At 52.7% G+C, this 71,207-nt stretch overlaps 7 protein-coding genes; 4 read left to right on the forward strand and 3 right to left on the reverse strand.

The window, feature by feature from the left end:
* The first annotated feature begins 30,845 nt into the window (after window positions 1-30,845).
* CHC_T00008983001 (Leucine rich repeat containing protein) lies at window positions 30,846-32,526 on the forward strand. XM_005710868.1 is given in 2 exon segments: window positions 30,846-31,775; window positions 31,776-32,526. The coding sequence occupies 1 exon segment, from the start codon at window positions 30,846-30,848 to the stop codon at window positions 31,773-31,775; it is 930 nt and encodes a 309-aa protein (XP_005710925.1). The 3' UTR covers window positions 31,776-32,526.
* Window positions 32,527-38,558: 6,032 nt separating this feature from the next.
* Window positions 38,559-39,716, forward strand: CHC_T00007277001 (hypothetical protein). XM_005710869.1 is given in 2 exon segments: window positions 38,559-39,437; window positions 39,438-39,716. The coding sequence occupies 1 exon segment, from the start codon at window positions 38,559-38,561 to the stop codon at window positions 39,435-39,437; it is 879 nt and encodes a 292-aa protein (XP_005710926.1). The 3' UTR covers window positions 39,438-39,716.
* An 82-nt stretch (window positions 39,717-39,798) lies between these two features.
* Window positions 39,799-41,214, reverse strand: CHC_T00009124001 (F-box and leucine rich repeat containing protein). The gene has a single exon (XM_005710870.1). The coding sequence runs from the start codon at window positions 41,212-41,214 to the stop codon at window positions 39,799-39,801; it is 1,416 nt and encodes a 471-aa protein (XP_005710927.1).
* A 686-nt stretch (window positions 41,215-41,900) lies between these two features.
* On the forward strand, window positions 41,901-42,149 carry CHC_T00007278001 (hypothetical protein). The gene has a single exon (XM_005710871.1). The coding sequence runs from the start codon at window positions 41,901-41,903 to the stop codon at window positions 42,147-42,149; it is 249 nt and encodes an 82-aa protein (XP_005710928.1).
* Window positions 42,150-42,724: 575 nt separating this feature from the next.
* On the forward strand, window positions 42,725-43,552 carry CHC_T00007279001 (hypothetical protein). Its single transcript, XM_005710872.1, has one exon. It carries the CDS (start codon window positions 42,725-42,727, stop codon window positions 43,550-43,552), a length of 828 nt encoding a protein of 275 aa, XP_005710929.1.
* Window positions 43,553-43,586: 34 nt separating this feature from the next.
* On the reverse strand, window positions 43,587-45,603 carry CHC_T00007280001 (hypothetical protein). XM_005710873.1 is given in 2 exon segments: window positions 43,587-43,914; window positions 43,915-45,603. The coding sequence occupies 1 exon segment, from the start codon at window positions 45,601-45,603 to the stop codon at window positions 43,915-43,917; it is 1,689 nt and encodes a 562-aa protein (XP_005710930.1). The 3' UTR covers window positions 43,587-43,914.
* A 7,663-nt stretch (window positions 45,604-53,266) lies between these two features.
* CHC_T00007281001 (hypothetical protein) lies at window positions 53,267-53,986 on the reverse strand. The gene has a single exon (XM_005710874.1). It carries the CDS (start codon window positions 53,984-53,986, stop codon window positions 53,267-53,269), a length of 720 nt encoding a protein of 239 aa, XP_005710931.1.
* Window positions 53,987-71,207: the final 17,221 nt, after the last annotated feature.

The following is a 71,207-nucleotide window of genomic DNA, read 5'->3' on the forward strand; positions in this document are numbered from 1 at the left end:
GCGAGCTTCTGGTTGCGTTGCTACTCTGAGGATATAGAGTGCGCGGCGCTCAGAAAGCTCACTGTCCTCCTGAATTAAGGATGCGCTAGTAGCCGGGTGAGAATTAGAGGACGGGGTCGCGGTTGGTAAGGTAGATTGAGAGTAACCCGGCTGTTCTGTTTCGATTTCTACCAGCGGCGGAGAGTCAAATTCTGTACCAGAGCTACTGTAGCTGGACGGGGAGGACGGTAGCGGCGATGGGGACAGCGGCGGAGGAGTAGTAACAGGCGTCGCGAAGCGAATCGGCGAGCGGCGGCCGTGCGAAGACGGCGGTACAGTAGCGGCGGAGCGCTCTGCTGCTTCCCTGAGGACGTCCGGGTGGTTAGACGGTCGCTTCAGGAGTGCCATCCACTGCGTTATATAACGCCAAGCGTGAGCTCGCTGTATCACACACAGTGTTAAGCCATACTGTAGCAGTAACAAAGTGAGTGAGGGACAGAATGGGTATTAGAGCTGAGGTTTGAGGTTGAATTAGAACACGTGTCACGGCGGCGGCGAAATATTTCCCAGATTTTTCGAGCTGCAAAAAGATAGGGCCAATGAGGGAACAGAATGTTTCGTTAACTTCGGAGTGTCGGAGAACTGTAAAGGGTACAGTAGAGAGTAAAAAAGGGAGCACAGGCCAAACGCGGCGCGGGGTGCAGTGGTCGGAGAGCGAGCCACAGGGGAGAGACGGGACGCGTTGGCGCGAGGTTGTCGGTGGTGGTTGGTTTTTGTTGATGGTAAGATTGATGCCAAGCACCGGGGCCGTTTACTCGTAGACATTTATAGTACTTTAGATCTCGAGGAGATATTTACCAAATAAAATAAAAGTGTCACTACGCTACCAAAAGGAGGGTTGCTACCCAGGAAGCCTTTCAAACGTACCTAATAAAGTAATTCTTAAAGCTAGGTAACATATTCCATAAGGGAATAGTGCACCTGAGGCCTAAACCGGCAAAGGTGGGTGGTAGGTGACAAAAGGGTGTAGGCTACAGCTAATTTGTAGGCTACAGTACGAATCAGGCAACATATTACCATAGGTACCCTTCCCAAAGGCCTGAGTACGGACACTTAAAAAGTCGGGGCTCACAACAGCCTTCCAACCCCCTTCTTTTGCACAATTTGCCCTTTCAGATAGTCAGTCTCGAGACTTCACTCGATTCCCGCCGTCTCAAGCATCGTTACATACCACAACCGGCCGCGACGAGCACATCGATAGAACACGTCGGCGTCATATAAAAAATTTAAAAAGGGTTGATTTCGGACACTTCGTTTTCCGAGGACCAGGCTAATTTACTCCTGTCACATGCTTTGTACCACTACCCCCGGCTACCAAGCAACATCAGCGCATCTACGGCCTCTGGTTCTCTAGTCTGAAAGCTCTAAGGCGCCACAACACGTTTCTGCGTACGATGTTTCCTGCCCTTCTCTTCGCGATCTAATCCCAATTTGACCGCTGCGTGTGTTCTCTCTTTCGAACGTTCTGCCTGGGACATTTCTTTCTCTATTCGTTTTTTGCCCGTTGACGCCTTTTGTCCGCCTTGACAGCCTCCAACGCAGCGTTTTCTGCTTCTTTCTCACGCCTCTTTTGTAGCACATCGCCGTTTGTCAAGTATTCAGCTGGAGCACCGGAAGGAACCGCAACTTTTTTTGTTTTCTGTGCTGCATGCGCGACGTTCCCGCTCGTTCTCGAGTTGGATGCAGCAGAAAATGCCCTCGTTTTGGACATGAGAATACTGTTGACGCTCTGATGCGTGTCCAGACAAATTGCGGCTTTCTGAATGGCAGCGGACTCCCCAATTCCTCCCTCCTCTTTTGCCTCTTCTACAATTGCCGCGAGTAGTTTCAAGGTTTCTTTGTCTGACATTCGCCGATGAACACTCTCCCATGCAGTGATAGGCCCCGCTAATGTCATGCGCGCTCGTAATTCTTCTTGCGCATCTCTTATTTCGTCCTTTCTGGCCTTGACTTTATTAACAAACCGAAAATCCATAGGCCATAGTCGTGTGTCTTCCCAAGATTTTCGAATATCGACAGCAGTAATTGCTTCCATGGCTAGGGTCGCAAACATGAGCTTGGCTTGAATTGTCCTTGTGTCTGTTTTCCCAGAGCTTGCCAAGCAAAAAGCATCCCTCGACTTGCGAACAGTTTTTGCAAACCGTTTGTTCACATGTTGATCACACGGTTGCAAAAAATGTGACGTATTCGCCGGACTTTGTACGACCTCGCAATTGCGATCAAGCGCAACCTCGAGCCAGTCAACCCCTTTGCGAGAGCTGTGCCCGTCGAGCACGAGTAAATAAGTTTCCTGATGCGGAACATGCCGCCGAACAAATTTTTCCAGGTGCTTCATAAAAATTGGAATCGTCGCCATGTCCATCGATCCCTTCTCTGTCATGACGATACACGCATCCTTTGGAAACCACCCATTTCTGAGCATCAAATTATAAGAAGAGTCTTTAAAATTGTAAGTACCATGATCCAGACCCACATACCAGCTACTCATGTTCCGTTTTCCTTGTACAATAAAGAACGGTGGAGCTTTTTTTTCAGACGCGCTACAAGCAATTACAACTGTTACATGCCTCCCATCTCCTGTTCCTGCGGTCACAGTAGAATATCCATCATGGTGCGTGTCTGCATTACTCTACACTCTCTTTCGCTCTCCAAACTCAGCATCTATGCTTGTCTCATCCATATTCCATATGAAATCTGGATTGTGGAAAATGTTCGGAAACTCTGATTGGACTTGGCGCAGAGCAACCTCGTAGGTCTTTACATGACGATAATCTTCCCCCTTGATCTCCGCAGCTTCCTTGTTCTCCGCCTTCCGAAACCTAAGTTCAGGATATCTCGCGCGGAAGCTTCGCATGGCCTCCTGGGACAGTACCCCATTCTTAAATGTACGTTGCCTTCCATCATTTGCGATTTGTTCCATGATAGATTTAAGCTCTGAATTGTCCACAGCAAACCCTCTCCGCGCGGACCACTGCAAGTGCTTAACGAGCATCGTTTCCTCTTCGTCAGAGAGAATTCGCTGTGCCCCAGCTCTTTTTTTCGGCGATACCATTGATCGCGATCCCCGCTCATCTTTCCGAGCTATTCTTTGCTTTATATCGCTGACTGTGCTCTTTGGCAAGCCCGATAGCTTTGAAACTTTTCGAATGCTCGCTAGTTTCCCGGATGTAATCTCCTGGGCTACTGCTAAACAAGCCTTTTTGCACTCTGCATCTCTTCTGTGCCGCTTTTTTTCTTGCTTTCGCTGTCTCCTGATAGGTATTGGCATTTTTGTTGAGAGGGTGCAGACACTGTAGTTCAGAAGAGGGTTGTGTGCAGAGGAGGGTTGATGGTTGGTTTCCGGACGAAGCATCATGATCTTCGGAAACACTGAAGAGGGAGAGTAACTACCCGAGGGTAAATAAGGGTAGTTTGAAATTTTGAAATCGCGCTCAAGGAATGGTACGAGCTACCCAAGGGTATGAGCTATACAAATCGTGTATCTAAAACCAGTGTCCGAAATTGAACCATGTCCGAAATTGAGCCTTTGGGAAGGGTAGTCCCAATCTAAACAAAATTCCCTTTAACAATAAGGTCTGGGCAAGTTTTTAAAATACAGTGAACCCTCGATATCTGAATATGGATGGTTGCTTCCTTCCCCATTCAATTAAAGTGTGTATTCAGTTTCCAAGGATGTTCCATATACAGCCAAAATATGTAACAACCCAAATCGGGTCATTTCTGCCAATATTTCTAATTAAAATACTGTGTAATGCGCGTCTGCCTTGCACTGTTTGCGCGTTGCAGCTTCAACCTTCGCTGCACTGTGCGCAAGGAATTCATGACTCTCGGATCAACACAGTCCTCATTTTCGAGCAAACTGCGAACAACAACAACACTCCTGAGGCTTTCTTCGAGCGTCAACGTATCCAGATACGATACATCCTTCTCGTCGGTGTCCTCATCTTCGACCTCTCTTAGCAAATTATGAACAGAAACGTTTGCTAGCGTCGCTTCTTCGACTATCTCGACAACCGACAACTTCATTCTCACCAGCCGGATTCAAAATTGAATCCAGACACATTCGCGCACGCTCTGGCACTAGCTCTCTCAATGCGTCCCAAAATCCTTCCACGTCATCCTCTGCCGATTGCCTCACAACTTGAGCCGACACCAGTGCGGTATGATTCCAGCACTTCTCTATCACACTAGCCGGCAGTTCATCCCAAATTCTTCGCATTGCCTTCATTGCTGTCAGCTGATCCAACTTCTATATGTTTGACTCATTCGCGTCCAAACAATCCAGAGCCCTTTCGTATTGATACTTGCGATACCTCGATTTAACCGATGCTATGATCCCAGCATCGAGTGGCTGCAGCTTAGAGGCTGTGTTGGGAGGCAAATAAATCACTTCTACATTGTCCATTGACGGCAGGGATTCTTCACTGCCATGGGCAGAGCAATTATCCTGCAACAGTAGAACACGACGGTCTGGGTCCGTACGGGTGCTGTATGACGAAAATCTCATCAGCTAGGCAAAAAACGGTGGCGTAGTCATCCAAACTTTACAGTTGTTATAATAGTCAAACCCCAGCTCTGTGCCAATTTTGTTTTTAAAACAGCGCGGTTTTCTCGCCTTGCCAATGCACATTAGAGGCAAACGCTCGGAGCCTGAAGCATTGCAACATCCAAGGTACGTAAGTCGAACCTTTTGCTTCTTTTGCCGTGGCAACCGATCATGTGCAATTGTGCGATCCGGTGCCAAGTTGTAAAAATGCCCAAACTCGTCGGCGTTGAAAACGTCAGCTTTCTCGAACCGAGCTATCTCAGCACGGAGCTTGGGCAGCTCCCGGTCGATTGAAGCTTGATCGGCATCCCCAGACTCACCGTGAGATGAAAGGGAACGAAGGTTACAGCGGCGCTGAAAATTATGCAACCATCCGTTGCTGAAATGTAAAAATGTCCGTTTGTGGCGTGGTAGGCTTTGGTTCATTAACGTCTGCAGGCGCTGTGCTTTTTTGATAATCAATCCCCCATTGACGCATCGGCGAGCGGCGAACTAGGAATTGATCCAAGAGTGTAGAGCTGCTTCAAGCTCGGGGCACACGCCCAAGCGTACACGTTTATGTATGACTGATGGAAAGAGCGACGGACGGAGAGCCATTCGAAGGAGGCGCGACATTGTTGGCTGACTGGGAGGGCGCAGAAGGCAAAAGGATTTGCATGCCCAGTTGGCCAACGCAGCCTGATCGAAAGGCTCATTATGGAGGCGGCGGCGTTCCCGTTCGTCGATTATCTTTTGCTTCTGGACGACAGTTAGGGAGCTGTTCGTTCGCCGCGGAGGAGGATGCATTGGAAATGGAATAGATCAAGTGAGGTGATGAGGGAAGGATAGGGAGTGTGGTCTCAAATGTCTAAAGATTGTGCCAAGAACAGTGGAGCGACATGCTGGAGAGTCTCAGTATTGTTTCGCAATCACGAAGTTTTGGGCAGACTGTCAGGGGTGTTTGCAGCGGCGGCTGTGTCAATTTTCGATTGCTCGGAAAAGTACGGAAATGGATCGACATTGATGCAGCAATGCAGTTATCCTAACTCAACTGTGTCTCATAGAATGCTGTTGTATGAGGCCTGTTATGATTAAGACATAATTTTAGTATTCAGTTAGGCCCTATTCATGAATACCTTATATGTGACCTGCAATCAACGCTCCGGAGCTCTTTCAGAGCAATGGCATGCACATATCGCGGATATTCACATAACAAGGATTCAGATAGCGAGGGTTCACTGTAGAAGCTTTTGAAGCCGCCCCAAGTGCTGGGTGATCTTTCATAATGGGAGCTTTAGACTGGGCCAGAAGTGCTATGTAATATTGATAGGAACTCTTTCAACCATACTGCAAGCTTTTGTGGGTATGAAAGAGCAGTAAGTTGGCGCAATATCTTCTTGGCTATCCTTGCACTATCACCGCATGGCTAGCATTGGGCGTTAGGCTGGCCCCTGATCACAATGGTCACTCCATATCGTGTTTCTTTGGCGGCGTATTGACAAATAGACTTACCAGGGCTGTCAAAATCACGGGAGATATTAAATAAAGTGATTATGATCTGACACCACCTCTCTTTGTCACAAACGATGCTGCATGTGGCTCGGTTGCAAGTGTCATGCGCGCCCGCATACCTACCGCATCAGCAATAACTGCTAAATGGCAAGATATTCGTACATCCATGAGAGCTCCAAAGCTCGCTTGTTGCGTTTGCCGGGAGATACAATCACTCACGTTAATAATCTCTCTGAAAATAGTAACTTATTCGTGCAAGGTATGCTTGGCCACGGCAGTCAACGAAAATACTTTCCTTATATCGAGATGGACTGAGATTAGTGCTTTCGTGCATAAACCCATGTTCTCATTAAGCAGGAAATTAAAATTGCTAGGAAGTAGCAGCTAGTACAACGAGCTCGTTGGACGAAACTGTTAAATTCACTTACGATGTAGAAAGGTGGTGAAGGCTTGATCAAGTAATATCTTACTGACATTAGCTTTAGTTCCAAGTACCAGTACATATTTATGTGCAGCATACAGCCTGACTTGTAATTAGATCATTCATTTAATTGGGCCAATTGATTCTTTACTCACTCGCGGTTACATTCTCACCTGCATTTCCGTTGTTTCGCTCTCGAAAAAGAGACTTCAGCTCCACCAAAGGTTCATCATCCGAATAGTACGTGGACATAAACTCATGTTCACCAATTGCAGCGACCTCACAAGCCACCAATTTGCGGTCATGAAACTTAGATTTCAAATTCTTCGTTCTAGCCCTTTTTGGCTATTGCTTTAAAGGGACTGTCAGGTTCTTTTCTGGGCATCCTTCGCTCCAATAGTCAACAACTTCGCGCCATCCGCGTACTCTCGGAATATGAGGGCACTTTCTACGCAACTCCACGCCATCGTCTTCTATGGCGGTCTCTTTCCTCAGTTGTGTTTCGTTGGAAATATCAAGAGGCCTCTTCAGCCTAGAATTGAGGATTTCAGATGCACATTCTTTGTCGAGAGTACCCGGCGCAACGCCCTAGCTTGCCAGTGTTGCTATAGCATTCTCCATCTCCAGAACTGCAGCGCAAATAAAAGTATCAAGGGTAGCAGTAAACTCGTTAAGGTCTTCCGAAACCAACAATCTATTTGCAGCAGCGTTTTGTTCCATTTGCGCCAATTTAGAAGTCATGCTGGTTTGCAGAGCCGAAAGTTCTCTACCCAAGTCTTCGTTAGTTCGAACATTGGTATTGAACATACGAGAGTCTGTGGCATAATGGCGGTTCGCGATTAGATTTAGATCAGATCAATACGAACCACACCCGCGCACACGTGTACCCCCACGTGTACGGAGGACGCGGGACCACACGCGTACACGTGTAGGAGGCGTGTACCACTGCGCGCACAGTACGCGTCTCACACGTGTGCTGTCAGCCCCGACGGCTCACAGCATTACAGCGTGGGACGACCCGCGCTACAGTAAGTTACTACAGCATACCGGTACTGTAGAATTATGATAGACGCATTGTATACATTAAATAAGAGCGCGACCAACGGCGGGATAGGTGGACAAGCACGGACTTGTCCACGACCTACCGCCTAGGTCCGTCTTCCAGCCTAACTAACGAGCGCGATCCGCATTCGCGCGCGTTAACCGGGACAAAGCGGGTAGGGGACAGCCGCGTACGCGAGAGAGCCTAGATCCGCCCCCGCCCGTCAGCGCTGGTACGTTACCCAGCGCTGTTCCGGGGCGTCGAGGCGTAGATCGGCCTGCGCGTACGCTTGTCCCCGACCGTCCCGCTCTACCACGCTACCAGGGCCCGCTTCCCTGTCTCGTTAGCTGTGTGTTCTCCCCGTCTTCTCGCCCCTCGTACGGGTCTACGTCGAGCTAACTATACACCCCTCTCCGTTGGGGGGCGTTATACTACAGTGGTCTCCCGACCTAGAAGGCCACGCGATTATCGCGAGAAGAATATCGTTCGAATCCGCGTCCGCGCGCGTCGAAATGGAAGAAGGAACCGCGAACTCGATTCAGGCGGAACCGGCGAATATGAAGTCAACCGCGCGCCGCGCCTCCGAGTCAGGCGCGCTGCGCGCCCCCTTCGGCGGCGCCGCCGCAGGTTCTACCGACCGCGAACCGTCGCCTGGGTTTTCAGACGGACGCGCTCGCGCGATGTTTGACAGGATCGCGGAATACATCGAGGACGTCCGGACCTCGCTTCGAATTGACGTCTCGGACGCGGTATATTCGCGCTGTATAGAAGAGCTACGGTCGCTTCGCGAAGGAAGGTTTGACCGCGTCTCTCAATCTTTGGAGAACCTCCGAGCACTAGTCGACCATCTACAGAGTCGGCTAGCGCTCGTCGAGGATTCGCGTCTCGATTCCGCTGTCGAGGACAGGGAAGGCCGCCCAGAGAGGTCGGCCTCATCGAGACCACCTGACGCACAACCCTTCCCGTCTGCGGAGCAAATACGCGCGTTTGCCCATATGGCCGCGGAACTCAACTCGACGAGGAGACGCGCTCGCGAGGTGGAACAGAACCCGACCAACAGGTCGCCCGGAGCCCCTACGAGAGGGCCCGGTGCCACTGTTCCCCCGATCGCGTCAGACGCGTCGGAGTTCTGACCGACTGGTGCCGGATCCAGTCGGTACGCGGATGGCCCAAGACCACCAATGGACGCGAATGTCGCGTCCGAAACCCAAGCCCTCCCGTATGTCGCCGGAGACATACGGGGGATGAGACGCGTACCGTACGCGGACGACCAGGACCGTGGAGGAGCCGCCCGCGGATCAAGAGAACCGATGCTCTCTTTCGATCCTCGCTGGGGCGGCTACCAGCCGGTGGACCTCACCGCGCATCCCGGTCGGGTCGATATCCGAACGCTGCCCGTCACCCCTTTCGGGACGTTGGGACCCGCGGCACCCGAGGTCGAGCCCGTCCATACCATGATACAGGAGTTCAGCGATGTCGCGAACTACCGCATGTATCGGTTGGACAATACGTCGAGGCTCGTTACCTCGGGAGACGCGGGACGGATCGCGAAGTACGTCCAGCGCTGTCGTGGGATTCGACCCACGATGCGCAGCTTCGACGGCACTGACGCGATTCAGTTACTACCGTTCCTGAAGGATATACGTATCACCTTCAACGCGCAACACCTAACCGAAGGTGTTGCCGTCCGCGTCTTCGCGAATTTTCTTGAACGCGACGCGGAATGATTGTATACGAGTTATACCATGCGCGGACTACGCGCTGGCCAGCTTCACGACGACATAAGCCGGCCTGGTCTCGTCAACCAGTTCATCAAACGCTACCTCACGGACGACGTATTGGGTGAAGCGTATGATACAGTGGCGACCGCGCGACAGCATCCCCACGAGACGGAGAACGCGTACGCGGATCGATTGGAGTCCGCCGCGTTCCGGTGCACCGCGGTGTTCACCGAACAAGCACTCTCGCATTATTTCGTGCGCGGACTAGCCCCGGCGACCCGAGCCGCCGTGGCTGAGACGCTGCAACGACTGCCCGGATCGCAGAAGACAGACCTCTCAAGCATCCGCCGTATAGCGACGGCGGAAGGTACTACCTTCCGCGCGCGTCGCGGCCTACCCTTGCCGGATACGAAACGGGCAGGGAGAGCGGGTCGACCATCGAGGTCGAACGCGACAAGTTCACCCGCGACAGCCCTCCATATTGGAGAGGATGAGTGGCAGCCCGACCCTGTCCTCATCGCGCGAGGCATGGAGCAAGGGGGAGGTCGACCTCCCACACCGGCGTCAACGCGGTCGACCAGAAGCTTCGCCACCGCGTTCGCGCATACTCCGCGCCTGCCAAGTGGTACGGACCACAAGGAGCAGGAGCTGGACATTTCGCGTCAAGGAGGGGATCGCATATCGGCAAGCGTCCCCAAGTTAACCGAAGAGGAGACGCGTCACGCGGCATCTTTCGCATCCACAGACAGTAGCGCGTACGTCTGTTGGCTATGCCGTACGTACGGACATGCCATGTACGCGTGTCCATTCCTGTCGCCCGAGCAACGGATGTTCACCGCGTACAGGAATTACAAGTACCAGATGGAGACGCGTCCTGGGATGCGCAACCTCCTCCAGCAATCGGCTCGCGAAGACCGATTTCCGCGTCAAGGGTACCCGAGTCGAGCGGGTGCGGGCGCCCGCTTCGCTCCCCGCGGTGGCGGGTACCGTCGTAACGAACTCGACCAACGCGGGAGACGCGACCTCCGCCAGGCGGACACGCGATATCCGCGTCAAGACGGAATGGGAGACCGGGACCGTTCCCGACTCCCGCCGGGGGTACAGAACGCGATAATGTACCTCCAGGACTGGGCAGAGGATACGCATGCCCTGCCCAGGGGGGGACGCGAAGGAGATCCGGCACCCGCGGCCCCGCAAATTCTACAACGTCCGGACGTCGTGAATCAAGGCCTCAAAGTATCCGAATACTTCGACCAAGCCGCGAGACCCAAATGGACCACGCCCGCGCCCCCACTCGACGAGGGACGCGGAGGCGCGCCAGCTATCGGTAGTGACGCGCTTAGCTCGAATAGCTCCGGTAGCTCAAAAAACCCGTAAAGACGGTTACGTTCGCGCGGTCGCGTGAGCCGTCTTGTCCATATCCCATCGACCCGTCACCGCGAGCCCGACAAGGGCACGGGGGATAATTACCGATAATATCCCCCGCGCCCTCACGCGAAGACGCCGAGACTCGCGTGATTCCGGCGCAGGAAATAAGGGACGTCGTGGCTTCCGTATGCCCGACGCCCGAGAAGAAGCCCCCAGAGCCCCCCGTGGGCTCTAAGCTGCGGGAGGACCGCCAACCGCGCCAGGACGCGACTAGTCGTGCGGACGTCAACGAACAACAGACGTCCCGCGACCATGGAGGAAGGGCGCGTAAACGCGGAAAGAGCCGCCGCCGGCTCCTCAAGCGAAATGACCTCGCGAATCAGATCGCGCCGAGGGTTGTCGACGGCGTCATCTGCTTGATGACGTCGAAGATATATAATGTCCTCGGCTCGATAGCCACGGAGGGCAACGCGTTCAAGCCCCACACTATCGCCGTTGATACGTGCTCGGGATACAATCTGGTGAGGAAGGCCGACCTTCCTCCCGACTGGACGCGTTACGTAATACGCGACGCGCCTCTGCCACGGCTGGCGGGCGCGAATAGCAACCCGCTCAAGCTTAGCGCGGTTGTCCGGCTGGCTGTCCGGCTCCGGAACACGACGTTCCGGGTTCCGTTCGTCGTCGCGGACCAGCTCGCGGTTCCCGTTCTCCTTGGGACCGCGTTCATTGACGCGCACGTGCGTCGTATCGCTGTCGACGCGCAGAAGCTCGACCTCCGTCAAGGTGGCTCCATTGCCATTGTCAACGGGAGGGTGGAGCCGTCTCCCCCGACCAGACGACAAGGCCGTCAGACGAGCCGAGCTGACGTACGCGAAGAAGCCCCGCAGGCGATCCGTATTGCCCGCTAGGTTACCATCCCCGAGATGTCACAAGCTTGCGTACGCGTAACGACCACGGGGAAGGGGCTCGTCTTCTTGGAACCAAAGCCGTCGCTTCAGCACCGCCTCGGGGTGAGGTTGACCAACGGCGTAGCCGAGGTCCTACCGCACCAGACCTTCGAGGCCGTCGTCGCGAATTTTTCGCGTTGCACAAGGCGGCTACCAAAGCACACCGTCGTTGGCCACGCGAAACGAAACCCCCTCGCGATCCTAACGCCGGAGCGCCGGGTCGCGGAGGAGATCGCGCACGCGTTGCACCTTACCGACTTGGACGACCAAGTCGGTGAGGTAGGAGCTGGCCGACCATGCTCCGCCGAGGAGGTGATCGCGAACGCGGAGGTACGATCCGCGGAGTACCCCTCGCCGCCAGAGGGCACTGTACGCGTACCAGATAAGGATCCCCAAAACCCCGCAACGGATTGGGAAAAGGGAATGGATTTGTCATACATCACCGATGATAAGTTACGCGGACAAGTCCTCGAGATGCTACGCAAGCACTTGGGCTTGTGGGACGGTACACTCGGAACGATCCGAGCGACGGAACACCGTATCCCCCTCGAGCTGGGCACGAAGGCCATCCGCTCGATGCCCTATCGGAAAGGGCCCGCGATGCGCGAAATGGTCGCGAAGGAGGTCAGCAAGATGTTGAACGCAGGGGTTATCGAACCCGCGAGCTCCGAATGGGCGTCCCCGGTGGTGCTCGTACCGAAGAAAGACGGCTCTCTTCGGTTCTGCGTAGACTATCGGCGTCTCAACGCGAAGACTGCAGCGGATTCGTATCCGCTGCCGCGTATGGACGACTGCATCGACTCGTTAGGAGATGCAGCCGTCTTTACGACGTTGGACTGCAATTCCGGTTATTGGCAGATCCCGGTCGCTCCGGAGGACCGGGATAAGACAACCTTTACGACGCACATGGGCACGTTTCGCCACCTGCGAATGCCGTTCGGACTAAATGGGGCACCGGCCACCTTCCAACGCGCCCTGGATATTATTCTCTCACGCGTTCGCTGGCAAATATGCCTCGTCTATCTCGATGACGTTGTCATGTTCTCGCGTACGCACGCGGAACATGCGAAGCATCTCAGCACTGTCTTGAGCTTGCTTGGGAGTGCCGGAATCTCCCTCAAGCTCAAGAAGTGTAGCTTCTTTCAGCCGAAGGTACACTACCTGGGGCACGTCATTTCCCCAGGTAAGTTAAGCGTGGCGGACACGGCGGCCGATGCCTTCAAGACGTTCACGTTCCCGAGGACACTTACGCAAGTGCGCTCGTTCCCTGGGGCGTGCAACGTATACCGCCGATTCGTTAAGGGGTTCGCGATGATAGCGCGTCCTCTGACCGACATGACGCGCAAGGATGCGGATCCTGACTTCTACAACCCCACGGAGGCCCAATTGAACGCGTTCGAGAACCTCAAGAGGTGTATGATCGCTCCGCCGATCCTCGCGCTACCGCGGTACGGCCGTCCGCACATGATCGACACGGACGCGAGTGCCTACCAGCTTGGCTGCACGCTGCTCCAGAAACACGACCAGCCAAACGACTGGCGCCCCGTAGGCTATTGGTCCTACTCGCTGAACGACAGCGAGCGCAACTACAGCGCCACGGAACGCGAGTGCTTCGCCGTAGTGTGGGCCGTCTGCACACTACGGCCGTACGTAGAAGGAACGAAGTTCACCGTCCGAACGGATCACGACGCCTTGAGGTGGCTCATGTCCCTCACAGAGAGTTCCGGAAGACTCACCCGGTGGCGGCTACGTCTGGCTAAATACGACTTCACCATTCAGTACCGCCCCGGGCGCGTGCATCAGGTGCCCGATGCCCTGTCACGCCTCGTGACGCCTCGTGTCGCCGATGACCCTCGCCCCATCGTCGAGGTGGATGACGACATTCCCACCTTCGACGGGGGTACGACCGTTCGAGACGTATCTAACGAGCTCGCGGACCACGTTTGTACCGCGAGCTGTGACCATCAGGCCGTCCATGTCTTCGTGACGACACGGAACCAAGCCGGGTCAAGGACGAGGTCGCGCGTACGAATGCGCGACGAACCGCGAGGCGACGAAGAATCCCCCGCTCTCCAAGGACCCACTTCGTTTTGGGAGGAGAACGACGAGTTCGACGCCGCCGACATCGAGCGCGCCGAAAACCCCGACGGCGGCGCGCCCGACTCTCCGGTCGCACCACCGCAGGACGACCTCCCGGCCCCTCTTACGATAGAGGAGATAGCCGAGGAGCAACGCGTGGATGACTTCTGCCAAACCGTCTTGGCACGACAGTCAGAGTCCCGGGACTCCGCGTTCTTCGAGGACCACCAAGGGGTGCTCAAACGGAGACACCCCTTTGATCCTGATATCGTCCAGGTGGTGGTACCTCGGACGCTCCGCGCTAGGCTCCTCCGCCTGTGCCACAACCGGGCCATCGCGGGACACCCGGGCCAGAATCGTATGTACTTCGCCCTTCGACGCGAGTACTACTGGCCCCATCTCGCTGCAGATGTCGCCGCCACGGTGCGAGGGTGTCGGACCTGCGCGATGAACCGGGTCAAGTTGCGGAAACACCTCAACCGTTTGAAGTTGTTCCCCGCCAAGCGGCCACTCGAGAGCCTCGCGATTGACATCTTGGGTCCGCTCCCGAAGACGAAGGCAGGGAAACGTTTCCTCCTCGTTATCACAGACCGCTTCACTAAGTTAACACAAGTTGTCGCGCTTCGAACAGTGACCGCGTACACTGTCGCGACAGCATTCTGTGACGCGTTGGTCTTCAAATACGGCGTTCCGCGTTCGCTGTTGTCGGACAACGGTCCTCAATTTAACGCGAAGTTCTTCCACAGCGTGTGTCGCGTACTGGGGATAACTAACTTATATACGTCCGCGTATCATCCCCAGACGAATGGACAGGTTGAACGTTACAACCGGACTATCGCGTCGATGCTTCGGAACTACGTCAACGAGCATCAGGATGATTGGGACGTGTACGTGGGACCGCTTACGTACGCGTACAACTCCCACGTACACCGAACCACGCGTACGACACCCTTTGAGCTCGTGCTCAGCAGACCCCCGCCGGAGTTCTCTCTTCGAAGAGCCGACGGGGACGCGCCTCCTCCGGACAGGGGAACTCAACGCGCAGAGTTTCTCAAGACTTTGGACGAGACGATCCAAAAAGCTTACGAAAGCTTGCATCGTACGCAAGCCCGCTACAAACGCGACTTCGATAAACGCGTACGAAGAATTAACACGCGACTCAAGCCGGGGGGCTACGTGTACCTCAACCCCGCCAATGGGGCGAAGACGTCGAACAAGCTCGCGTCACCTGCCGTTGGACCATACCGCGTACTGGCCAACGACAAACGAACCATCACGATCGACCGTGATGGGGTGATGGAGCGCGTCTCGGCGGACCGCTGAGTGTACGCGCCCCCTCCGACGGACGCGCCACGAGCAAGTGCAACAACCCCAGGTGACCTTTCCGACAAGGTCACCGAGGGCACGCAGTGCGCGATCGAGCGTCTGCTCAAGCATCGAGTGGTAGAGGACTGAACTACGGAGTTCCTCATCAAGTGGGCTGACTACGACGAGCCCACTTGGACTGCACGAACACATGTTCCAGAGGAGCTAGTGTCGCGATACGCGAAACGACTGAGAACGCGTACAGGCAGGGAACTCACCTCCGAAGTGAACGCGGTCGTTCACTCTTGAGGAGGGGGCCCCCAACCGCTTCGTCACCGCGTAATTAACACGTCGCGGTTAGGAACAGATGACGCGTACGAACGGACAAACGTACCCAACCGTGGCGGCCAACGAAAGCGCGAGAAGCCAAAACGTATTGACCGTCAAGCTCATCGAACACGACCGACGTCGTCAACAAAGCGCAAAAAGCGAAGACAGTACGGACTGTACAACGAAAATGGTAAGCCCTGGAACATCAAGTACAGGAGGGGAGCATACGATCTCCCAAGATACGCGAGAGCGTCACGATAACACTCGCCGATCGAGTGCTCGAATCAGAAAACAAGAGCGACGCCAATACGTATGGACAGTCCAAGCTCACTGCGCGACACACAAATACCAAGCGGCTCGAACCGCTGGTAACGAAGCGTGTCGCGTAGTTGCCAACGAGAAGTAGGAGGGCGACGTAACCCTCCTAGCCAGGAAATGACGCGAACGGTCGCGACGAGCTCCACGCGTAGGGAGACTCATGATCCCGCGACCGCGCACGACCGAAGAGGTACCAATGGGAAAAGGGAGAGCCTACAAAAACTAAAAAGCCGCGCGGGGCGCCCAGACCCCAAGTCAATCCGTTACCACGTACCCAAAATAATTTGGGGGAACGGACCAAAAATAGGTGAAAAATAAGGTCCGAATGACACTGTATGCCAAGTCACCGCCACCGAGGGCCTGGCAACAAACCGCCGCCACCCCCCCTCGAAAATAATCAAAAACAAAGGGGTGACGTACAGTGGGGCAAGACGCACGTGCGCACGTGCGCATATGACCGACAGGACAAGTGTCGACAGGGGCGACACGCAATCGGACAGCGGAGGTCAGCGCGCGGAGCAAGTTGCTCTGCGCTGAGGTAAGAGCCATCCCGCACTGAGAGGGCACCGGAGCGGAGACCCTGACTCCTCCCCCAGGCGAATACCCCGACACGTTCGCGCTCGTGCCGCCCAAGGGGCTTACGACGAAGCTGTTGCAATCTACCGAACCAGCGCGCGGCGCGCGCTGGTGCGCCGCGCGCCCGACTCCGGGTCCCGAAAAGTCGCCCGGATTCCCATCCGCGGGATCGGAGGACACGCGGGCGTCCGCCTTACGTCAGATCGACGGTGAAAGCCACCATTGCGAACCGGTTACCCGAGGAACACGCCACGAACACCTCCCCACACAGTACGGGAACGAATCATGACGGCGACAAAGCGACCGCGATCGTGACACCAGCGCGCCAGGGACGCGACTCCTCGCTACGCACACACAACCCAACCCCCCCTCTAAGCTTCTATCTAACGTTTGTTTACCGCGAGCGCATGCACAGAGATCAAGGACATCGTGCGCCGCGCCTGGGTGCTGCGCGAACCAAGGATGCAACGCCGCGGCTCACCGCGAGACGAAGTATGACACCGGCGCGACACGCGAGTCGCGCCGAACGGGGACGCCGTAGAGCGCGCGGAGTGACGGAACCCATCCCCATCGCGAAGGACGTGCTGCTCTCGGCGCAGCGCAACGTCCCGCGGCTGCCCGATCTCCACGACGGACGCGATCGGCACGGTACCTCATATAGCACCCCGCGTCGCCACTTGGGCGTGTATGCCCGGAACCGTACCGGAGGGCGGTACGGAAAGGCCCCTCGACGTTCTCACAAACCAAGCAGGCGATGAACCGGCGGATGTCGAACCCGCCGGTAAGAAGATCTTCCGCAAGCTCGCGACGCCTGGGTTCGACTTGATCCGGCGCAACCGTGTGAAGTACGCGCTCACAGGACGCAGAGCGTACACGATGACTATGAAGCACTTCTGTGCGCTCGCCGACGCGCTCGACGCGATCTTGAAACAGACCTCTACCGGAAGGAAACTATGACGCAGAAAAAAAATCGGCGGGACTATGCGCAGAGGTGGCCGCGCCATGCCCCGCTCATCGACAAAGTCGGGCATGGGAATACGATACGCATACACCGCGCTACGAGATGAGTTAGGGCCGACAGGGGCGGAAGGGGACAAAACAAAGAGGAGGATAGGAGGTTCCGTGTAAGCCCGGACGGCAGCCGATGTGGTGATACGAGGTGCGGTCGGACGATGTACTGGCCGCCGGCGTGGATAGAAAAAAATGAAGGGCAGATGCCACTTTTCTCGCGATGACATATCAGGGAAGTCCTACCTCCCCTCGCCGACAAGAAAGAAGGTCAAGAAGATGGAGGAGGGACGTTCGCCCTGCCTCCGACCCAACGAGACACCCGGACGCGCTCGTATGGGGCACGCGAGCGAGACGAGAAGCGAAGTGCACTACCGTCTCCCCTGAACTATCGAGCAACTGCGATGGCTACAATATCTGGCGACAGCTCGCTCGCGTAAAATTTTGAGGAGTGCGGCAAAACCGCGGTCACGATGACCGACTCTTTAACGAACGAGAGGATCCTTTACGACTAAACGTACGGAGGCGGGGTGGTCCGATCACCCACGAGTTTCCGCGACGCCCTGCCACCGCGCCTCGACGGCGCGTACGGCAGTCGTGTAGGGAAGACCGCGCGGAAGGAGGAGAACCCCGACGTGAGACGGGGCGCATTTTTGGCAAACGTAGGGGGTCCTCTTCGCACCCTGACGTGTTTTTCGTTTAACACAACAGTTGCGTACTAGAAAACGGGGTTAGGGCCGCAGAGCGTACGTGACGTGAAGGGGACCCTCGATTTCCGACCTCACACCCCTCGCTTGCCCCATCGAACGGGGTGGGGTGCCAAGGCCGTAACGCGAAGAAGAAAAAAAAGAGGAAGGAAGAGTCGGACGGTCCGTCGGTGAGCAACATCACGGACCGGCGCCAAGTAAGGAAAAAGGATCTATCGATTTTACGGGAAAGCACGAGTCGAGGAAGGAACCTCGAGGTATAACAGGGCCGCACAACTAATGGCTCGTGCCATCAGTAGCCCCTGCCGGACCAGAAACGTGGGAAGGCTGGGGACAGTAGCTCGGATGCCGGGGCACCTCTGATCCGAGCTCCTCCAACGACGGCATGGTGACCACGCTGTGCCGCTGCCAAACGTGGGCCGACGCGTCATGAGTGAAGCCACTACCCTCGGCACGGAGGGTTTCGTATCCTGGTTGGGCATAAGGATCCCGCACGGCGGGGCGCGATGCGGACGCCCCAGTGTGACGGGGTGTCGCGACCCCTCGTTGTGCCGCGACACGGAGATCGTCTCGTTCGCGGCGGTATCGGTCGCGATCCGCCAGAGCACGCTCGAGAGCCTCCGACTGCCGACGGGACGATTCACGGAAATTGTCTAAGGATCCTTGAGCTCGGCGGAGGTCCGTCGTGTGGACCTCCCGCTCCGCGTTGATCCGGCGTGCTTCGTCGCTGCGCGTAAGATACCAGCTGGCGAGGGTGCTCAACAACTCGCCAACCTTCCAAACCCGACGAGACGAGGTCCCGAGGGCACGAGCCAGGCCGGGAATGGCCAAGATGTCCCCCGGCGATAAGACGAGCTGTGGCGTCGCGGAAGGGGGAGTAGGGTCTTGACGCGCCAAACTCAGAGGGGAAACAGGCGGAACCCCCGACGCAAATTGAGGAGACACACCGGGTGCCTCCGGCGACTGGAAATTGATCATGCGCGACGGCGCAAAGGCCGGGAAATCGCTGTCCACCTCTCGGTGTCGCTTACGTTGAGCCTCGCGACGGGCGGAGCCCACACCGGCCCCTCTCCCCGTGGCAATCGGTGAAGGTTGGGGAGAGGCCGGCTTCGCGACGAACGCGTCGGACCGCAGGTCGTACAGGAGGAAAGCGCTTCGCTCGCCCGTGGTGTAGTCGGTCCACGGGCGATGCGTACACTCGGAGACTTGACACGCGCGGTGCATAAGGGTTAGCAAAGAGGCGAGGTCCCACATCGTGTGTTTGGAGTTCACTTCCAGGGGGTGGAGTGGTGCCACGGGGAGGTCGAAAGCAACCCTTCCAAGCAACGCGAGGACCCCAGTGGGCTGACCAAACACGCGACGGTTGATGTGGACCTCGGCCATAAACGCGTTACCGAGGGCCCACGCCCACTCACGTTCGAAGTTGTGTACAAGCTCGGCGTGGCCCGGGTGATCGGGGTCCGCACACGCGTAACCAAAATGCTTTAAAGCATACGGAAGCAACGCGTGTACTCCGAAAGACGAAAGGGACTCCCGCACAGCTTCTGGCAGCTCGGGGAAGTCCCTCGGAGTGATACCTTGCTCGAAGGACGCCGATCTGAAGACGCGGCCGTCATCCTCCTCGCAGTGGCGGTAGGTCGCCCAATCGTGGGGCGACACCGCGACCGAGTAGAGGCGCATGAGGGAGCTCGCCGATTTCTGGAGAGCCACGCGAGCCTTCGAATAGGCATAAGGACGGGGACTCAGGTAGAGCTCCTCAACCTCGGAAAGGATGAACCGTTGCGGGGCGCCCGGCAAACGACCAACCAGGTGCTCGGCCATGCGGTCGACATAGATGACTTCGCCGGAATTGTACGCGAACGTCCTGTCGCAAGGGATCGCGTCGGGGATTTGATAGGGAACTCCCCCGCCCTTGCCCGTCAGCCTAGCAAGGACGAGGCCGGTCTCGTCCACGCGACCTGCCTCGTAAATGCGACGCACGCGCATGAGGTCAGGGCGCAAAACGTCACGCGATGACAACTCCGCGAGGGTGATTCCCGTTCTGGCGTAACGACGCCACGGGAACCTGAGCCGCTCCACGGGCAGAGGCATCGAGCGAGCCAGGGCGGTGCCAAACCACTGGGTGGTGTCGTCGGCCAACTCCGCCCCCGCTTCGAGATTACCTCGGGTCTTCGGAGGCAGGAGGCCCGGCTGCCGGCAGCTCCCCCATGCCCCATACGACCCGGGGCGCGGCTGGTAAGGCGCGCTCATACGCGGCGCGTCGGACATGTTGTCAGGAGGAACCTCTCCGACCTTCCTGCGTACGACGTCGCCCCCTTGGGGCAGCGCAGTCCCCGACGAGGCGGGACAAAATTTCACACTCCCGGTGGACCCCGAGGGGCCGCGACTCTTCTGGAAGGGCGGCAGCGCGGGCGCCGCGGGAGGGACAAATCCCTCTGCGCGGGAAGGATGCGCGACGGAGTCCCCGGAAGAGCCCGGGGGAGGTACTGTACGCGGGGGCACGGAGGCCCCCGAGAGCGGCAGAAGCGCGGGGAGCCCGACGGAAGGGCCCCCAGACGAAGGACGCGCCTCGGGAAGCGAAGACATGAGGGCGACGACGCGGTAAGCAGCGCGTGAGTGGCAACGACGAGGAACACCCGCGGCGGCGGGTGAGGAGAGGTGGATGAGGATGCAAAACCAGGGGGCACGGAGTACGGCGGGGACGTAAGGGCGGCAAGGTCGATCGGTGGACGGCGCCGAAGACAACGCCGGATCAAAGGAGAACAGGACCAAGGCTCGGGAAGCGACCGGGTCGGACATGGCTCTCTCACTCCTCAAGGGTGAACGCGGACGTTCACTCTTGAGGAGGGGGCCGTGTGGCATAACGGCGGATCGCGATTAGATTTAGATCAGATGTGTACGGAGGACGCGGGACCACACGCGTACACGTGTAGGAGGCGCGTACCACCGCGCGCACAGTACGCGTCTCACACGTGTGCCGTCAGCCCCGACGGCTGACAGCATCACAGCGTCGGACGACCGGCGCTACAGTAAGTTACTACAGCATACCGGTACTGTAGTATTATGATAGATGCATTGTATACTTTAAATACGAGCGCGACCGGCGGCGGGGTAGGTGGACAAGCACGGACTTGTCCACGACCTACCGCCTAGGTCCGTCTTCCAGCTTAACTAACGAGCGCCATCCACCTTCGCGCGCGTTAACCGGGACAAAGCGGGTAGGGGACAGCCGCGTACGCGAGCGAGCCTAGATCCGCCTTCGCCCGTCAGCGCTGGTACGTTACCCAGCGCTGCTCCGGGGCGTCGAGGCGTAGATCGGCTCGCGCGTACGCTTGTCCCCGACCGTCCCGCTCTACCACGCTACCAGGGCCCGCTTCCCTGTCTCGTTAGCTGTGTGTTCTCTCCGTCTTCTCGCCCCTCGTACGGGTCTACGTCGAGCTAAGTATACACCCCTCTCCGTTGAGGGGTGTTATACTACAGAGTCCGCACCTCTTCTAGAGAGGTAGTGAGTGAAGTTCCGTTCGTATCGAGAAGTCTCCTCCAGTAAGTACCTGATTATGGTATTGACATCATCTCCGGTTCCCCATCCCCCCACCATTTCACAACATCCAACGGCCATCTAGACTTCCCAGTAACATACCGATGCTGTGCCCCTCCTCTCCGCAAGCAATGAGCTGTAAACTTCCCCATTTCAACTCCAGAGGCATTGGTTGGAATAATGCCGCTCACTTTAACGACGTCGTTGAGAGATGCCATAAAAGTCTGTTAGATCATTTCTATCGGAACTCTAATTTTCGGATGCCTTCATCGGCACGAGGGAAGATTGGATCCGATGGCAAAAGCTCCCTTCCCAGCATTTCCTTGTAAACTGTAGCCCATCGCCGGAGATGTTAAAAAGAACAGGCGCAGGCTTCCTCAGGCTGCTCGTAGAGAGCAACTGCTTGCCCTTCTTCGTTTCGCATGTACTTTCTTTCCCTTAAATGGATCGAATGAAACAGAACAAAATCCTCATTCTTCTCGTTCATACCAACTGCACTCCATGTAAGTTGGACCAAATCATCAATCCGAAGCCATAACGTGAAACACATAGAGGTTGCTGCCATTAAGTATGAAGAGAAGAGACTGTTGTCTCCTTTCTCTTGAGCATGCGTCCAGAACTTAGCCATATAATTGAATCGAAACTGAAGTGCTCTTTTGTATCCGACTTTCTTCTTCTTGCGTCGATAATACTGCATGGCTTCTGTGACCATGATAGAATTCATCGGGCTTCCTTCTGTGGAACCATCGGGTAGCACTTTCCATTCCCCGATCCTCGAAAATTTACGGTTGTAAACACTTGCGAGCGCACTGCTAATGTTCACCACCTCACCCGGGTTGCAACCCATCTCCACCACCTTGTACTGAAAAAACTCAACAATCTTTCCGATTACTTCTGCTGAGGGTTGCTGGGTATCGTCAGGGTCTGAAACCCCATTCCCTTCCTGAATGCGAGCATCCATGCAAAAGATGTGAAACTGTGGCCATTTGCGCTCATGAAGAGAGGAGCTACTCGGTTTCACTCTTGCCCTGGTAGTGGCATGTGCGTTGGCCCGACGAGACGTTGCTCTGGAACTCATGTGTTCCCTTTCATGGTTTCCAGACATCGAGCGATTGTGGACACCAGACACGGTAAGTCTCTGCTAAGTTTAGAAGATTTGAATAGACTACTATGGATAATGCAAGGGAAAAGGTGATGTTAATAAGCTTTTTTACTGTATAAAGATCCAAATGGTTATCAGTATGACCAGTATGACGCATTAAATAATCCATTAGGTGAAGCATTACGTAACGAAGTTAAGCTTGCAACTTACGGAAACATGGCATGTAGAACGAGAGATTTCTCACTTGTGTTTCAAAGGAATAAGATGCAGAGAGAACTTGCATCCATATGATAGCCAGGCTTGTTCATCCTATTTTTAAACGACCGTTTGAACCATGCAAGGCAAGCCATCGAAAGGCGAAAGATGATATCAGACATTGATATTGGTACACAGGAAAGCAACAACATGTGCTTCGGCCCATTGCATACCGCGGCTTTATGATCTATTGCCGGATTGAGGAGCAAAAATCTACTGGTGTGCCAAATATCACAGACCTCAGCACCCTATGTGTAGTGCATTGTTTCCTTTCCAAGTACTTGTTATTAAAACGCCTCTCAAGGCGTCTATGTTAGGAGTGTTTGCACGGAAAAAGGAGATTAACATGTCATGAAAACGGCAGGAGGGCCTCCTTCCGTTTTGACGACACTGTAACGGAACCATGTAAACGCCAGTCGTTTGGCGTTTACATGGTTCCGTTACAGTGCGACCGTTACATAACTGAAGTGTGTGCTTGCTGCGTATGATAATTGAAACACACTAGGCAAAGTGCGGTCTACACAGTTAGAATAGTTCGTTTCAGTACTCTTAGGCATTCCAGGATGAACAATGATCCTGATAGATGGAGTTATTTTGCGCATTTCAATTTCAACAACAGAAAAATCACATACACATCCCACAAGCTACAAGAATCACGGGGTCAGTGACAATGTTAGACGGATGTTTAATAAAAGCAACTCGAGTTTCTTTTTCTTATGAGTGCTATACAGCTCATGGGATTTTCAAACTTATATTGGTACAGTACAGCTACATTGGTTTTTGAAGAACATATGTATAGGGAATAAATACAGGCGATTGATTAATCAATTTTATAGCTGCGGGCATCTCCTTGAGGTGCTTTATGGTTCCATGGAACAGGTTTCAATAGCAGAATCACCAAAACTGATCATATGAAACTAAGGGATATCTCTTTCGAGGCCAAAGGTATCGAAAGAATGTACGGGCACATAGAAATAATGAAAAAGGGTCGTCTACAAAAACAATAGGGTACAGATGTTGCGTCGAGATGCCTGAGACTCGCCAAATATCCAGAAGGCAGAACCCGTCCGCTCGTGTAATAGTTGCAACGCACTAGGTGGGCAGCAACACAACTGCAACATAGCCCGCCCATGTAGCATTCGCAGCGCGCATCGCATGTTGCCTTGCAAATTCGACAAAAGTGGAGGGTAGAGCCCGTCCACCCATGCAGAAGTCGCATGCCAGCTCGAACCGCAACTGCAACACAGGCCCTGTGCCGGGTAGAGGGCAGAGCCCGTCCGCCGATGTACACAGGAAGGTCAAATTTATGATAAATTTAATAGAAGCAATGATGTGGCTATTTTTGTGGCCAAAACATGCTGGATTTTTGCCAGGAATGAACGCTGGTCCGTGCTTCATTGGTTCACGGGCCGCAATCTTTTGCCAACTTTTAAACCGTTCTCATTCAGCACGGGGATGAGGGGCGTGTCTGGTTCCGGGCAGTGACTGAACCAGAATGTTTTACTAGAGTGCCAGAGTTGTAACGGAAATGTTTTTTTGATACGTCGATGTAGCAAGGTGATGTGCTATTTCGCTGCCTACAAAACCAGCGCTTGCCCGTGATATCTCTAACCTTCACGTGATCAAACCAGAATAAGCTCATGCTTACCTGCGCTAGTACCAGACGCGTGCTTGGACCCTTTCACGTTTTCCCAATCCATCGAATCCTCTCTCCCCATCCGTTTCCCTTTCCTTCCCGACTTTGCTCATCCTGTGTTCCTACTGAGGCGCCATGACCCCGTGAAGAATGTCGGGGAAGAAACCCGCTGCCACAGGCAATCAGCTAGGCCGCTCATCTGGAAAGTCTAACATCCGAGCGCCTGGAGCCCAGGTTCCCGCGAAACGCCGTTCATCTCCTCGTGTTGCGGCCAAAGCTACTCCCGCCGCAGCTGGACAGGAATCCCGTCGGGTTTCAAGTAATACGGTCAGGACGCCCCGAGGCAGTCCGCCATCTGACACGTGCTCGCTTCCCGTTCGAAGTCAGGGAAGCGGCCCGTCCGATGCATCACATTCGCGTTCGGGCAAGCGCAAGCGCGGCATCGGCTCGTCTCCGAGTGAAGACTTTTTCCGTTTGTTCGGGGATGGAGATCAAGGCGAGGAAGATGAAAACCCAGAACGCAAACGGGCGAAGCGTCGGTTGTTCGAGCTCCATGGACGCGAGCCAGAGGAGGACGTCGACGACATTGAGCAGGCTAGTGCAGCAGAGATGGACGAAGTCGCCCAAACTCAAGTTGTGGAAGACGTCATCGTTCCCACGCGTCGTGAGTCCGTGGCAGGTTCCTTGCCGAGTCAGCCACGGGGCTCCCATTTCTCTCGAGAATTTGAGGAAGACTCCAACCACGGAACACATCCTCCGATACGACCCCCACGTGATATGCACAATCCTGAAACAAGCTGTCGACACCAGCTCACTCGAGAACCGCGAGCTCTTTGACGCGGAGGCCCGCAACGTGCAGTTCAAAGCCGGGCAAGAGCTCAAAGAATATATCAGCGGACACAGAGACATCCGATACCGTATGCAAGTGTATGGATATCCCAACATCGACAACGGGTGAACCACGGTGAGATATATGGTGCGAAGCCTGGAGCACCATCCCGACATGCACGCACTCGCAATAATGCTGGCATGCAATCCAATGGCCACGATCAGGGAATTCAAGAATCACCTCCAGCGAGCGCAGCTCATCTAGACACAAGCGGCCAGCCAACAACCGCAACCCTCCACAGCACCACAAACAAAGTGGGAAAAATACCCGGAGAACCGTAGACCACAAGGTACCACGAAAACCAGAACCACACAGAGACAATACAACAAACCGCCAGGATACAAAGGCACCTGGTGCCACATACATGGCAGTGTTACACACAGCACGGACAAATGCTTCGCACGTAGACACTACACTGCACCCAGCAAAGCGCACGCAAACACAGCAGCAGAGTCCAACGACGACAACCACGAGCAGAGCGCAGAAAAAAGTGAAGTCAATGACCTCCGCGATCGACTCCAGATATTGGAAGATGTGATCGCAGAGCGCCACGCAGCTAGCGCAGGTAAGCAATCATTCATACTAGGTTCCGGTGCACAACCGACGCATATCGCTACACCCTACGCGCGCATGCACCCCAGCACCGGTACACTGTCCCAAACTGCAACGTGTTAACGCATACGCATCGCACACACTACACACATCGACATCCAGACGAAGAAGAATAAGGCCCAAGTACCAGCTGTGCACACACCGAAGATGAAGCAAAATTTGCTCTCGGTCCACGACCTGACTCAACACGGTCACGTCACATTCACACGGACGCATGCACACCTGCACGCACCCACCACGGTACCACCAGCAATACTCACGGCACACTTCGCACAAGGACGATACCGACTCACAAGCAAGTCGACACACAACGCAAAAGGCGCACGCACATACAGCAGTAAGAAACGAATGATAAAAACACAAACCTGTTCACAACCACAACACAGCGGACAACCCGCACCCACTACAATTGGCACACACAACCAAGGTATCCGATACTCAGGACCAACGAAAAAACCACGCTGAGAACAGCAACCACGATGAAACACACAACCAACAAACGGAATGCCACACACAAGGTCATGCACGAATGGCACTTACTACTCGAGCACTCGCACCCGAAGACAATTGCCATAATGTCCCAGAACGGCCTTCTCCCGCCACTCCCCAGAGGACTAACGGACAACAGCTCGCAGATAACCTGCTGTGGCTGTATTGACGGAAAACCACAACGAGACCGCACAGACGCACAACCCACAATGCCACAAGAGGAGACAGCCTCTCCTTAGATGTATGCGGACGGATAAAGCCGACATCCACACACAACGGCAATTAATTCATTACTGTGATTGACACAGCAACACGGTAATATGAGTGTATGGTGTATTGTCTCACAAATCGAGCCCAAGTGCCGACGATTATCGTCAACGCGATAGAGCAAATAGCGGCGCAGAACGAGCAATATCCGAGACTCTTGGTAACCGACAACGCGAAGGAATATCTGGCAAAGACGATACAAGAAGAACTCCAGAAAAGAGGCATCCGCTTTCGCCGGACGACCCCGTACACTCCCCAAGAAAACGCGTTAGCCGAAAGAATAAATCGCACACTGATGGAAAAAGTGAGAGCGACATTTTCACACAGCCAACTCCCGGACGTCCAATGGCAAGACGCACTCTACGATGCCGTATTTAAATATAACTTAAAGTACCATCACGGATTGAATAGCATACCTCACACAGCATGGCACGACTCGGCACCCCACATTCGCAAAAAGTTCACATTCGGCCAAGTTGGATACACGCCGATCCTCAGGCCAAACGCACTAAAGCTCCAACACAAAGCAACACCAGTGCGATGCATGTACGGAATAGATGGGACACACATTTATGTACAAAACATTGTAACACGTCGATACTCAAAAATGAGAGCAGACAACTTCCGTCCATATCACAAACACAGGGACCCCTGCACGACCACATCAACGGCCATTACCACCGAACAGAACAAACGCGCCCTAGCCAACCACGAACACAAGCCGCAACAAAAAATCACTGCGGAACAGCAAGCGAAAGACGAACACAGTGCCAAGAATAATAGACCACACCACAAACCCCCCCAAAACCCTCAGACAGGGACGCCTGTATCCAGACTCCAACGCATGGGGACAAGCGCACGACGATGAACTATAACAAATCGACAGCGTGAAGGCGATAGACTGGGCATCCCAAAAACCCAAGAACGCACGCACGGCAATCATCCCTGTGGTATAACTACCTTCGTCCCGATCACTCGGAAACGAGGGGGGTTAGAGGCAAGGGAGCGCGCGCGGCTGGGTTACCCACGCGCGAACGCAAACCGTGCGGATAGACTCGAATAGAGGGAAGGCTCACGTGGCTGGTGACGCGTAGTCGGACGGTGGTGTTATAACCGAACGGCCGGTCACGGGTTAGGTGCCAGAGACTGAAAAGGAAACCGGAACGGGATAGCAATTAGCCGTAAAGGGAAGGGAGGCGAGTGTGCCTCTTTACTGGGACGGGCAGGTGTCGCCGGGCTTAACCCCTAAGTGGGACGCCCGGACACCTGTCCGGCTACAGTAGCTGCCACGTACTGTGTACCAGCTACTGTACACAATTACTTAATTTGTGCCATTAACTACTACTTACTAATTCGCCACCGTACAGATTATAAACGTGTGCCCGCGGCCGCGATCCTGGCCGGCGGTTGTACCACGTGTGGCCCGTGGCCACGCCCGCTGCTACCGGCTGTCCCACGTCAGACTCTTGGGGTAATACTGTACACGGCGGCGGGCGCATGTACGCCCGCTCGCTAAAGTAGCACCAGTCTTCCCGCGGGGTTGTCATCTCCCCGGGGTGGTCGTCGTACGGAATTGTACTACAATCGCGACTACCATGACGTATCGGTACAGACATGGCGAGGGGGTCACCGCAAGGAAGGAAACGTGCTCGATAAGGGGAGACCGCATGAAACCCCATGACCACCCCGAAAAACGGCCACGTATATGGCAGACCGTGCAACGATACGAACGCTGTTCGCCATAGCCGCATCAATGAACATGAAAATCGAACATTTCGATATACCGGAGCGTAATTGCACGAGAGATACCAACACGAAAACAATTCCTACGTGTGGCAACTGCAACGCTTCAATGGCACATACAAACACCGCGCGGCACATGGGGAATTAAAAGGAAACCTATACAGAACCCCCGCAGCGGACAGCATATATAGCACGGAGCTACACAGACACCTGCAGAAACACAGATATACACAAATCAGATCTGACACCTCACTGTTCACAAACCACCAAGGTGGACAAACAATCCTAGTGGGCATCAGTATGGATGACTTCCTTCCAAATTAAACAGCACAAGACCTCATAGACGACCTATACGCAGTCTTCCAAAAACAATATAAGGTTCAACGCTTGGGAAAACCAAGAAAGTACCTGAACTTTAAAATCAGGTACAGCAAGGAAGGGATACACATGTCACAACCCCATCACATTGACAATGGAGTGACAGTCCTCGCGCAGCACGAATAAAACCCCAAAACACCCCGTATCTGCACGGCATCCCAACGGAACCCCACGGAGAGCGAGAAATTTGCACCGACATTGCCGCCATATATAAGAAAGCTGTAGGCGAAATCCGATATATTACGGACAGTACACGCCCTGAAATCGCGTTCGCCATCATCGCCCTAGCACGTGCACTGAAAAAACCGACGCTCAGACACTGGAAACTCGCGCAACGGCTCACTCAGTATCTGAGATCTACAAGAGACGAAGGCATCTTGATGCAAGCGAGCACAGCCACGAACGCCGTAATCAACGCTTACTCGGACGCGGTCTATGCCAACGAACAAACGACCCGCCAGTCCATCACCGGCATGGTCACCTTGGTCAACGGAGAGCCGGTACAATGGATGGCGAAACAGCAGCCAGTAGTGGCAAAAAGTACCTGCGAGGCTGCATACATAGCAGCGGCAGAAGCAGCCACACACTCGATGGCTGCAACAAATGATCGCAGAAACCGGAATCCGAACCACTCGCCCCACAATGCACGTCGATAACACGGCAGCAGCCCAAATGGACAAAAGCATGGGAGCGACGCGCCGCCGCAAGTGCATCGATGTCCGTTATCACTACCTCCACAACACAGCACAAAAGGGAGAACTCGCCATACGCAAAATCCCGACGACGGACCAGTACGCAGATATATTTACAAAAACGCTGAAGGCCACACTGTACAAGAAGCACAAAAAGCACATACAGATATACGCACCGAGCACCAACACCCCCCACCCCCCCACGCCACCAATCTCGCGCACCACCACTCGCGTCAGGGGAGTGTGGTTACATCCAGAAAACCAAAAAACGACGCTCAGATGGTGCGCGCAAGCCGACCCCGCATCAGTACAGTGTAGTTACATCCGGACCACAATACGGCACGCCCCAGTAATAATACATAGCCAATAGGGCATACCGCACTCGCGACCCAATAAAGTCACCGACGGCCACCCGCTCCCTCAGGGATCGGAGGGCATCGGAGCTCATGGAATCACACACGTCTATTTTGTCTCCCACAATAATTGCGTTGTTTGGTGTACTGCAATTGGTGGGTGCTAACTCAAAAACAGCAACCCCGCTCCGGCACGCAGCCATAGCTCCATCTCAGCTTTGGGTGAAACATTCCAAGCTTTCCATGAGAGGCAACTCGCAACGTGCCCAAAAACCATTCACTGCAGACTTTGGGAGTGAAGCTGTTGGGAGCTGAAGGGCTTCGTCTGTAGGCCTTTAATTCGTACTTGTTCGGGAGAGCCGAATGATGCCACAGAAACGCCAGAAAAGCCTCTCTTGGGTGGAAGAAGATACAGGTTCTCAACCTCTCAAAGTAGCGAGGCGGGAGTTAGCAAGTCAATACCTTGGAAGAGATGGAAATCAAGATGTCAATTGCACGAAAACGCCATCTCAACAGATCGAAGCTTCTAAGCCTGTCGGTCGGGCAGCGGTCTATTCATCAATTGATGACACGCGCGTTGTATTTCCTGCTTCACGTGCGAATTCACCAGGATTTTCGGACTTACCCGATGATATCCTCTTGCATATTTTCGGCAACTGCCGACCAGTGCCAGATCTTTGTTGTCTGATGGAAGTTTGTAAAAAGTTTTCCCAATTGTGTCTCATCCCACAGCTGTGGAAGTCTGTCCAAGCTATTGATTCATGCACAAGAAAGATATATGAAGTAGAGTACGAGAGCGCATGCAAAGTCATTGACTATGATTCAGACAACACTAACAAGCACGCTCAAACTACATCAGCATCCCGTAAATCACGTCAGAACCGGAAGAGCGTCAGCTTTGTCGTTGATTTTATAACATCGAGGGCGCGTTCTTGCCTCGTGTCACTTGACCTGGGGGGGTGCTATCCAGACCACCCGAACAGTGACGTCCTTATGACGGATGGTGATCTCGATCTCATTGCCGAGAGGTCTGCCGGGTCGCTGCAGAGCCTGCGCATAAGTCCATCCTATTTCATCACTGCTTCCGGGCTGCTTTCGTTTGCAAAGTCATGTCCCAATTTAGTTGCCCTTCACATGACTAGATGTGAGTACATGACCGACAGAAAACTGGGCGAAATCGTTCTCGTTTGTCCCACATTAGAAGACATATCAGTAAGCCGCTGCTGGCAGATTCGCGGGAGGAAATTGCATGACAAGCTAAGACCTGTTCAGAAGAAGCTGAAACGCCTCGACATATCCGTTACAGGAGTTCTAAACTTGCAGATGGCAAAATTTATGAAAGGATACCCAGCCCTAGAAGTGATAAATGCAGGCGACTGTCACATGTTGCAGGAAGAGTACAGGAGATCGGACCCGTCATCATCGTTCCCAAACCTTGCCTATCTTAATTTGGATAGAACCGATTTTGTTGCCCAAACGTGGCTTAAGCTGACTTGCATGACGAGCAAAAACCTTCGCTTCCTATCGCTCAATATGTTACGTTCCAAAATATATCGCATCGAGGAAATTCTTGACGTAGAATTGCCGCCACTGAAGTATTTGGGGTTGGCAGGTCAAGATATCACGGATCCAATGTGGCAAATGATCTATGAAAAACTCGGAAAGAGCCTCATCCAATGTGACCTGTCCAGGAACAAGTCTTTGAGTGGTGCACTAGTAGTAAGAGATGGTAACTTTTCTGTTCTAGAGTGTCTCAGCTTGCGAGGTACAAGAATTACAAGCGAAAACTTAGAATCTTTGATCAATCTGGCGCCAAGACTCAAGTCTCTTGACTTGTCTGGGTGTCGATGGGTAGAGCGTGCACTCAGACGTACCCCGTTCTCTTTTAAAGAACAGGCGTCCACCAAAGGGGGGAAGCAGTAGAGATGCGCTTCGGAAATCTGTAAACGGCCAGAGACTTGGATTTACAAATGTATCAGGACAGTTCAAATGCTGCATGTGAGCAACGAGAGCGAGAGCCCTGTGGATAACTGCAGGTTTTTGTCGAAATTGCAACAAAAGACCGTGGCCTTGATAAAAAAAAAGCACACGCACTTTCCCAGTCGCTCTTTCGGGGTCGCGAAGGGGGATTTCCTACGCTCACGGTGGACCATGCAGTGGGTGCGGGTGCGTGTATGACATCGTGCTTGAATGAAGGGCAGTGCTGTACGGTACGTGTCTTCTATCACAATCTATATTGCGCACTGCGCCTACCACATTATTTTCTTGAAGCTTTGGTCCTATTCATGCAGAGCTATTAGGATTGTGATGACCCACAAGCCAGCCACAGACTAGGCCACACCATTTGAGGTAGGTAGAAGCCCCAGGACCAAATAAAAACGCGCCGTCGGCCGCCCCGCCGCCGCGGGACAACCGGAGGCACGAGACTTAGGGCCTCCTTTAAGACAGCATGGACGGGCATGTTTGGACATGTATGGACGTCAGCGTGCACCTGATTGGTCCATTTAATACTTTTCTTAACAGTATGATGGCGCACACAAAGTTAATATAATGGAATCTGTCGCTACCAACGTGCCATACGAGAGCACACCATTGGCTGTCGCCTACCGCATAAGTGCGATTGAATTCAATCTTGATCCAATTTAGCATACATTAAAATTCAATTTAATCATTTTATTGACGTCCCTGAATGCCAGTACACGGGATCGCGATATAGTGCCTCCCTCTGTCAGTGGGCCGAAAAAGGCACTATATCGAACCAGGCACTGTAAGATAATGAGATTTGCGTCTTTTTTGCGGCCACTTCCTTGCATCACTGCTCAGAAAGACCGTTCGCTTCCCTATCGATAGCCCGGTATGATGCACCCCTTGAGCCAATTTACGGATCACGGCGCGCTGACACAATACACCAAATTATTGGACATGTAATATTTTGAAAATCGCAAACATATACATCCAAACATGGCTGTCCATGCTGTCTTAAAGGAGGCCCTTACTTCGTCACAGGTTATGGGCCCCTATGCAACCACTGCCACCCTCCAGTCCACCTCAACACTCCACCACATCCCACAATCTCTCTTCGCAACGACAACGCCGCGCTGAACGCCGCGCCCTCAATCAAGACATCAACGAATACACAACATACCTTCTACAACAAGCAAAACTCCACGAAAACGATCAACACGAACCCCAAGACACAACTCAAAACAAACATATCACAAAACACATCACAATGAATCCACAAAATCTGCTCCCTAACCTCACCACCACAAACTACACCTACTGGTATGACGCCCTTCTGCTGCACGCGAGAACGATCGACGCAGCATACCTCCTCGAATCCGAACCCACACCCACAAACGACCCAGCAACCACCCAAACGCGCAACAAACAGGCCGATCAGCTCCGCAAGCTCATCATACCCAGCCTGCCCTCCACCATCGTAGCCCTCTTACCCCCAACCATCCTCCGCGAATCTCCTCACCACATATGCACACTTCTCCGCGAGCACATCCACGACGCCAACATCGAAAACCACGAAGTCCTCGACGCCGAGGCACGATGTAACAAACTACTTCCTGGTACTGACTTTTCTACGTTTATCAACACCCACATCTCAATCCGTCAAAAGATGATCAACGCCAATTACCCCAACATAGACCAAGAACGGACCACGGTCAACTACATGATACAAGGGATCAGCAACCACCCCGACCTTGGACTCGTTGCTGTCGTGCTCGCCGGCAGCCCACCCGCCTCCATCCGCAAATTCACGAACCATGTACGACAGGTCATGCTGATGCAGAACAAGCAGCAAGAAACCAGTACACCGCAACCCGCATTCCCCAAACCTGCCCCAGTCCAACAACCTCAGCTGCCCCAATACACGCAACGACAACAGTACCAACGGCCCCCGCAGAAACAGTACACGCCTCTCCCACCCTACCAATACCAACAACAGCAACGCCGTGCCCCCCGCCAGCCATAGACACCCCGCAACCACCCTCGCCCCAAAGGTTTGGCCGGCAAGTGGTGCAGCCATCATGGCAGCATCACACACGACACTGAGCAGTGCTACACACTGCAAGGCAGACGCAGACAGCCGTATGGAGCCAACTACCTCTACGATACCGACATGCAGCAACAAGGGGGCCACACCACCACCCCCACCACACCCAACACAGAAGACCTCCACCAACGCATAGCACAGCTAGAACATGCCCTAGCCACACACACGGCAGGCACCAGCCCCTCCGGTAAGACACATTTTCTCCTCGATTCCGCAGCGCACCCAACTCACGTCACCAAACCCCAACCCAACCTCAAACCCACAACAGGCAAACTAACCCTCACCGCTACGGGCTAACCCTGCCCGATCACCTACCACGGAAAGACGACGATCTCAACGACACCTAAGCACGTCACCACCAACACAGTGTGCGCTCCAAAACTCCGCCAGAACCTCCTCTCCGTCCACGACCTAACGCGCCACGGCCACATCACCTTCACCAAAGACCACGCAACGCTGCACGACCCAACGCCACTGCCCCGGCGATCCTCACAGCCAAATTTCATCAAGGTTTCTACCGCCTCAACACTCGCTCACCGCACCTTCCTCCCCAACGGGCCATAGGACGTGTGCTAGCAGCCCGAGGCACACCTTACAAGAAAACAACCAAGACGTGCAATAAACCCCCACCTCCACCAACCCCAGCGCGTACCAAACAACTCCCACCACCTTCTCCCCGACGCCCCACACCGCCCAAAACCACGCCACCATCAAAACCAACCAAACTGCACCTCCCTCCACGCACACCGCAACAAATCCGACAACAAGCGCATGAACCAACAACACCGCCAAGACCCAACGCACAACAACCATGCACGAGTGGCACCTCAAGCTTGGACACCTTCGTCCCCGATCCATAGCAACAATGGCCAAGCACGGCATGCTTCCCATCCTACCCAAAGCACTCCAACACAACCCTCCCAAGCTCTCGTGCGAGGGCTGTATTGACGGCAAAACCGCAGCAGCCCCACACCAGCGCGCTGTACACACTACAACAGTCGGACAAAGCCTCTCCTCCGACGTCTGCGGACCGTTCTCCCCACCGTCAATGCAAAAGAACAAATACTTCATGACGGTGCTCGACACCGCCACAGGATACCTGGTCGTAGAATTCCTCAACAACCGAGCACAAGTACCAGCCAACCTCACAACAGCCATAGAATCAATCGCAAGCTCAACCGGACGATACCCGCACACTGTAACTACCGACAACGCGCGTGAGTACACATCCAAATATATGCAACAGTTCCTGGCACAACGTGGCATCCGATTCAAACCATCCACACCCTACACCCCCCAAGAAAACTCCTTAGCAGAAAGAATCAACCGCACCATCATGAACGCTGCCCGTGCAGCCCTCACCCACAGCCAACTTCCCCAAGCGTACTGGGAGGACGCAGTACGTGACGCTGTATTCAAATACAACATGAGTTACCACCATGTGGTACAAAACATACCACACACACTCTGGCATGGTGCACCTCCAGCCATCGACAAAATCTTCATATTGGGCCAACTTGGCTCTGTCCCCATACTCAAAACGCCAAAGCATAAGCTGCAAACGCGCGCCCACACCGCTCGTGACATGTACGGCATGGACGTCGCACACGTCAAGGTATTCAACCTCAATACGGGCAGCTACCAAACTGTACGTACCAACAACTTTCACCCATACACCAAGCACTCCGACCCCACGCGCACCACTAACGCCGCATTCGCAGCACAGCAACAGCGGCGCAGCATCCCGCTAACCATTACCCCAACCACGACTCCCCCCCGGACTCGCCAACAAGCAAACAAATACCCGGACGCGCGCGAATGGGGCACCGCACACAATGCCGAACTGGACCAACTCGATCTCACACAAGCAATAGATTGGAACGTGAGCGCGCAACTCCCGCCACGAAATGAGATCATACCGATGACCATGACGTACCGATACAAAGCGATAGAAACCGATCCCACCAACGTCAAACGCAAAGCTAGATGCTCCGTCCGGGGCGACCTCATGCTCCCAGACATCCATTATGACCCACACAAAGTCGCCACATTCATGGCGGAAAAGACCACAGTACGAATCGTTTTCGCACTCGCAGCCGAGCACTCCATGCACCTGGAACACTTCGATATCACAGGAGCGTATTTGCACGAAGCATACGAACACGACACCCCAGTATATATCTGGCAACCCAAGCGTTTCGACGGCTCATACAAACATGAGGCCGCAGCCGGGCAACTGAAAGGAAACGTCTATGGAACACCACCTGCCGCACACACATACACAACAAAACTCCACGCGCACCTCAAACAACACGGCTACAAGCAAGCCAAATCCGACCCCTCGCTCTTTTACAAACGTACGCAAAACGACGTCATCCTCATAGCCGTCAGTATGGACGACTTTCTGGCAGACGCCAGCACACAAGCCCTGAACAACGACTTCCACCAAGTACTACAGTCCAAGTACAAAGTCAAACGACTCGGGAAACCCACGTCATACCTCAACTGGAACGTATCCTACACCCCGGAAGGCATACACCTATGCCAGCGACAACACATCCAACATGTCGTGCAATACATCAACATGCAGGACGCCGCACCACACCCGACCCCATACGCCGATGGAACAACAATAGACCCACCCAGACCTGCAGAAACACCGGACAACACCATCAGCGAACACTACAAGAAGGCACTAGGCGAAATCCGATACATAGCAGACTGCACCCGCCCAGACATTAGCTATGCCACAGCGGCACTGGCACGCGCAACACACTGCCCCACGCAACGCCATTGGAACTTCCTCAAGCGCACAGTCCGGTATCTGTTAGGAACATCAACACATGGCATCCTACTACCACGCAACCCAATAGCACCGGCCCTCATAAGCTATGCGGACGCCGATTTCGCCAACGACACAGCATCCCGCAAATCCATCTCAGGAGCAGTCGCCCAAGTGTACGGCGGAACCGCGCACTGGCTGTCCCAACAACAGCCTCTCGTAGCACAGTCCACATGCGAGGCTGAATACATCTCTGCAGCCGAGACGGCCCAAATAACGGTATGGATCCGCAACCTGCTAACGGAACTCGGGTACCGCCAACACCAACCCACACACGGTGTGCATGGACAACGCAGCAGCCATCACCATAGCACGAAACACAGCGCCCACAAAACGACGCAAATGCATAGATATACGATATCACTTGCTCCAAGACCTCACCCACTACCAAGCAATCACCCTCAAGCACGTACCAAGCCGGCGCATGTACGCCGACATCATGACCAAACCGCTGAAGCCAATGCCATTCAACGAACACCATGCCAACCTCCGCGTCCAACCCCCATGCCACCAAGTACAGTTTGACCTCACCCCCACCGTCATAGGCCCGCAAACCGCGCGTCAGGGGGACTGTGATGACCCACAAAATGAAGATCGTCGACGCGCGGTTCACGGGCATGGCACCCCAACCGCCCTGATGGTCCTGTAGCAGGTGATGACCCACAAGCCAGCCACAGACTAGGCCACACCATTTGAGGTAGGTAGCAGCCCCAGGACCGAATAAAAGCGCGCCGTCGGCCGCCCCGCCGCCGCGGGACGACCGGAGGCACGAGACTTACTTCGTCACAAGGATTTAGCCAGCCCCATGGTTATCTTAGCCTTGGAGTCCGTAGAAATTATGTCCTATGACAAAAATGAACTCGCCCCACATGTCAGTGCGAAATCCACTAGCTCTGGTAGAACCTGTATGTAGACATAGCAGAAACGAGATACATATTTGCTTGAAAGCGGAAGCCTGAAGAGTAATTTGAGGCGTAGGAGGTGAATTTTATTAGGGAAACGGTTTAGGATGAGCAAAAGCAGAGTTTTCCTCTATGGGGACGTCCGAACTGGATGTTATATCAACGTAGGTCTTACGGGAAAAGTAGGGGTGCAGGGCATTTCATTCTCTGCACGCTGCTCTTCGAGATGTAACTGAAGGAGAACGAGGAACGCTGAGTTGACTTAAAGTTACTGTATTGTCCCTTGCAAGACAAGAAACCATGTGTTTTGCGATACCCTTGGTACAGTACAGTATGCAGCAAAAAAATTTACGTACTGTAATGTTGATGTTCACGTTGTTGACATCATTTTAGTTCACCGGTGGAGGGCAGGAGGATACTGTATGCTCCACCTGCCTACTGTACACGTGTATGTATGATGAGAAGGCGGAACGGGGACAGGGTTGCCGTATTATTTTAATTTTAACATGATTATAATAATGTTTCAGTATGAAAGATAGGAGAGGAAATGACCACAAAATGGTCCAACCTTGGAAAATTTAACGCATTAAGCTTGTCCGGGGCGGCAAAATCACAACCTAGTAGAGAGTTTTCCAGATGAGTTTTCATAAGCACACTTTAGTTTGCGGAGAACTCTCAATCACATCGAGATCGCCCTTCCGACACTCCTATGGACACTTGACTAGCCGCCGACTTAACCACGACCTGTTCACGGACACTTGACTGGCCGCCGACTTAACCACGACCTATTCACGCTCATTTCCTCCCCACGGCCTCCACCACGCACAACTCACCCCTTCCCCGCCCCTCCCCTCGCTCACAAGCTGCGCCATACCAGATTCATGTCATCCGTGATGACGGCCTTCCTTCCCACCCCCGGTGCCCCAATTCTCAGCGGGCGGGGCACTCGCGGCGCGCAAATATGCTCTCGGCGCCCGGCGCCATCACGCCAACCTGCCCGCGTGTACGTTTCGGCTGCGATCGACGAGGCGCCTCCCAATGACAGCATTCCCGTCCCTCGGCCCCCGCCGCAACGTCCGCAACCCAATGCACCTCCGCAGCGAGCTGCACCCACACCGTACATATACCGGGGCGAAAGGCCTAGACCTTCAGGCGATTATCGCGGTGCCCCCCGTCCTGCTTTCATTCCCGATCCGACGGCTACGTACTTCACAAAGTGTGGGTCGTGCCAGGCCGCGTACAAGCTGGATCCGGATTTCCCAGGGCCTCGAGGGAAAAAGGTCGCTTGCTCCGTCTGTGGCAATCAATGGTTTCAGAGGGCTGACAGGCTCATGACTCTCAGGCAGGGAGATCAGTTCAAGGAGTATCCTGTTGACCAGAAAGACGAGCTGATGGAGAAACAGCAGCAGCTAAGGATGGAACGCTTTCGCGCTAGGAGTAACGATGGTGGAGACAGGAGGGGTGGCTATCGTCGTGATGGGCCTCGGGAGGGTCAGGGTGCAAGGAGAAGTAACTCGCGCAACTTTTCCCCACATTCCTTGTTCATTGGCAATTTACCATTCAATACTGAACAGGAGGATTTGGAAAGAGTCGTCGGACAAGTAGTGGAGTTTACGCGAGTGGCCATTATTCGTGACCCTACAGGGCGTTCTAAAGGCTTCGCATTTGCAGACGTCAAAAGCGAGGAGGCCGTACAGATGGCCGTGAGCAAGCTGGACGGTAAGGAGCTTGGAGGAAGGGCCATCACAGTCCGGGAAGGACGAAAGAATTAATATTCTCGCAGTAAGGCTGCTTTGTTCCACCACTTGACACGTTGATGATGGACGACCGCATGCGGAATGCTTATCCTAGGAACTAAGAGCGTGGATGGAACCCGCGCTCTCGGTGCAGTTAGCTAGGATATTGTACTATCGAATTGGGCAGCCCGAGAGAGGGCGATGAAAAGGTTGTCACGATATGTTTTACGGTTTGGTTCGTGGTAGGGAAACGGGTCCTGGTCGCTTTTAGGGCACTAAACTGTCGGAGATACTTCTCGGAGCGGTTCGCCAATAGATAACTGTGTACATATTCTTGAATGATTACCCTTCAATTGATTTGTAGAGCAAATGTTATTGCAGTTTTAGCAGACTGCAACTACGTGACTTGCTCTGACGCAAGCGGATTTTTCCGCATTTGTCGGTCAATCCGTACGCATCCGGAGAGGTCAAGGTTCTTCAGCTTCGGTGCAATCGAAATCAGCGTTTTGACCGTGTCCGGAGTTGTTTGTGTGTACCGGACGCGTAACGTCTTAAGCTCTGCGAAGGTCTCATCTCCGAGAAGTTGCAGCTTACAAGTCAAATCCCAGTTTTCGGACAGATCGCACTCGACAAGAGTTTCCCCTAACATCTTAAATATGCGTTGAAACATTTCATCTGTCACTTTTAGTCCTGCCATTTTCAAAGTCTTGAGTGGCGGCCAAGTGTTTAAACTGAAAAGCTCCTCCATGTCTGAGTCACCCCCCATATTACTCTCATTACAAGAAAAGTGTTCCAGTTTTTGGCACATTTGCCAGATTAGCATTATGAGCTCTGTGTCTATTCCATGGATGTTGTCAAAGTTGAGCGACGTGATTTTTGGTGAAACCGGTGTCTCTTGTAAAGAATCAGATCTTAAGCGAATCTGGAGGTGCTTGCACTTGCTCGCATCTATCTCCTCGATCGCGGGACATTTGGTCATGAAGGCATTCATGTTGAGAGAAGTTGAATTAGTTTCAGAGATGTCTATTCGCCTTAATGTGGTCCGCACAGGAATAAGCCTCTTCCGCATAGTCCGGCCATTGAAAGTCGAACAGCGGCGTACAGATATATCTTCCAATGTCGGGCATGCATCGGTGATATTTCCAAGTGCCGTGCCTGTAATGTTTGGAAAACCAACTAAATGAAGAGTGCGCAGCTGTTGGCATGACTGTGCAAGATCAGCTAATGCAGAATCAGTCAGAAACGAGGAGGAGCTCAAGCGCAGCACTTGAAGTGACTCGGAGCAGCGATCCGCGATTACTTGCAAGTCGTCATCCGTTAGTTGATGCTCGTATCGTGGGAAGTTCGGATAACAGTCGCTCAAATCCAGCGATGTCAACTTGGTACCCCCACGAGAGGTAATGACATCAACAGCAAGTCCAGCTCCTCGACGCTTTCTCTGAACAGTGGATGATGTTGTGTTCGTTGGACAAGGTGGACATAAAGCCTTATCAGATCCATAGACGATGCTCCTGGCGGCAGACTCTAGCCCATGCTCCTTTGCGCGGCGTGTGATGGGGTCCACTGCTGTAACTCTTGTCCACAATACGGGATTCTTCGCCACTTGCGTGAATTTCGTGCACACTTCCATCAGCATGCAAAGCTCCGGAGCTGGGTCAAAGCCCGAGAAAATTCGACTGAGGACATCATATGGCAGATCAAGGATGTGTTTTCGACTGGATGACGCTTCAGACGTCTCATCCTTCAAGCAGCCATTCGAAAGCTTATCTGCAGACTTTTCAGACTTCTGGTGATCTGTTGCGGAAGGTGCCATACCAGAACGAACGGTGACTTCAGTAAAAAAGGGCGCTGAGCGTCTGAGGACTTCGACTTCAACACTGCGACAAGAAGCTGTCCTGGGTTAAATCGGTGATGTGCCGTTAAGGAAAACAAAAGTGCTGCAAGGTTTGGCAAGTTTGGTGAATCACATCGAAGAATATTGCGTTCATGCGTTGTCCTTGCTTCTCGTGTGAACCCTCGATGAGCACGTGTGCCCTTTGACACAGCGACGTCCAGTTACGGATGGGCTTGTTCGCATTCAATCCTTTTCTTCGCTCCCCTGCTTTGGATAGTTTTGGGTTGAACAAGTCACACACGGGAGAGAGATAGTTGTCGCAAGACGAATGCCCAGGCAAACACTTGAGGTGGACAAGACGTTTGCGTCTTTCGAGAAGAGTGGATGCATACTTGTTTCGAGGGGACCCGCATTCTATTTTTATTTGTACAAAACCACACGCGTACACGGGTCACAAAGATTGGACCATATTCTACCACACGTGTATATTTACCTGAAGAAAGCCCAGCTGCATTGCTCGATCTTGTGTACAGTCCAAAAAGTTTTTGTCGAACGGCCCACAATCAGATACATGCGTATGGGCCTGAAACAGGTCGTACTGTAACCCCAGCAAGAACTGTAGTGAAGCCACTCAATAGTGCAGCCCATGTCTCTCGGCAGGGTTTATGTTACAGTACCAAGGGTACAAGGATCCCACCGTCGAATACTCTTTGACTACCCTTCGAAGAGTAGCCACGCCGTCAAAACGGCAACAGAGAAACAGCAAAGTTACCTATTTCAACATTTTTTCCAGCTCGCACTTGCTGCAAGGCTGCTTCGCTGCAATATTTCATGAACGCTTTTTAGCGCTAATATCAGAGAAGAATAGAGGTGCACCTGAAAGGCGTAGGGAGGCATTGCACACCCAATGGTGACTTCCACTGTCCCAATCACGATGTACCTCAAGCTGCGATTTGAGAGTTTAGCAGAAAAAGTGGAGATGCCAGGATGCCGCTTCGATATGTCGAGAGCCTTACCCTCCGCCGTAGAATCGGCGCTGCTATCTCTTTATGGAGTGGTGGGTGCATCTGCCATAAGCTATGAGCTCATCTCTATGACTGGGCTACCTGGAGAAGTCATCTTAAGCGTCCCGACTAGGCACTATCGTCGCCTTTGGGCGGCTTTAACCATGTTGACATCTGTTCAAAAGAAGCCTACGAGATGCATCATCGTCAAAGCAGCGCCATCTTTGGTCGAACTTTCCGAGGAGGGGGATACATCTAAGTAACACGCGAAAGGTATTCACCTGTTCTGCCGTGTGTATGGTTTTTGGAACCGTTTCCAATGCCAATAGAATTTTGGGACACTGTTTTCCAATTGATTTATTGAAGTTGGTTTTGGCCCAAATTAACCAAGGCACCGCCATGCCTTGCACCACTCCTCATATCCCCCGCACTGCAACTTCAGGCTTGGCGCATGAACCCCCCGTCACCCTCCCCCCCCCCCCATCATGAGCAGTTTTGCAATTGGCCTGAAACGTGGGAGACGAAGGCCACATGCGGGAGGGCTTGGTAGTCGCTGCGTTGCACAGCCACAGGCTGTGCATGGTTTCAGCGGTGATGAGGATTCTGGGGACGAAAAGCCTCGTGGAAAATCAGTGTCCCATGTAGGCGATAGTCCTCATGACCAGCAGAAACAAATCCCAGCCCAAGGCATCAAGACTAACGGAGAAAAGGGCAGAATCAAAGTCATGGAAGAAAAGGCCGACAGCCCAAAGGTGAAAGTATCGCAGATAGCACGCCTTGTGGAACGACGCAAGGATGCGGAGCGTGAGCTGCAGGTCTCTGATTCCGTTGAAACAAAAGATGAAGCCCTTTTCCGTTATGATGTCGAAAGATGCTCTAGAGAGGTATCCCTTCAAACATATCAGGGTACTCCTGTGGATGGGTTTGGAGCAGCAATGTTGCGATCAATGGGGTGGAGAGGGAACACTGAGAAGAAGGGAAAAGGTTCGAAGGATTTATCGGACAGCTGGAGACCGAAACCACGTCCTTCACGACTTGGTCTGGGAGCAAAGCTACACGAAAAAGAACAGAAGAGTGGCGCGATTCAAAAGAAGAACCACGTATCCACCTCATTGCAGAATGTAAAAAGCGTAGGTTACCAGAGTTTAGAGTTATTGAAAGGGACGCAATCGGAGGAAGAGCAATCATCGTCGCCGAAAGAATCGAGCGCCCGTCATGCGAAGGACGTAAATCAGGTACCTGGGTTTGTAGGAGAGGGGCTGAAGCCGAATAGGCGACCCTCAAAGAGGTTCCGGTTTACAGAGTCATCGTGACATTTTGGCCAATGCTGCTGACGACAGGAACCTCTTCATTGAACTAACTAATTTATGTGCAGGGTATACGGGCAGCAAACCAATACAAACATCTCAGCAGAGCAGTTGTTGGAGTAAGATATCTTTTTCGTGAGAGAGATGTTTCTTCCGAAGCAAGGGAGACACAAGGTCTGCCAGGCCAGAACGATCAAGTTGATGAGCGCAAAGTTCGTCCTTTTCTACCCATCATTACCATCAAAGGGTGTTTCTTCACAAGCAGCTAGATTGCAGTGTAAATTCTGGCACGATAAGAGCAAACGCCATGCACATCACGTGAATATGTCAGCAAATAAAAATCCGCACCGATCCTTCAGACATGAGCTTTAAAAAGTTGGACCAGGTGGAAACTCTTTTTCGTGTTTGCGTTGAAGCTTCAGCGCTGCCCGCTGTCCCTGTGTAGCTTGCAAATAATTGATAAGTAGGATGGCACCTCTAATCAGGAGTCCCTTCCACCATGGTTCGGGCTTGGGGCCAGCCGCAACTAAATTACTACCCCCTGGTAACATGATCTCCCCGAGCCTTCGCCTTTCCTCTACCATGCGGAAGAGATCCTTCTTGAATGCTTCAACGGAGTATTCGTCGTCATCTCCTTCGTCGTCGCTGTTGTCAGAAAGTTCCTGAAAAGCCTGTTCGGTATCAAGAATTTGGATACCAGCCGACTCTTCTCCCGTAGTGTCACCGTCCGAAGCAATTTCCTCTTTCTTCCTTTCCGCTTCGTTCGCGAGGATGAATTCGTCTAAAGATGATGGAAGGCGCGAGCCTACAAGCAAGTGCCGATATCTCTTCACAAAAGAATTGCCTAATCGCTTTGCATTTCTCTCAAAGCCATTTGTGCCGCCAAGCATCGGCCTGAACTCGTCCTCAAAATTCTTTCGGCAAAACTCCCGGCAAACCCACAAATATCTCTCTCGGCGCTCCATCAGAATTCCGACCAACTTTGCACCCAGTTCCCGCCGTCTTTGTCTCAAAGCGTCTCCTGCCAGCTTCGCTCCTTGGTATGCTCGTGTCTCGGTATCGTATTGCAAAAAAGCATCACGCGCAATGTCATCTATCCTGCTCCCAAAATCTGGAATTGGTTTGTTCCAATTCAATTCAATTTCTGCCAAAAGCTCTTCAAGACGAACACCGACGGGTCCATTAAATACGCCAGTAAGGACTTCTCCGCATTTGTAGTGAGCCGTCAGTGCCACATGCCTGGGCAAGTCCAAAGTGAACGCCGCATCTGGCCCGTCACCTCCAGTCTTGTGGCAAATAGAAAACCACACCTCCCTTGAGAACGTATCAAACCCAGTGAGTGGCACAGGCTGCCGAAATTGTTGCTCCCCGCTACTAATAATGCTCTTTCCCATTTCCTTGACCTCTGAGGAAAACCTTTCTGGCGCATATTTCTTGTGAGGCATAGCGAGAACGCGAAGGCTGAAAAGCTGATTAAACAGCTTGTCGGGCTTCTTCAAACTAGCCCAGATGTTTCTGAGATCTCCAGTGAGGACGCGGGAAATGTCGTGAACAGGTGCATCAGGCTCGCAATCCCTTACGACAACAACAAGTCGCACGGGGGAGTCTCTTCTTCGTAAACTGGCGGCGTGGGCAAATACTGTTTCGAAAAGGTCATAATTTGCTGCTGAATGTCGTCCGACGTCGTGAGCCCACATGTTGACGAGGACGACGTCAGAAAGAGCTAATGCAAGCATTGCAGTACGAGCCTGGAACGCAACAGCACCTTCGCCACGTTCCCTTGAATCCGTTCCTTCCACATCTAGAACAACTACTGGCGGTGTACATTCTGCGACCGCCCCCCATACGCCAAGAGTTGTCCGGCGGCGACCAGACTTCGGAGCATCCAGGACAGGAAAAGAAGTTCCAAACGCGGTATTGAGCAGTGTTGATTTTCCACCGGACTGACAACCCACAACGGAAACGACAAGATAAGAGGAGATGGATGCGTCACTAACGTCGTTCGTCAGCGCGCCCACGAAACGACCTTGAGCATCAATAATTTGACATTCCGTCATCCTTGAAAAACGGGAAGGGAGAAAAGGAAAGTGGAATAGTGAGGGTATGCAGCCGGGAAACTGAAAACTGCTTTGTCCGGGTGTCAAAACGACAACTTTCTTTACGACAACCAGACCGCCGGCGAAACAGGAGATTGCAACAAGCGTTGCTGTGCTGAAACGAGCCTTAATATGAAAAACTTGGCAGACCGTGTGTACAGTAATTGGGCATGGCTCAAATATTCTTCACACGGCTTCATACGTGTAAGAAACACGTGTAAGCCCGAAGCACTTCTGTGACGAACCAATGAAGATCTACAGTGTGCGAAACGCAAATAAATACACCCATCGTCGAAAGGGTTTTCCAGCAACACAGGCCGAAAACATAAAAAAGCACACTGTATGATATCGCAAAACACACGGCGGGACCGATTCCGGGCTCGGATTTGCTCTACAATAAAAGCATGGACCGCAATCTTTAAAAACCTTTGCGAAACGCAAATAAATACGCGAAACGCCATAGAGTACAGTACCAAAAAAGTCTTTATTTTAGTACTTTGTCGCACGCCCTTGTCCATCCAGCACTGCAAGCATACGGCGAGGTATGCTACGATAAAGGCTCTGTAGGAGTTCTCCACTAATTGTCGCCCATACCTCGTCAATGACCTCCTTAAGGGCCTCTCTATACTGCACCAATTGTGAGCAGGAAAAATTGGTACTGCCATCATACTCGTTTTTATTGGCCGATCATATTAAACTCTTCAATGAATTGGAAGATTCACTGGCAACTGCACGTGACTTGAGATCGTCCGAAGCCCTTTCAAGAGCACAACGTAGAACTCTTTCAGACCTTGTGGGCGTAGAGAGACGATACATTGCTTGTTTACCACTCCTTCTTTTCTATGAAAACGGACTGTACCCCCGTAGCAGTTGCTTCCTCTTATCTGAAAAAGGCTACGTACCCCAAACCGCTGCTTGGCTTACAAGTAGCCTCAGTGACGACAGAAGTCAGTCGGGTGAGCCACTGCACTTCATGGCTCAACCAACTGTTTGCGGCTCTCCCGCTCATGCCACCGTTCCGTACCGCACAGACGTCACTCCCTCCTCAAATTCGTCGTACTCTGTTCCACCGTTCAAGGCGTCGTTAACTGGACCCTTAGGGTACTCGAAATCACACACACGTGCCCACATCTACTGTCCATGTATCGCGATGGCGAAAAGTGCATGGAAAAATCGATAATACAACTTTACGCTTTCTCTATTATTGCTTTCTGTTTTGCAATTGCATCTATCAATTTCGTTCCCCCTTTGCTCATCCGTAAGCGTGGAAAAAGGGTACATAAGGTCCCGATCCATCCTATTCGTTCCAGAATAACCTTTGACTCCGTCATGAATTTTTTCAGCGATCGGGACTTTATGGCCGCGTTTCGAATGTCCAAGACTGCCTTTGAGAAACTTACAGAAAAAGTGAGGCCCTTTTGGCAGAAGGACATCTCAGCAGGCATTCGTTCGCGCCGCATAACGATCTCTGTAGAGATAAGGCTCGCAATTTGTCTTCGTTTACTAGCAGGTGGGAAACCATGGGACCTGGTTGGCTTTTTCCGTGTAAAAAGAAGCACCGTAGACCTGATATTGGACGAAGGCCTGGAAATGTTTTCGAGAGTGTTGTCCTTTCCCAAATTTCCATCATCGAGAAGTGAGCTGCATCACTATGCTATGCAGTACAAACTCTCTAGACGGAGACCAAATCCCCTTAACGGTTGCATTGGCGCCATCGATGGAATCGCAATTAAGATACGAAAGCCAAAAGAGATTCCTGATGCTGAATTTTTTTGCCGCAAGGGGTTCTACGCTGTGAATGTTCAAGCTCTGGTGGATTCAAGGTACAGATTTATGTTTTTCTCATGCCTGTTCCCTGAATCAACGCATGACTCCGTTGCATACCAGGCGTCAAAACTCTGGCACTACATTGAGGCAAACCAGAACTTGATATCCGAGTTCTGGATCGTCGGGGATGAGGCATACAAGTGCGCGGAATTTTTGATCACCAACTATCCGAAAGCCGAGTGTGGGGAAGAAGAGAGCGCGTTTAACTACGTACTTTCACAGCTCCGTAATCATGTTGAGCAAGCCTTTGGGATTCTACATGCAAAGTGGCTCATTCTGCAGACGCCTCTGCAGTTCAACGTCCGAAAGTCGGTCAAATGTGTTCGGGTATGTATGCTTTTGCATAATTTTTGCATCGATAATCGCTCGTATGGCGACTCTCTGCAAGGATGGCTGCGACGCGACGAATTTAGAACTGTGTACCGGGACACAGTCCGGTGGCACCGTTTGTATTGGCACGGAGAGGAAGCGAATGTGCTTGCACAAAAAGTGAAGACAGCGATTTACATCGGTCCGCGACAAGCAGATCAAAAAAACGCGAGAGCTTACTACGGGTTGTTAGAGATAAGGGCATAAGGAGGCCTCCGGTTTAGAGGCGTAAAGGCACTTTACTTCCCCTGCTTAGACTGCGCCAAAGCGTAGCGGTGCATACTTCGGCGTGAAAGTTCTTGCTTTCTAGCTGGGAGATGGAAGCCTCTCATGCGGGTTGTTGTACGCGTTCTAGATCATGGCAAATTCTTCTCGTCCACACTGAAAGGTGCAAGAAGGAGATCCGTCTCTTCGCGAAGCAGATGGAGCGAAAGGTCTCAAATGGGAGGAAAAGTTAGGACAGATTGCACGAACATATGTTGAAGATGCGCAATTTGTATTTTCAACGCTGTCGGGTGCTGCATGAAGCATTAAGACCAAGAAAGCCGTCAGTGATGTTACGAGCGCTGAAGGAGCTCTGTTCGATACTGTTGTCATAGATGAAGGCGCACAAGCAACTGAACCTTCGTGTCTAATTCCAATGGCCTTGGGTGCTAAACGATGCGTACTTGCCGGAGACCCTCAACAGCTTCCTGCCACTGTTTTATCGTCAGGCGCCGCTGGGCTTGCATATGGTCAATCACAACGAGAACGAGTATGTAAGGGGGGCCAGAATGCACATATGCTAGACACGCAGTACAGAATGCATCCAGACATGTCGTCGTTTTCTAGGCGCTATTTCTATCACGGTCGACTAGTTGACGATGAAAGTTTGCAAGGTGAGAACAGGGCACGCCCGTATCATCGTGATACGTTTTCATGGATATTGCAGATGGAGAGGAAAAGAGAAGCAGAGACGATCGGTCGATCTTCAATCGGTCAGAAGCTGAACTTGCCTCTTTGATATATACAAACTTTATGAAGACTTTTACCCTATGGATTCTCTTTTCTCTGATTTTGCCAAAGTCCACGCTTCTGTTTCAGGTTCGGGGGTTGTGACGCTTTACAAACGACCGATGGTGGGGAGGGAGAATGGAGCCGTAGTGGTTGGAGGATGTGAGCGGCTTGCCGGCAGAGGGGGAATCGAAATACCGCTCGTGCCCCGTCCAATGCCATCGACTACCATTTCCGTGTCATGGCTCCACATGCTTCTTGAAATCCACGAACAGCAGGAGGCCCCATTTCGCTCCGCTCGTGATTGCGAACGGCATGGACTTCGGAGGTTGAGGTATGTGCGGGAGGTAGAACCAATTCAGAAGATTCTCGTCGCTGTTGGGCCTCATGCAAAGCATCTCCCGCGGGGGGCTCTTTTGCTAATGGATTCGTACATGCGATCTTTGCTCGATGCGCTACTTGCACTACACCTTGACACCAGCAATCGATGTGCTGTAGACGACGAGGCAATCGCTGAAGTGCGAATTCGTTTGGATGAGACGATTGGTGCCTGTATTGAGGCAGTAAGAGAAATATCAAGGTAGCACTTCAAGGAGAAGGAATTGGCCTACCTGTGCGGAGTGGTAAAGTGTGTCGACGTTCTTGTTCGAAAGCACGCGACGATTCGAAGAGGGAGCTCAGAAATGGAAAAGCTGGATATAATATGTCGACATAGTCAAAGAACGCATTGCGGATGTCGATCCATGGAACGCACATTTAGTGACCAAGGAACGAGCCCAAGAAGAAGGCCAGCACCAACGAGATGTGAGCTCTGGTACTCAAGGTGAAGAGAAAGACAGAACGGAAAAAGGGGAAGAGCACTCTTAACAAATCTTGAAGATTCCTAACATGAATTTGCATTTGCGTCGTGGAAAGCGTATAACTATTCTTTTCTTTCATCATCGCATGTGGGTTCGTGATTACAATGCTCCAAGAACCCAGCTCGGGGCACAGATATACCAAGGCAAGGGCGGAGAAAGAGCACAATCGAAAAATTCTTGCAGCTGCCCGGTCCACTGTGCGCACTTTTTCGGATATTTTTGAAGCTGCGAAGAAGTACAGCTGTAACCCGCATCATTTTTCTTTGAGGTTCGCCACCGAGCAGCTGCCCTCCATCTCTTGCTGCACATGTAGCTCTGTGCTCGCCGAAGGACTGGTTGCTCTCCATGCTCTCACCCTCTTATCCGCATGGAATCGCACGGCCATGAAAAAGGACGCGTTTTACCACCAAGCCCGCAACTGGCTCCCAACCTGATGCAAGTCTTTATTCCTGGTGGGCTAATCGCTGATGACAATGAGTTCGGCACCCTCATCTCTGCATCGGTTGCGGAGGAATTCATTGCGAGAATTGGGGCTCCCACTGCTTCAATCCGCATGTTGTCAATTGGTCAGAATTCTACAAACGCCTTGCATCGTGCCGTAAAGGCCATATCCGAAACTGTCAAAATCCCTCAAGTCATTAGATACATTGGGGTCTGGCAGGTATCATCTTCCGAGACGTGGCTGGTTGCTGAACGCAGGAAACCTGTGTCTCTGCGTAGCCTCTTCTCGGATATTCGTGACGCCAACGTTGAATCCATAATCGCCCACTTGGCAAAGGAGCGCTTGAGGGAATTGCGAGTTCTCCACAGGGAACACAATCGACCTCACACCAACCTGCGACCAGAGAACTAACCAGAACCGACCTCACAGTAGCTGGGGTTATCCTGGTAGTGGAAGAGGAAGGGCCCGCGTAAAGAATGGCGGCCTAAATCGGAGGGGCGGATGAGGATCACGGTTTTTGTATGAAAGGGGTGGCCAAGAGCCCATGAAGCTTGCATTCGCAACTTTTCGTGCTGAAGGCACAGTCAAGAACCATTTTACTCAGTTACGCAGCTGTTTGCAATAGTACTTCTCTAGCCCTTGTAGCGTTTGCAAATTTGAGCCGAGACGGGATCTGCTCATTCCGTTTCGCCTTCGTCGTGGTCAAGCCTGTCCAAATCGGTTTCTACTTTGTGGAGTATGCGTAGTGCCCTACGCTCCATATCACGGTCACCGCATTCCCGTGCATCCCGAACGTTCTGTCTGGCTTTCCGCATCTGATCAAAGAGGGCAAGTGCATCCTCGTTCTCTCGAACGTTAAGCGTAGACTGGGGGTGCATTTGTCCAACAATCGACGACTGTATTGTTTTCGCGAGACCCGTCAGTCCCGTCGCCAGCAATGTCTGCTGCTCCACCCCCTGCTTCTGCAAGGCGAGCTGCTCTCTCATAAGGACCTCTTGGTTGTCAGCTCGCTTTCTTTTTGAACCAACCGTGCTGGGAAGTGCTGGCGATGCCAGACTTCCCGTCAGTGACATGACCCTGTCCACCTCCTCCAGTCCACCCTCTGATGCCGCCATGTCGTCGTCAAAAGTCTTGGATATCATATCAAAAAGGTCGTCGTCCATGGCACTGGTTCCACAGCAAAGGACCTCATGGATTATAAGCAACTTCTTCGATGTTGTATTGATAAGTCCTTTCTCGTTGTAGACAAACTCAATAAAATATTGGTCTCCAACTAACCTGATTTAGACCAGTTTTGATGTGCTGCAGTGTACTTGGGACGCAGCTTCTGGAATTCTGTTCGCAAAGATCCGCCGTTGTGCATTCGGGATGGGGGTAGCGACGGATCTATCTCCTCCAGATATCCGTGACCTTCAAAGGCCTGAATCGGGTTGAAATCACTGTCATTAAACCTCCTCGCAATGACTTCCGTCCAGGAAGAGAATCGCGTCATTCCAGCGTCCAGCTCAGAAGCTGTAAGGCCTCTTCTTGTTCGACGAAGAGCCTCCCTCCCCGTTGGCTCACGAAGCAATAAAAATAGTCGTGCAGCCTCGTTTAGAGTCAAAACGCGCACAGATCCATCTCCATCCCTTTTTCCGTTCGTGCCTGTTCTCGAAGGATGCCGAGACGCTCGGATTGCAGCTTGAGTTTCAAGCTGATCCAATGCCAAACTCGCATTATTGTTCCATTTCTTGGCATTTCCCCTATCGAAATGGATAAATTCAGAACAGTGCGCAGAGTTTTTCAGAAAAGAAGCGTAGGCTTCTTTGGTGCTGCTACTGCAATTCTGGTTTACGTGGGCTGTTAGCCTTGAACGACATCTCCTTTCGCCCCTGACCTGCGAATACCACATTCCGCACAAATCTTCTTAAGGCTTTCACCTTTCATGTTGTGGAAGAAATTAAACAAAAGTAAAAACCCGTCATCCGTTTGACTCGATGTTTCACCACCAGCTATATTGTGCGCAATTTTAGTTGCAGTGCCGGCGCTTTCTCCTTGCTCGTCTTGTTCCAACAAAGGATCCGTACCCTCGACAGGCAGTTGCTTTTCTTTGGACACCGAACCAATGTCCATCATCCAAATATTTTTTCGCAACAGTTTTGTCGGTGTTTGTTCGGGCGCTGAGGCGCGCGAAGCATTATTGCTCATCTTGGAAAGTGCTTCAAAATATTTTTCAAGGATGTAGCGGGACCCTGACACTTTTTGTGTCCTGCGAAAACGAAAACGGCGCCCCAAGTTTCTGGTAGTGGGTAAACCAAAAGCTCCTGATATCACGATGCGCTGTTGATTTTTCTTGTAGATGATCTGCTTTAACATTCGACCCGCGGTGCCAGATATTCGTCGCGACCTCAAATATTGACGAAAAGGGACAAATAGAGCTTGAAGCCCTGAGACGAAGAAAAGTAGCGTATTAGGTGACCAAAAGCGCGTGAAATGGAGTTGTAGAATGTGGGAGAAGTTGCAGAATGTAGGGAGAAGAGACAAAGATGAGATGGAAGCTATTAGAAGAAGAGGGAAGGCCTGTACGATGAACAAGGATGCGTGTAGTTGGGTAGCAAAACTTGGGGGAAAGGAAGAGAATTGGGTTTTGAGAAGTGCTAATGTCCAAACGCGAGAGAGTGGTCAAAATACAAACGCGGGAGAGTCGTATGGACACGAATATTGACGGCAGTGAAAGGTGTAGAGACCGAAGTGTCCTCGTTCGCACGGGCAACTGAAAGTTGTGCAGAGGCTGTGTACAACAACGGAGCGGGGTTTCAACACAAAATTTACGATTGCCCTAGCGGGCCTTGAAACCTAAGCAAAATTATGAGGGCGAGAATACCCATTAGAAGGCATCTCTGATGTTAATATTAACATTGCAGGGCACCAATAGACATGCAGCAAGTGTTTTCAAAGGAAGTTTTTTTCAGACAAACCAGTATGGGGAAGCCCTATAAGTTGGTCTACAGTATCGAACTGCCTTTGACGAAGATAAACGCGGCGCGCCATGATGCCCCAAATGTTCTCTTTTATATTGAGATCAGGCGACTTTGCCGGCCAATCTATAGTCCTTACACCCTTCTGAGCTAGCCATGAGCGCGTATATGTAGACCTATGGATAGAGGCCTATCTTGCTGGTAAACCCAATTGCCATTTCGCCATACATCTCCGCTGCGAAGGGAAGTAAAGCTTGGTCGAGTGTTGCACAGTACTTGCGAGAGTCTTGATTTCCATTTAAAAAGACCATCGGGGACACCCCGTACGGGGAAATACCTCCCCAAACCATGACTGATGCTCCTCCATTTTGTCTTTTTGAAAAAAACCTTTCATCTTTCCGTAGATCATGCCAATAGCATGCGTTTACGTCAGGGCCGTCGAGGTTGAACTTCTTTTCGTCACTAAAAATTACCTTGTTCCAAAAATGATCTCCTTTGCCAATAATGCGACGTACCCATTTCACTCTATTTTCGCGGTGTAGAGCAGTCATCATGGGTGCGGTTGTCATTTTTGTATACTTCAGGTGTGGAGTTGCGCTTAAATTTTGTTGAATTCTGCGCGCTCCTACAGGTAGTCCGAGGTCCTTTAGATCTTGAGCTGAAAAGTTTCCTGTGGATGCCTTTCGGATCATGGCTTTCTCTTGGCGAACGGTGAGCTTTTCACCAGTTACATGCGCACGAGCACGAGAGGTACGACTCGGATTCTTTAAAAAGCGCTGTATGGCTCCTACGGATCTTCCCAACTCCTTAGATATATCCCGTAAGGACGTTAGTTGATAGTGCAAGGCCAGGATCTGGCCCTTCTCGATGTCGCTAAGTGGCGGTCCTCTTGGCATTATGAATGCTAACTGCTCGCTCGCAGTGATGTAGAACGATGCTCAGGCCGACGGCTACAGAACTATATCCTTTATTGTTTTCAAAAGAAGAGTACGCGCCAATTGCCCGCACTTTTTGATACTGTACTCTATGGCGTTTCGCGTATTTATTTGCGTTTCGCAAAGGTTTTCTAAGATTGCGGTCCATGCTTTTATTGTAGAGCCAATCCGAGCCCGGAATCGGTCCCGCCGTGTGTTTTGCGATATCATACAGTGTGCTTTTTTATGATTTCGGCCTGCGTTGCTTGAAAACCCTTTCGACGATAGGTGTATTTATTTGCGTTCTGTATGCTGTGACGTCACGTTGACATGACTTCGCGGTATAGGGGACCCAACCCATTAGTGCTGCCCCGTGCGAGACCACTGTTGTTGGTGAAATGGGGGAGGCGGTTTGGGGAGCGTGCCGTTCCGTCGTGAGGGTCGGCCGAGTCGTGGCCCACCTTTTCCCCGCAGCGCCCATCACCCCCTCTCTTTTATTTCAACGTAATTCCTTCCAGAAGCGTCCACGCGTCCGGCCCGGATTCCGCCGGGCCGTCCGCGTGCGCTTCTCTAAAATTCAAATAAAATCTCGGACTACAGAATAAAATCTCCCTCTACAGTAGAATGCAATTTTTCCCTTAAAATATCTCACATGACCCCCTCGCCAGGGCAGCCCACGCGGCTGCCGTTGCACGTAAATATACTGGCCCCGCTCCCTCGCGTGACCGCTCTGGCCCCCCCTGCCATCGTCTCTCCACTTTTCCACCGAACCGCCTTTCTCTACGCGGTCTTCGCTGCACATTACTTCATCCGCTCCACCGCCGTCTTGCACAGACTACGCTCGCACCGCTTCTTTCTCGCGCCGCCTCCCGCACTTCAGCCTCAACTTCGGGCGGTGTGGTCCCCGCGTCGCCTGAACTTGTGGATTTTCACGTTTAGCGTCACCGTAGCCCCGGGTCGCGTGGTCTCGGCGTCTCCCGGGCCTCCGGCCGCTAATCGTTCAACGCTGTCTGAGCCTCAGGCCGCGTGGTCTCCGCGTCGCCTGAGCCTCCGTTTCTGGTTGTTCCCGTTCCGGGACTTCTTTGAAACGCGCCACGTTGCGAGCCACGCACGAGAGGTCTGTGGTCCTTCGGGCGGTACTCTCTGTGCGACATGGCTCGGACCAGGCAGACGGCGAGGGCTTCCACTGGCGGGAAGGTCTAACATCTTGCGCTTGGTAGCGAGGCCGCCTGCGTTCGTCTCGCGTCGCCTTTGCTTCAGGCCGCGTGGTTTCCGCGCCTCCTGAGCCTTCGGCCACGTTCGTTTCGTCGCGGAGAAATGAGCAAGCACCGTCTTACTCTATCTGGCAAACTGTAACCTCGAGTGTATTACGTCAGTTTTCGTGGACCAAGACGACTTACCATCCTCAACGGCTACTCCCGGGCCTGACTTCCAGTGAAAGCTTTCCAGAACCAGATCGAGAAACAAGTTGTGCATGCTTTCATCACCCTTTGGCTCGACAAACTCGTCATTTACGTGACGATCGCATCAACTGATCAAGCCTACGACCTGTGGCTCACATACAAGGCTGCATGCGGTCAGAGATTCACCAACTTACGCATGAATTATGCACTAATCCATTTGAATCATACGCTGCCGTAGTTCCAGTGTCTCACAGCCACATATACACCGACGCATCCTGCCTGTAGACGTCTCCTGTAGTCGTTCCGACCATTCCGCCACCTTCACAGCTCACAATGCCACCCCTTGCGTTACAGTAACTCCTATAGCATCGACGTTTCTTGATCGAACGGCCTCCTCTTTCCTCATTCCGCTAGAATTCACATTTCCCCCCTCCGTCGGACAACCTTGACTCCCGTTGATGTCTCATTTTGACTCTTTCTGCAACCCTCAACAACTCTTCTGACAGACTTTAAAAGGCGCAGAGAGTCCAATCCCAGCGAAGTTTCTCAACTACATCGTCTCTGTCCTCCTACTCCTCGTAGTTATCCCCGCACCAGTCCATGGGGCAATTTCCACATGCATCACATCTACATAAGATGTGCGGGTTTCTGAATAAAGGGGATTAAACGCCTTGCGTGGATATCCCGTCGACTGTAGCGTAAACCAGGCGACACTAGTGTGTACCGCGGGTGCTTTTGCCCGTACTACCGGCAGGGGCCGTAGTACTTCAATTCTCCTAAAGGCCACTTCCGTAGCCCTCCCAAGGCTGTTCCTCGGGCAACCAGAACCTGGTCGCCTACGTCAAATTGGCGTTGTGAGAGAACTGCCATCTTCTTGCTCTTTCTGTCCAACTGTTTAGCAGTTCTCGTCGCTCGGAGCGCGAGGGTCGCTAACAGTTTCAAGTTGCGCCCCTCAACGCCCCCCACCGGATTTGGTTCGACTCGGTCTGGGGTTACGAGGGCGGCTTCACTCCATAAATCATCTCGAACGGGGAGAACCCGTCGGACAGTCAACGCCGACGGTACCGGTAGAGAATCTGTTTCAACGCTGATTCCCATTTAGAGGTAGCGGCACCCTGACCTAATAGCGTCTTCCGAATTGAACGCTTGATGGGACTAACCATACGCTCCGTTTTTCCGTTGGACATCGGAGCATAGGCGAGAACCGGTTTCCATGAAATTCCCTGTTGTGCCATGAAGTTCTTCAACGCTGTCGCGCTGAAACATGTTGCGGTATCTGAGACTATAGTCCGAGGGGGACCAAACGAATGGATGATCTCCTCCTTCACGAACTTGACAACTTCCGCAGACGTAGCGGTCTCGGTTGCCCAAGCTAACGGCCAACCAGTCAGATGTTCGACCGCTATCAGGATGTAACGTTTTCCGTTCTTCGTCTTGGGAAGGGGTCCCGCAAAGTCTATCGAGAATGTCTCAAAGATCTGAGGGACTGGTATCACCGCCGTGCTCTTGTACGTCGGGATGGGCGCAGCCTTTTGGCAGCCTTCACATCCACGAATGTAGGCGTAGATATCACCATGAACTTCCGGCCACCAGTACCTCTCAAGGACGAACTGCTTCGTAGCTGTAGCGTCCCAGTGGCCAATGTCGTCATGCAGCGACCGCAATATCTTCAGTCGAGTCCCCCGAGAAGGGATTGTTCTGATCCCATTCTTCGTCCTGCGAAACAGCCTTCCGTTCCAGGCGAGGAACCGCCTGGAGTTCTTCTTGATTCTGCGCCTCTGCGCAGCATCTTGCTCGACCATCTCTTCGTCTTCGAGATAACGGTACGTGTCCCGCACATGAGGTTCCATGGCTTCCAGAATATCTCCTTTCGCAAAAGCGGCAGCACATACCAGGTCCCCCTCATCCTCCTCGCGCCTGTCATCGTCTTCTCGTAGACGCGAGAGAAAGTCAGCGGCACAATTCTTTCAGCCGGGCGGTAAAATATCTCGAATTCGTACTCCGCTAGGAAATCCAACCAACGGGCAAGTCTACCGTGGATGTCCTTCTTTTTGAACCCATACTGAAGCGCTTGGTGATCCGAAATCAACTTCAACTTTTGCGTTGAGAGCAAATACACCCGAAATTTCTTTAGCGCAAAGATCACCGCTAATGCTTCTCTCTTACAGGTGGAGTACTTCTTCTCAGTCTCCGTCATCGTCCTGCTGGCGTATTGTATCGGGTGAACCTTCTTGTCTTCCTTCTTCTGAGCCAAAACTGCTCCCACTGCCACGTTGGATGCATCTGTATCGACCACGAAGGGTTCGTCAAAGTTCGGGAGCGCCAACAGCGGAGGAGACGTCACCCTATTCTTCAACTCCTGGAAGGCGGTTCGCATCTCTTCCGTAAATTCAAATTCGACTTTGGTAGAAGTAGCAGCATGCAACGATGCAGATACTTCTGAGAACTTAGGGATAAATCGGCGGTAATACCCCGCTAGCCCAAGGAAGCTTCGTAACTCCGTCCTTGTGCGCGGCTCGGGGGTGTCCCAAATGATCGATGTCTTCTCGGGATCCACCTCAATCCCTTTCTTTCCCACGACGTGCCCCAATAGCCTGGTCTGTGATTGCGCGAAGGAACACTTCGCAAGCTTCAACTTCAATCCACTGGGAGCAATCAGCTCGAACACTTCAATTAAGTGGTCAACATGGACGTCTGTGGTATAAACCCGTGTACTCTAGTACTCTTTTTCGCGCGACTCGTGTACACGCGTATCTAGATTACACAAGCAGTCCGACGTACAGTACCAAGCTCCATGTACACCAGCCAAGCTCACTTTGATAACGACACGCTCACACGTGGACCTACCACCACAACTGTACACGTGTGCACCACGACCCGGCCCCACGACTTCTAGCCGTTAGATCTCGACTGCGATCTAGTAGTATATAGTGTCATTGGCGCTTGCGCCGGGTGGGTTTGGGGACAAGCAACCAAGGACCAAGGACGCAGTCTCGTTCTGGTTTTTGGGCAGACATTCGACTAACCCTTCCTCGTTCACGCTCTCTCGTTGTCTCTCGCTCGCACCATAGGACCGTCGTGGCCGCGTCGCGTGTTGCCTCCCCGCTTGCACGCACGGTTCGCTGGCCGTGTGTTAGCCCCGCTGGGTCGGGAGCACTGCGTCGTTCGCCCCTAGATTCCGAGGTTCGCGAGCACCCCTGGGTTTTACAGTCGCCCACCAGTCTTTACCACTTCCCCCGAGCTCCACGTACACGACCCCACCAACGACCCTTGTTTTAGCACGTGTTCCTCGGTTCGCGTCCTACTACACTGGTCTCCCGACTGTAGTGCAATGCGCCTGTCAGGCAGAGACCAAGGTCCGACGGTCCAACACAAACAACAACAACAAAAACAACAACTGCCACCGGCACAGCGCTAGGGAGTGTTCGAAGCTCCCTGTCCTCTTTAAGCGGGTTTGCGGCCCGCAGTAGCTCGGATCCCTGATAGAGGGGGGCAAAGAGAAGGGCCCAGCCCGGGATCGGTAAATGGTGGTAGAGACTTGTAAAGGCAACTGCTCGACGAGTTCGGAGGGGAGTCTAGGTAAACTTGGTCCGATGGGTCGTAAATCCAATGCTCGAAGAGCGCCTTGTACACCTTATACCCTTGATAAGGTCTTCGACGGGGACGTCGCAACGTAGCCCGTCGGGAAAGAAGAAAACGTAGCAGCGCTACAACATCGTACTGCCCGATGGCAAAGTACCAACACCGGATCGGTCGCAACCAGATTCCGATGGAACCAACGCTGAGAAAAGCACCACTGGTGCAACAACACAGAAGCCCGATGGCTAATGACGTCACGTTGCGGATGGCAATCCTACAAGGTGGGACCAACTCAAGATTAGGGGAAATTAGGATAGGGAAGTACAGGAAAAATGATAAGGAAAAAGGGGACCCCCGAGCGTACAGGATACCGTAGGCTAGAGTAGAAGGGAATGTCTTGTAATAGACGGGCCTCGACCAAGGCGATATCAAACTCTGGCAACTCGGGTTCGATAGGGAAATAAAGGGACAAGGAATGGGACCCCCGAACGCTGAAGGATGCCGTAGGCTTATGTAAAAGGGAGCGTCTTGGTAGAGACGGACTTCGACCAAGGCGACATTCAACTCCGGCAACTCGGGTTACCTTTACTGACTTGGTGGTCAGAGGGCTAAGGTATATATCGCCCCGCCGGAGCCACTACAGTAGCTCGCGGCGCTAGATCCTAGATCTAATCTAGTGTCAGCAAAATCAATGCCAACTAATTAACTAAATAAAATTAAATAATTAAAAATTAAAACTGTGCAATTATTCACACGTGTGTCCCCCAACCCGGACTACTTTTCATATCCAAATATTTTCCTTTCTTTTCACCCCCCTTTTCAGGTGCGTATTGCACTACACCGACCTAGAAGTGTACTTCCCTTTCCCTTTTCACGATTTCCTTCGTTCTACTTCGGTGGCAGTCTTCCCCTTCACCTCGTCCTTCCCCCGAGATGCCACCCGAGACCCGATCTGCCGCACGATCGGCAGCCGCCCGCGATGCGAAGAGAAGCGCTCGAAACAGCGAGCAATCTACTCGGGAACACGTCTACATGCGCGCCGGTTGACACGTTGGTGAGTTTCGAGATTCGCGATGATCTACGCGCAATGCTCGAGGGCACCATGGAATCGCCCCACGTCCTGCCGCTCATGTACCTCGATTTTCGTGAGCGGTTCAATTCGCTTGCATCAAGAGTTCCCGATCGACGTGAGCTAGAATCTCGTCTCAATTCTACGACGGAGAATCCCACCGGAAATCAAGACCTATTTCTATCCGTCCGCACAGCGCTACGCGAGATCCATGAAATCCTCGAGGCTCTACGTGAAAATTCTCAAGATCTACATCTTCAAGTTACAAGGAATGCCAACGAAGTCCGAGAAATCAGGGCCTTACTCGCGGCCATCATGTCCGGAAACACGATTATTCGTAACCGCCTGCGAATTATCGAGTTTTCGAGAATGCATGTTCGAGAAGAACCCGTCCCCCCGTCTCCTAATCATAATTCCCCAAATCGTGTACAAGAACAAGATCGACAGTCTCAAGCTCAAGCTGGTCGTGGTGCCAATGAACCTCCCGTCTCGCGCACTCTAGAGGAGTTCTTCCGCGAGTCGGCGGCCCAACGAATCAAGAACACTCGATAGGAGCCCATCAAGATGCCGTGACTGCGAAACTACACTCGCGACGGGCACCTGCACGGTCACTGGTGACTACTTGTGAGGCTCCAATGCCCTTGATGCCCGACCACGTGGGTCCGTCGCAATACATGGGCAAGACTCTCGAAGGCTCGTACTGTCCTGAGATCGCCCCACAACGGACCCTACTAGCCCCATTCACGATTGTGGTGTCCTACAGGCATTACCGGTTACGAGATACAGGAGCTACTCTTCACGTGACCAAGAGCGAGAGTGTCTACCGCGTAAAACGCAGATTCGACGCGCTATTCCCGTCATTCCAGCCATTCGACGGCACGAACCCTATCAAGCTCTTGCAGTTCCTCGCTTCGATTCGTCACGGCTTCAATGACCTACACGTTCCCGAAGGCCTACCCTCCCTCACGATTTCGTATTACCTCATGGGTTCCGCAAAAGATGTGTACACGAATCAAGTCTCTCCCGGAGTTCGCTCCTCGAATTCAGCTCTTGCTGGTTCGTGGCTGTTCGTGGTACACGCCCTAATCAAGCGTTATTTGCCCGATGAAGTGCTACAACGCGCTTATGAGAAGGTCACTGACGCGAGACAGAAGCCTGAAGAAGACGAGAGCAAGTTTGCCGATCGTTCAATTGCCGCTGCACGAGATTGTTGCAATGTATTCGAGGACCGCGAACTGGTGAATTACTACATTCGTGGAATGCTCCCTTTGACGCGTGATGCTGTGACCGAGGCAGTAAAGCAGCTACTCGTGAATGAACAAGGCGATATAACTGTTGCGCGCCGCGTTGCGCATGCCGCGAGTAACACGTTTCGAGCTCGTCGCACACAAAGTAATTCAAGCACGGTTTAACTCAAGTCCCGCTGTCACGTTATGACGATGCCAGAACCCGAGGACACCACCGGTCGTCATGTTCCCACGTCTTCATTTGTCCGAGATCCCACTCCAGGGCACATGACACAGGACCCGATGAACTACTGGGCAGATATGCGGTCCCAAGATCCCGAGTCCGCGTTACAAGTAGCCGCTAATCTCGAAGCCCTCTTATTTGCGGGCGATTCTCACGAACGCCGAAATTCTACCGCACCCGTCAGCCCTTCTACGGAGATCTCTCGAGCCCAATCGATAGATAATATTCGTGAGCTCGTACACAAGAATACAATCGCGGTGCCGAAGTTGAGTGAAGAGCAAGCTTGCGACGCTCTCAGAGTGATCCTCGCGGACTACTGGGTCTTAAACTGCTGGAATTGCAAGAATGCCGGGCATTCCACGCTCACGTGCCCGACGCTAAAACCCGAGCAGCGCATCTACTACGCGTATTGCTACTTCATGTACAAGTGCATGGATAACCCGACGGCCCCATAATGGCTTCGCCAACGCTTCGATACTCGAATGACACGCCCCGAGACCCGAGGCTCGTACAAGTACAAGAACCAAGGTCCAGCTCACGGTGCTCGTCGACATGATTTTCGCGAAACCCGTGGCCATCCTGGACGCAAGGATCGCGATTACCGAAACCGCGGCGTCATGTTTGAAAGGCCGGGTGGAGTCTACGTCACGACGCACGTTCGCGATGAGCACACAGCGCCTTGGCGAGATCAATAAAACGCGGGCTCCACGTCAAGTGAAGACCTGACCCCGGAAAACTTGCAGGGTCGTGACGTGGCCCCACTTCCTGTCCCGCGATGTCTCCGGTCACTACAAATCAAGTCACGCGGCTCCCGCGAATTCGAAACACTGTGGGTCTGTTAGAATCTTTTCGCGTAAACAAGGTCACACGTCCACAAATAACTCGGACGAACAGTATCCTCGATGTCCTCGTGTTGTTCCTGAAACTAGTCACACGATAGGCTCTACTCCTAGTTCAACCCTCTCGATATCGCGGAGTTATATTGCATGTCCCAAGGAAGGACCAAGAGCATATAGAAAAGGAAGAAAGTCACGTACACGGCGGTCACGGCGCCAGAAACATTCTGAGAAACTTGTCTCGTCAGAAAACACTCCCGAATTCGTGGTTGCCAAGGAAAATCTGCTTCACGCGGAGCCCGCCCGAGACGGAGAAAGAAACGCGTGCCTCCTCACCTCGTCCCATTACATCATCGCTGTATCCCTGGGTCTCACCAAGCGTGCCATGAGGGCTTTCCATATCGCCTTGGACACGGGGTCTGGACATAACGTGATAAGCCGCTCCGCTCTCCCCATGGGATGGGAAGAGTTCGTGATCGAAGACGCGTATATCCCGCCGCTCGGCGACGCGAATAGGAAGCCAATTGCTTTACTAGGAAAGGTCATGCTTCGCGTTCGTTTAGGTTCCGCCGTATACCAAGTCACGTTCCTTGTCGCCGACACACTCGAAGTTCCCGTGATTATTGACACGTGTTTCATGACCAAACACGAAATCTCTATTCGATGTACCTACCAGTACGTGCAATTTACCCGAGCTAAGCTACCTATCCTCGCAAGGCATACTTGTGAGAAAACGTTCGCGGACCTGGACGACAACGAACCTCGTGAAGACCCAAATCGTCTACAAGCATACCCTCGAACCCCAAGAACGCCACCTCAAGCGTCGCAAAACCTTCACAAGCCGCACACGATTCGCTTAGCGAGGAACACGAAAATTCCGGCAAGGTCTCATGTCGATGTCCCTGTCGTCAGGGAGGCCTCGGGTATAGTCTTCGTGGAGCCCAAGCACTCCGTGAAGGCGAGGTACCACGTCCGAACCGCCAACGGGATCGTGGAAGCCAACCGTAACCTGCGTTTTTATCTCGTAATCTCGAATTTCTCCAAGTTTCCACGTCCCCTCCCGAAGGGAATGGTCATCGCTTATGCCACACGAAATCCACTCGGGATATACTCACTCGAAGAAAAGGCTTCTCAAGATTTCGAACGAGTTCTAAATCTTCCCTTCAAGACAAGGGAGTCCGAAGACAGTACGTCTAGAGTCTCAATACGGGACGAGCACAAGCGTCCGAATCTCGAAAGCACCTGGTGTTCCCAGATTGACTTGTCTCACATAACCGACAAGTCAACGCAGCACGAAATCCTCGAGATGCTCACCAAACTATGTGGAAACTTGGTTATCTAGGCGAAATTACGGCGATGGAACACCGAATAGAGCTCTACCCCGATTCGAAACCGATAAGACAAGCCCCTTATCGACAGGGAAACAAGGCACGAGATATAACGAGTTCCGAGATCGCGAAGATGCTCGATGCAGGCGTAATAGAGCCGGCTAGCAGCGAATGCCATTCGTTGCCCATTGGGCAAGTCCCGTGGTTCTCGTCTCCAAGAAAGATAGTTCGTTGCGGTTCTGTATTTATTACAGACGCTTAAACACGAAAAACGTGGCGGACTCGCACCCACTCCCACGAATGGACGACTGTCTAGACTCTCTCGGGGATGATGCTATTTTCACGACTCTCGACTGCAACTCGGGATATTAGCAGATTCCCGTGGCACCGGAAGGCCGCGACAAGACCACGTTCACAACCCACATGGGGACATTTCACCACACGAGGATGCCGTTTGGTATTCGGAACGCACCGGCGACCTTCCAACGAGCTCTTGATATAATACTTTCAGGCGTAAGATGGCAGACCCGCCTCATATATCTAGATGACGTGATCGTGTTTTCTCGTGATACATCGTCCCGCATCCAGCACGTGGATCAAGTACTCGCACTATTAAGGAACGCAGGCGTTTCGCTCAAGCTCAAGAAATGCTCGTTCTTCCAGCCAATGGTTAATTACCTAGGACACATTATCACGCCTGGAAAGCTTTCTGTTGCTAAAGAAAACACGGCTGCGTTCGCGGATGCAATCTTCCTGAGGACTGCCACCCAGATGAGATCATTCCTTGGAGCCGCGAATGTGTACCGTCGTTTTATCAAGATTTTCTCGGGAATCGCGAAGCCTTTAAACTCGATGCTCAAGAAAGATGCTAATCCGAACTGGTATGCACCAGAGGAGGTTGCCATCTCAACTTTCGAAGCCCTCAAGTCACGTCTTATCTCGCCGCCCATGCTCGCGCTCCCGCAACGTGACCGCCCGTACAAGATCGACACGGACGTGTCTGCCTATCAACTCGGGGCAGCCCTCCTGCAACAACAAGACCTTGAAGACGAGAGTGCATGGAGTCCCGTGGGATACTGGTCCAAGACCTTGAACAGCGCTGAGCAAAATTATAGTGCCACGCAACGTGAATGCTTCTCGGTAGTCTGGGCCATTACGACGTTAAGGCCATATGTAGAAGGCACTAAATTCGCGGTTCGCAACGACCACGATGCGCTACGGTGGTTCCTGACTCTTACAGAACCATCCGGTAGACTAATGCGATGGCGTTTGCGCATTTCCGAGTTCGACTTCAAGATCGTGTACCGCCCGGGACGTTTTCATCAGGTACCAGATGCCCTTTCAAGATTAGTCAGTCCTACACGTGACACGAAACCCGTGGAGGATGACATCCCTACATTCGGGGACCACTTCGATCCCGTACTTGTTGCGACCCGTGGACGAAGCTCGAGAACACGCGAAACTACGAACCACGGAAACGTATCATCAGCAAATTCTTCCCATGCCCATGACGAGATCCTCGATGACACATTCGATGAAGCCATCGATTTCTTCGACCCCATTATTGCAGATGAAGAAATCGAAACTGCAAGCGTAGTTGCGGACGTGCCTATGCCAATCACGATTCCCGAGCTTTTGGAAGTACAACGCGCAGACGAGCTTTGTCAAACTGTGCTCTCATCTCAGTCTCGAAAACACGATTCCCTCTTTCGTGAAGGGGACGATGGCCTGCTACGGCCGGCACATCCCCGACTTTCCGACGTCGAACAAATCGTGCTTCCTGCCAACTTAAGGCCCCATGTTCTTAAACTTGCACATTACTCGAAGCTCGCCGGGAATCCTGGACAAACAAGGATGTATCATTACGTGAGAAAGACCGACTATGGGCCTCACATGGCAGCGGATATCTACGCCACCGTGAGAAATTGTTCAACGTGCGCGAAAAATAGACTTAAGCTTCGAAGAGCGATGAATCCCTTGAAACTATTCCCCGCGACCAAGCCACTCACGAACCTATGCATTTACATTCTAGGACCACTCACGAAATCCAAGCGCGGCTGCAAGTTTCTCTTGGTTGTCACGGACCGCTTCACGAAATTAACTCAAGTCGTGCCGCTGCGCTCTATCACCGCGTACACGGTTGCAGTCGCATTCACGGAACACCGGGTTTTAAAGTACGGCGCTCCTGCAAGTGTCATATCCGATAACGGCAAGCAATTCGCTGCAAGATTCTTCCAATCGGTCTGTTCTATCCTCGCAATCTCGAACATTTTCACGAGCACCGTGCTCGTGAAAATACGTGACGTATCATCCCGAGACTAATGGTCAGGTCCAGCGGTACAACCGCACAATTCTCGCCATGTTAAGAAATTTCGTGAACGAGCATCAAGATGATTGGGATAAGTACGCCACAGTTCTGACCTGCGCCTATATCAATCACGTGCACGGAACCATGGGACCACTCTTTTCAACCTCGTGCTTTCTCGACCTCCTCTTCCCTTTCATCTAGACCACTCCGCGGATGGTACCATTGCCCAGAGCAAGAACCAACGTGAAGACTACCTTTGGAAATTACAGCGTGCAACCGAGAGTGCCCGCACGAGTCTCCACAAAACACAGGCTCGATACAAGAAAGACTTCGACAAGCGTGTGCGTTCTACTACTAAGAATATACGCGCAGGCCAGTACATCTATCTAGACCCTACCGATGGAACCACCAAGGGTGCCAAGCTTGGAAACCACGCCCTCGGTCCCTTTCGTGTTATTAAAAACGACACACGAACACTCATGATCGAGCGTGATGGAAATATCGAGAGAGTCTCCTCGAATCGTGTCACATACGCGCCTCCGCCAGATGACGCACCACCGCCGAACCCTCTCGCCGCGACGGAAAAAGATCTTCAAGAAAAGAATATAGAAGGCCCGAAGTACGTCATGGAAGAAATTCTAGACCACCGAGTACTGTCTTCGGGGGCAGTCGAGTTTCGAATCAAGTGGTACAGGTACCGTGAACCCATGTGGCAGCCCCGAAGTGATATCCCGGAGGAAGCCATCGCGACATACCTATCTAGATGCCGCCGATACCCAAGGCAATTCCCCAAGAAAATCAAGCTATCCAAGATTCCACGAAGTCAACACGAAAAGACAAACGAAAAAGAACTACTCTCGCTCAAGCGAGGAAGACACCGAGCCCCGGAAATAACCCGTAGTCCCTTGGCTGACTTTTAGTTCTGCCCGGGACGTGCAGTCTGAAGGAGGGGCCCGGGAGCCGAAGTACGTGTTACGCGCGCAAGATAACTCACTGAAGAAAAACCTCAAGCACGAAACAAGCAAAAACGCTCAAGACGATCCAGTGACATTTCTTTATTGAATCTAGACGTGGACCACATACCTCGATAAGACTGCGCGACGTAAGCTATTAAGTTGCTAGCTCTGCTCTCCTCGAGGATACGTGTTCCTATATTGCCCAGCAGTACCTTCACGTCTCACGTACTGGTCTGGTATACCAGGATAACGAGCGAACGAGTCGCGAATACCCGCACTCTCATAAGCACCGTGAATTCGAGAACGAGACGCATAAGGACCCTGCATTTGTGCACGAGAAGCCATTGCAGACGCGCCCGCGCCGACCCCACCAATGCTCCCTCCACACTCGTGCAATCGTGAATTAGCTGCGCGTCCCGTCTCCCCGTGTTGACCAAGTCATCCCACGAAAACGAGTCGGACTTCCTCGGATACTGCGACCAGCCATTCCAGAAGTCTTCGTGAATTAGACCCCATTCATGTCGGGGGTCACAAGCAGGCCTCCAGGTTCTTGAACTTCCACGTCTCGAACACTCGACTCCGTGTTTTCAAGGATTTTTCCGCGAACCGCACGAGCCCACGCCTACCCGACTACCTCGAACCATGTTTCACGCCGTGTCAGAAGACCTGGCTCACGACCCACGCTCGCTCGTTTTTCGTGATAATAGCGAGATGCCGAGGGTGGCGCCACGCTTATCGCACAAACACCGGCGTCCCCTTATATGTAAGAGGCTGTAGTGCAATACGCACCTAAAAAGGGGGGTGAAAAGATGTGAAAAAGGAAAAAGATTGGATACTGTAGTCCGGGTTTGGGGGACACACGTGTGCGACGAAGCGCACGATTATTTTAATTATTTAATTTATTTACTAATTAGATCTAGAATCTAGAGGCGGGAGCTACTGTACTCGCCCCGGCGGGGCTCTATATAACTTAGCCCTTTGTCCGACCAAGTCAATAAAGTCAACCCGAGTTGCCGGAGTTGAATGTCGCCTTGGTCGAAGTCCGTCTCTACCAAGACGCTCCCTTTTACCTAATCCTACGGCATCCTTCAGCGCTCGGGGGTCCCCTTCCTTTTTCCTTTATTTCCCTATCCTTTTCTACCTCTACCTCTATTTTTCCCTTAATTGTGTTGGTTCCATTGGAGTCGGTTGCGACCGATCCGGTGTAGGTGTTTTAGCCGTCGGGCAACACGTTGTGTAGCGCTGCTACCGTTTCAAGTTCCGTAGGAAGGCTGTTGTAACGACGCCTCCGTCGAAGGTCTTACTGTATAAGACAGAGTTGATACCGCCTACCGCGATCGCGATGGCGCTGGTGAGGGGTTTTTTAGCCATCGGGCAACACGTCGGTAGTAGCGTTGCTACACGGTTACGATCCCATCGGGTAGTGCTGAACAAGCCCCCGTCGAAGACCTTGAATTACACACAAGGTGCTGAAGACGCTCGTCGAGCATTGGCCTTACAACCCAGCGAACCGCTGTTACATCCTCGTAGACAAGCCCAACCCGCACTCGCCGAGCGCTCAAGTCTTCACAAGTCTCTACCACCATTATCCTCCCGGTCCGGGCATCTTTCCTTAACCCCCCCCGTCGGAGTTGAGCTACCGTGGGCCGCAAGCCCACACAAGGGGAAAGGGAGTCTCGAACGCTCCGTAGCGCGTGCCGTCGGCAGTGGTTGTTGCTGTTGTTGTTTTTCTTCTTTTTGTTTGACCGTCGGACTGCGTTCGCGGCCTGCCACGCACATTGCACTACAGAGGCGTACAGTGCGTTGCCTCACCACAAAACGAAAAAATCATCAAGACCTTTTGTCGCGCGACAAGATGTTTTTATCATACACAAAATTTCCGGCAAAAATTGTTTTCGCGGGAAATCTGAAACATCGAGAAAAAACACGTCACACAGAGGACCGCAACATTTCGTGCACAGATTCCGCGTTCAAAATCACGCCATCTACCGTGCTATCACGAGCTGACACTGTATCCCGCACATTCTACGTGTACCTGCACCCTAATCACGACTACACGTGGCAGCCCTTCCTGGCGTGGACAGGGACGTCCACGTCTGAGGGGGGGCCATGTGGTATAAACTCGTGCCACTGTAGTACCCTTTTCGCGCTACTCGTGTACACGTGTATCTAGATAACTCAAGTACCCCGACGTACAGTACCAAGCCCATTTGCACCAGCCTTGCCCGCTTTCGACACGCACACACGTGGATCTACTACCGCGCTTGTACACGTGTGTACTCTGACGCGGCCTCGTGAGCTCTAGCCGTTACACCTCGACCGCGATCTAGTACAGTATATAGTGTCGTTGGCGCTTGCGCCGGGTGGGTTTGGGGAAAAGCAATCAAGGACCAAGGACGCGACTCTCGTTCTTGGTATTGCGCGGAGCACTCGACTAACTTCTTCTCGTTCACGCTGTCTCGTTCTTCTCGCTCGCGCCCTAGGACTCTCGTAGCCACGTCGCCTGTTGCCTCCCCGCTCGCGCGCACGGTTCGCTGGCCGTGTGTTAGCCGCGCTGGGTCGAGAGCACCGCGTCGTTCGCTTCAAGTTTCCGTGGTTCGAGAGCACACCCGGGTTCTACAGTCGCCCGAAAGCCTCTACCACTTCCCCATAGCTACCTAGTACAGGACCCCACGAACGACCCTTGTTTTAGCACGTGACTACGTTTTGCGTTCAACTACAGACGTGGCAGAGATACCCGAATCAGCAGCAGCCGTAGAAAGGGGCACAGAATCATTAAGATGAGCAGGGAGGGCCGTCTGAAACGTGGAGAGGTCCCTCATGGCATATCGAGAAACGACAAGAGGGGAATGGTAGCTGTTGGATGGATTTATCAGGGAAGTCTTTTACTTTTGAGACTAATTTGACGTCTACTTGTGATAAGAGTTGGTCGATGCACATCCTGCGCTGAAAATGGCGGGCTTGTCTTGCGATAAGAGCTTTTCGGTTTCGATGGCGGGATCGTTTTGATACGTCTGTTCCCGGAAGAAAGTGAGAGGAGGTACTAAGCAATCTGAAAGTTGGTAAAATTTACGAAACCAAATTACCATGGTTACCCAAATAACGCCGGACGAAGTGTGACAAGCCACATTGACCAATCGTTTGTTTGCGAAAAGGCGTCATTTTGACAATAAAAAGGCAGATCACAGAAGTTTCCTCAACCTGCCCAAATTATACCATTGAGAAGGATACCGTAGCAATTCGTTCTATGCTTTCTATACAGTGGTGGCAAAATCTATAAGACATTTGGCCTTATTGGGTCCCATCGGCCCAATTTTTAAGTAAAAATTAAATGAATTGCTGGATAGTTGGTCCGTGCGACGCAGAGCGAGAATCTGAAAACAGAATGCAACTACAACAAATATTGCGCAAGATATCCCCCTTTTCTCGACATGCCCCGGGCAAAAAGTTTAGGTACGCTTTCGTGCAAAACTTTATTGTCAAGAACAAACACTAAAAGGGGAACGTCCCAATAGTCTATCTTCTTTCCCTTGGCAAGCACGACTTCAATACACCTCTTTTGCATAGATGCCACTAACGTATGAAGTGTATCATTGCCAATTCCATCCCCGGCCTCCCCAATACACTGAGATAGAGAACAAACGTTCTCAACTGCCTCCGGTGAGCGTGAACCCTTCTCACGAGGATACCCCAAAAGTTTTCGATGGGGTTAAAATCAGGGGAGAACGCTGGCTGTAGTGAAACTACCGGAGCGCGCAGAGGTTAACCGGGCGGCCGTGCACGGCGCACACGTGGGCGGGTGCCCACGTGTAAGGAGGGCGCGCGCGTGCCGGTCGGTCGTGGAGTGGCGTACGTGTACAGTAGCACACGTGTGGTCCGTGTGGTTGCTGGTGGCTATTACGCGTGTACGGGAGCGCACACGTGTAGTGGCGGCATCCGCACGGTGGTTAGTAATTCTGGCTCTACCATTTTAATTGTGTACAGACCCGGCACGCACAAGGCGGCAAGTACTGTAATGGGACAGGTGTCCGAGGCGTCCCTTTGAGGGATTAAGACCAGACACCCGCCCCCACCAGTTAGCAGGGGTAAGCTCGCCCCCGTTCCTTTTGCGCCTATATACAACCGTTCGGTAAGTCTACGCGCGCGCCAGCTTCTAACCCCTTACCGGTCGCTCTCGTTTATGCCCCCGGGACGACTGCGCGTTTCCGGCCAGTAAGCCTCTCCCTTTTCGCGAATTCGCTCTTATCGGATCTA

This window comes from Chondrus crispus, genomic scaffold, assembly GCF_000350225.1.
Source record: "Chondrus crispus Stackhouse genomic scaffold, scaffold_69, whole genome shotgun sequence".
NCBI classification, from domain to species: Eukaryota; Rhodophyta; class Florideophyceae; order Gigartinales; family Gigartinaceae; genus Chondrus; species Chondrus crispus.

Coding starts and splice junctions, on each gene's coding strand:
- CHC_T00008983001 (XM_005710868.1), top strand. CDS start 30,846: ATGACGGATGGTGATCTCGATCTCATTGCCGAGAGGTCTGCCGGGTCG.
- CHC_T00007277001 (XM_005710869.1), top strand. CDS start 38,559: ATGACGGCCTTCCTTCCCACCCCCGGTGCCCCAATTCTCAGCGGGCGG.
- CHC_T00009124001 (XM_005710870.1), bottom strand. CDS start 41,214: ATGGCACCTTCCGCAACAGATCACCAGAAGTCTGAAAAGTCTGCAGAT.
- CHC_T00007278001 (XM_005710871.1), top strand. CDS start 41,901: ATGTTACAGTACCAAGGGTACAAGGATCCCACCGTCGAATACTCTTTG.
- CHC_T00007279001 (XM_005710872.1), top strand. CDS start 42,725: ATGAGCAGTTTTGCAATTGGCCTGAAACGTGGGAGACGAAGGCCACAT.
- CHC_T00007280001 (XM_005710873.1), bottom strand. CDS start 45,603: ATGACGGAATGTCAAATTATTGATGCTCAAGGTCGTTTCGTGGGCGCG.
- CHC_T00007281001 (XM_005710874.1), bottom strand. CDS start 53,986: ATGCCAAGAGGACCGCCACTTAGCGACATCGAGAAGGGCCAGATCCTG.